The sequence below is a fragment of the Cardiocondyla obscurior genome, linkage group LG09 (assembly GCF_019399895.1).
Source record: "Cardiocondyla obscurior isolate alpha-2009 linkage group LG09, Cobs3.1, whole genome shotgun sequence".
NCBI lineage: Eukaryota > Metazoa > Arthropoda > Insecta > Hymenoptera > Formicidae > Cardiocondyla > Cardiocondyla obscurior.
In genome coordinates, this window is record NC_091872.1 from 1,462,696 (window position 1) to 1,534,784 (window position 72,089).

Sequence of the window (72,089 nt, forward strand, 5' to 3'; positions counted from 1 at the left end):
CAAATTTTGTCCTTTTCATTTTTGCGCCGTTAGATGGTGCGGATAATTTATCGATCGACTCATTGTCAGTTTATTGACATGTCACTGACGTTTGAGGTTATTAGTGATATAAAAAAGCGCCAAGTATAAGCGCGCAAAATTAAAATTACTATAAAATGAATAAAATCACCCCCAAAACTAGACCCCCCAAAAAAACATAAAATATTTATTGTAATATTGAATTCGCGTAATTCTCAATCCCCCCAAAATTACCTTTTTTTAAAAAAAGGTATAAAAAAAGCGCCAAGTATAAGCGCGCAAAATTAAAATTACTACAAAATAAATAAAATTACAATCAAAACTAGACCCCCTAAAAAGAAATAAAATGTTTACTGTAATATTGAATCGCGTAATTCTCAATCCCCCCAAAATTACCTTTTTTTAAAATAATTTTATTTAACAAAATTGCATGCATGAACCAATAAGTAAGCAAAGGTATCAATAATTTAATACACAATTTTATAAAGAACCATATTTAGAAAGCGATTGGTTGAATTATTGTTGAAATCCGAAAATCACAATACAAAAGATTAAAAGACATGGCGTAATAACACGGTCAATTTGGCTATATGTATATGTAACGGCGTAGTACTCTGTAACACTCGTATTAAAATTCACATTTTTATTCAAGGAGAAAAACAATAATTTTTTTTTCAAAAAATAAGAATTTGCTTAAAGCATTTGATTCTATGTATAAGAATAAAAGTAGGTGTTTCTTTAGCGGTTCTGGATCACTACGTGTTAGTGTATCCGTGTGACCTATGGCGAGGGGTAATGACGTCACGCGGGGAGGGGGGTGTTAATCGTTCCCTCTCGCTCGCACTCGTTCGCGCCGCCCATCATCTCCTCTCGCTCGCACCCGTTGAACGCATGGAGCGGTTCTGGATCACTACGTGTTAGAGTATCCATGTGACCTAGGGCGAGGGGTGATGATGTCACGCGGGGAGAGGGGGTGTTAACGGTTCTGGGTCCGTGAGACCTAGGGCAAGGGGTAATGACGTCATGCGGGGAGGGGGTGGGTATTTATAAATCACCCCTGTGTCGGCGATTCTAGGAACGAATTGTTTAGAAAATAATAACATCATCGAAACTCTGAAATGCAATATTATTTTTAAAAATGATAAGCGTGTCGTCGCGCAGCGGCATGTTTACGCGGCATCGCGACTTTCAAAGGAGTCGCGATTTTTTCAAAGGAGTCGCGATTTTTAAAAAGGGTCGTGTGGCGTCGCGGCGGCAACGGGCGGCGACGGCGGCGGCAAGCGGCGGATCGCAAGGTATCGCGCCCAGCGTCCCCTCTCGCTCGCACTCGTTCGCGCCGCCCATCGTCTCCTCTCGCTCGCACCCGTTGAACGCACAAGTGTCGCGCGCCCAGCGTTTTCTCTCGCTCGCACTCGTTGAACGCAAAGTATGGCGCGCTCATCGTTCCCTCTCGCTCGCACTCGTTAAGCGCCGCCTATCGTTTATCAACGATTCTTTTATGCGCTTATACGATTCGAATGCGGGTGACGCTGTACACACCCCCGGGTAATCGCTCCTCCTTATCTTATTTCTTTCTCTCTCAGATACATACGTTACATACGAACAAGGCGGATTCACGAGGTGGACTTACGCCTCACAATTATAAGAAGATGAAGGATGGAATAGAAATAATTAAAAATGTTACATAAAGACTACAAAGTATATATTTTTCTAAATATGCGATACAATATATTTCATTATACTGTTTTCTTACACATTTATTATAATCGCAAGCATTTCACAATCTATAATTTGTTGTTCGTCGAAGGAATCGCTGCTGCGTACAGCGCTCACCGCTTCGGTACGACTTCTTGATGCGGAAGCGATTTTACAAAATTGCTCGTATTTGTCGTCGATCTTCGGTAGGGCTTTGGTGAGTACGTTGAATTTCAAAGCGACGCAATCATCAAAATCCAACATTCGCGTGAACGTAGCCTCGGTCATAGCCATACGTGCGTCGAGAGATTCAAGTCGCACAAGTTTCATTTCGTTCATATAACATATTCGCACTGTGAGCGAACCTATGTTCAAACAGTCGTATGGTTGCTTCGGTCGATCGCGAAGCATATTCTGAATTGTCCATCGATGCTCGCAGAGTTCCTTCCAGGTGTCAAGCAACATCGACAATTCATCTCCTCGATTATCGCCTACGATGATCTCCACAAAACTACGCGGACCAACGTTCACGCCGATCTCGAGATATTTGTATCCCGTGCGGGTCAGCGGGTATCGCCTGCATAGTAAGCGCGTCACGTATCGTTTCGGTGGATCGCTGGAAATTAAATAAGAACAATCGTGAATATTAATATATTAATTTTAAAGTAAATAATTTTTATAATAAAAAATACTTACTCGTGAGATGAGGAGGGTTCATTACCGCAATCAATTCGACGCACTTTGTAGCAATTTCTCTCGGTGTAATACATTGTCGTATTCGTAATCGTAGACGTTGTCGTAATCGTTGCTGCTGTTGCGGCCAAAGCGAAAAATGTACTGATCGCACGATCAGAGGGTACCTCGAGTCGAGGACGGTTGTAAAAATCCCCTCTTTCATTATTTAAAATTTTGCATAGAGTGGGGTAATATAAAACGCAGTTAGACAAATTATCGGAGAGGGTAATTAAGAGAAAGTGATTGGTAGAAGGTAATTGAGAGAGGGTAATTAGGAGAGGGGTAAAATAATCCAAAGGCGCAGAAGTATAAGTATGAAAAAAAAGTTTATTCAAAATTATACATTATCATCATTTTGACGGTTACGCCACCAATTGTACAATTTAAATACATTTTGCACGGCGCAATTTTTGGAATGTCTCCTACAGCGGAAAGTATTCGAATCGTTTAAATCGCTAAGTGATTCAACATGTTCGAAATCATCTTCGATGTTTCTGACGATCAGATTGTCCGTGTAGAATTTGTGACCATCGTCATAGTCGCCGTAGTAATCCTCTTCAAGCATATCTCGCAGCCAATCGCGTTTCTCGAGTCCTTTGACGTATACGATGGCGTGATCGTAGCAATCTTCCTCGTTCTGTAGGGCCCTGATGATCTGGCGTTTAGCCTGATTGTACGGAACGTCCCCGTCTTCCCACGCTATACCGTGATGATTTCGTACCAACCAGGTAACGAGGCGTCTGTCGTCTCGCGATACAACACCCCATGGCATAGGCTTTGCAAAGACGTAATGCGCAAGAACGGTACCACCTCGCAGCACCGCCGCTTCCTTCACGATGAAACGTCGTCCGATGGGATATCCTTGGAGATCGACGAACGTTGGCGTGGACATGATGATGATGATGATGATAACGATGCGACTCGATCGGAGGAAATTTCGTTACTGAACACGCGCGAGCGTATTCATCAATCTTTTAATTTAATCCCCCTCTTTTCCAAATTGTATTACTTTTTTAAATGCTTCGAGACAAAATCCGTCACGCGTTCCTGAAGTCGTTCGCTTCGCGACTTCTTATCCGTTTGCGTGGCTACGTCAACCACTGTGTTTCCCGTGGATGTCACTCGATACGTCATTCCTCTGTTCAATAAGTGATCCGTCGGTCTAGGATCCGTTTGCGTAGCTTTATCTTCCTTCATGCGACTCGCGTTGTCGCACCAACAAGACGGTTGATACTTTGATGGTTTCATGACGACGATAACAATCTCTCTCTATCGACGTTACGCATACGACGGAATGGAAGTGAATACGCAACGTTCGTCGATTCACCGCTTTACATACACACGTCGAAGATCATTTCTACGTGATCTTACGTACAACGTTGGTCAACGGATTGTATTGAACCAAACGATCGTGTATGATGAGACAGTAAGCCGTGGTATTTGGCGCTACATTGTCCTTGCATTCAAACTCTAATCTCACGTCCACGGTAGCGGTTTTAACCGACTCGTTTTGACGCGAGCAGTCGATGATGACGAACGGACCGTTGAGCAGAAACGACGTGACGGTGAGATTCGGTTCGAGATACTCATAGCCGTAATATTCTTTGCAAAAACGCGCGTACGCGTCGTAGAGAATCGCGTATCTACGTTTGCCAAAGTCGAGGTTCATATCGTCGTACGGGTAGCACTCTGAATTGAGATAAAGCTTCACGTTGGTCAGTTTGCAATTGTCGAAACGACTGTTGTCTTCAGACATAACGTTTTTTCGACCCGTCTGCAGAGCAAAGATAATGTATCGAGGTTTCTCGAGTTGCGTGGCGGTCTTGATGGCCCATGAGTGTTTGGTCGTGAGTTGCAGTAGCGGAAACTCGTACAGATCCCATGAGCGAAAACCCATACTGACGAATCGGCCGCTCTCCAAGGTGCGCAACATCGCCAATTTCTTTACTTCGTTCAAAAGTACATGAGGCATACGCCATTGTATCTTCAGCAAGTCAACTTTAGGCTCGAGCGCGGAACTGCCCACTAGACAGTTGTTGTCGTTGCGCGCTCGTATAAGAATCAATTCGTGACGAGCATTGATCACGACGCGCCTATAGTCTTCGCAAAATCCTAGCAGCATGTTGAGCGGTACGCAGAAATTGAAGTAACCGTTCGCATTGATCGTGGGACCGAGCCATCCCGCGTTCCGCAGAATCACGCTCCTGTCGGATGAAACGGTCGCGTAATTTTTCAGCGTGCTGGTTACGCCAACGTTTCTGTTACGATCGATCTCCACACCGTCGAGCTCGTATCGTATCTCATCGAACATGAAGGCGATACAGTTGTCCCCAAGGATCACGTCGGCTCCCGCAACCACCTTGCCCTTCGTTAATTTTCCCTCGATGTAGAGAAAACTCTCGTGCGGCAGCGTGTACAGATCTTGTTGCTGTATCGGTATTCTTATCTCATCGCTGTATCCGAACGTCGTATTGGCAAACGGATTGTATGCGTGAGTCTCAATCTTGACGATTCGATCGTCGAAGACCGGTTCGTCTTGGATATTCAGAATGTCGGCCATCGTTTAGATAAAATTATTTCGCACAGCGAATCCGAGCGATCTCAGAAATTCAACGTTTGTTTCGGTTAGTCTTCTTCTTCTTATCCTTCCAACGCTATTTACAGCGATATGTTGTCGCGGTTCAGGCTGTTGAATCGTACCAGTACCGAAACTGATCGTCGTAACGCGTCTCGTTTCGTTCGGTATTAACATGCCACGTTATCGTTGTCGTTGTCGTTGTAGTCGCACGTGCAATCTGATGGTGATCTCCTCTCCGCGAAAGTCGAGCGGTCGTCCGTTTTGGTTGGTGACGCGTATCGTGAGATCCGTAACGTATCGCACGATGATCGGTAGGTAAATGACCTGTGTGGGCGTTTCCGTGATCTTATATCCCGGTGGCACTTTCGGTGAAAATTCATGAATCGTGTGCACGCGTTCGCCGTTGCAGTATGCGCCCGCGGTTACGTTACATTCGATGCGAATAATATTCAGATTGATTATATTGATCGGTAAGTCGGACTCGTGCCACTTTCGCGGTTGCAGTACGCGATGCGGTGAGAATCCGAGAAGCGGTCCCAACGAGTTTGGTTTTGAAAAGTTCACTACGTACGCGGATTTGATCTCGCTTTTCATAGTGTTGAAGTTGGCGCGAATCGCTATCGAGAAATCATCATTCTTCTCATTCTTCTCATTCTTCTCGCTCTTCTCATTACGATTTCCATCGACGGTGTCGCGTTGTCGCGGCATCGCGTGTTTCAAAAATTTGTCTATGGCCTGTATCTCGTACGATCCCTCGGGAATCGTAATTTCTTTACCGTCCGTGCCATAGTAAAATTTGTTGTTCGTAGAATCGACGTTCGGTATGGTGTTGTAAGTCGCAAAGTCCGTGAGCCCGAGCTCGTAATCACCGTCACTGAGATCCAACGCCGGTGAGTAGCTCGAATGGAGAACACTGCTCCTACCGGTTAACGTGAGCGTGATCGACATGTTTGAAGTGATACTGAGGCAAAGTGCGTCGCGACGTCAGTTTTTAAACGTAATCGCGTCGATTGTACTTAAAAAACGTAGACACAGCTGTCCGCAGATACTCTGATCGTACGTTTGATAAGATCGTCGATTGTACTCTATCGATGAGACGTTGACTCCGAGATATCGCACCAATTCCACAGGCGGTCGGAGATTACCGAAGCCGTCAAAGTACGCGACGCGATCTCCCCTTTTGGCGTACGCTACCCAGTGAGTCCCCGGACCCGTCACGTTATCCAGGTTCACGATACCGCTCTCGTTTGTACGTGCGCCACTCGTAGGTAGGGCGTCGCGCATAAATACACCTCTGAAATAAGGAACGCGCATACGTCTGGCCAGATGATTTAATTGCACGTTCGTAGTAGCACCCGTGGGCATTTTTAACGTCTTCTCGACGTTTTTTTTTCTTCCTCTCTTCGCAACAGTCGTACCTCTGCCGTACCTGTACGGCTTGAGAGAGAGACCCCGTCCACCGTTGTACGGGGCCAGATGTACGCCGGATCCACCGGCTGCTGCGCGCGCAGCTCTTCTCTCATTTACAGCTCTCGCTATACTCGCAGCTCCACCGACAAGCGATCCGACTGCGCCGAGAATCGGAATAATCGGCAGCATGCCGCCGCGCTTTGCTGTTGGAAGCATGCGTTTTTTGCGAATCGTACTTCTCCGCCTCTTCGTAATCGTTCTGTTTCTCACAGTCCTCAACCTCTTCCTAGTCGTAGTAGACATACCCATGCCAATTTTCGTTTTAGCTTTCATCGCAGCCCACACGGCTGCTGCGGCGGCTCTCTCACGTAAGCCTGAATCTCTCGCTATAACGCGTTTTCCCGCTCTCTTGGCGAGTTCTCTGTCCGCTGCGTGTCTGTCCGTGAGATCGTTGCTTCGCGCGTACGCCAAGTCGTGCTCGCGACACGCTTCGTCCAACGGATTGATGCCTCGATCACCTCTCGCTATGCGTTCCTTCAATCGAGTTCCCGGGCCACAAAATTGATAACCGGGGATGTGCAGTTCGAAGGGAAGGGCGTTTATCGCGCGATTCAACAGACCCTTGCCGCAGCACTTTACTTCCGACGAATCGGTAGACGACGTTGACACTCGCCGCACTCTCGGATTAACGGAGCAGGTCCGTCGATGTGCGTTTCTTGCCAGGGTTGATTGTAATGCTCGAGGCACCTGCGGTAGGTTCGAACCTCCGGATCTTCCGTCAAGTGCGCGGGAAGTTTGTCCCACACGTGATGAATGTAATCACCGCAAACGTGCAGTAACACGTCCTTTGGTATGGTGCTCAACTGTTCCGCGGTTAAGTTCAACACGTCAAGAGGATGTTTCAGCGCGAGATACATATCGATTAATGAGCTATTCGCAGGTTCGCGCGACTATAAATAGGCGCGCGAGCGGTTGTCTCCGTACAGCGGGGACAAGATGCGATTCGTGCGACAACCGCAGACGATACGCGTCGCGAATTGTGACGATAGATTACGATTAATGGATAGTCTCGAGGGAGAGAAAATACGCAGGCACGGTGAGATGCTGCCAAACACCGTGCGCGCGATCGTGTGCGGTCCATCAAACTGCGGTAAAACGAACGTTCTGATCAGTCTGTTGGAAAGTCCGCACGGTTTGCGTTTCGAGAACGTGTACGTGTACTCGAAATCGCTGCAACAGCCCAAGTATCAGTACTTGGAACATCTGCTGACACCGATCGACGAGATAGGCTATTTCACGTTTTCCAACAACAGCGACGTCGTTCCACCGAGTGAGGCACTTCCGCATTCGATTTTCATCTTCGACGATATCGCGTGCGACAAGCAAGACGCCGTGAGGGAGTACTTCGCGATGGGTCGTCACTCGAACGTAGACTGCTTTTATCTGTGTCAGTCGTACGCGAGGATACCCAAGCATCTAATACGCGATAACGCAAATCTGCTGATTTTGTTCAAACAGGATGGAACAAATCTGAAACACGTGTACAACGATCACGTCAACACCGACATGTCGTACGACGAGTTCAGCGTGTTGTGTCGCGAATGCTGGCAACGCGATCACGGTTTCGCGGTGATCGACAAGGACAGTCCGCTCGACAACGGGCGATACAGGCGAGGATTCGACGTGTTCGCGGTACCGTCGAGTTGATTTAACAGGTTGTCGAAATCGCGCGACATCCAGTCATCGAAGACGCTTTGTCGAGAACAGATCGGAGGGAATACAATCGATTGATCGATATGACGGGGAAAGATGACAACCACGACGTGCGCGAGCGTGAAAAGATTACGCGGGAGATCGAGAAGACGAGCGAGGCGATTCGCAGAAAACATCGAGCCATAAAAACCGACACGATCGACGCCGACATTGCGTCGGAGAAGCGTCTCAAGCCCATCGTCGAACCTCTAAAACGGATGGTTGAGACCGTCGAGGAATCCGGTATCGCGGTACCGAAGATGGAGTCAAAATCGGAGCGTTTGACGCCGAAACTGGAGCGACGATTGTGGTCGACATCAAAACCTGAACGGCGTTTAAACGTCACGTTTGACGATTCGTTGTCATCGGCAACGTTGGGTGATACGATTGTAGCTAATCCGTCATTTGGTGATACGACCGTCGATTCATACGTTACGACCGAAAACGTCGAACCTCCGTCGACGCCACGGCCCCGGACATCAACGCCGCGGTCCGGCATATCGACGCCGCGACCTGGCGTATCGACACCGCGACCCAGCGTATCGCTGGCAACGATGTACCTTGAAGCGGCGAGCGGTGACAGAAGAATAAATATCGACGACGTTTTCGGTATATACTTTGACACAAACAAAGTAATGCTCGGAAACAAACACGTTGAATTCGACCATAAGAACGACGATATAATCATCGCTGGTAAGAGATATCCTGGAACGGAAGGTCTGTATGAGTTGATTTTCAAGAAGGTACCCGACGTAACTGCTTACACCGAGGCGGATAAACGTCACTACAAAAGCATACTCGAATCGACGAACGCGCATAAAAAAATTTCAGCGACGACGGTCGCGTCATGGGTAACAGAGGCTCAAAGTATTTGAAGGTGATCGCACCGCTGATGTCGGGCGATTCGGCCAAGAAATCGAGAAGAAAAAGTTCCGGTAAAGGATTACCTCACCTCATGACGTTGAATGATCACGCGATCGACTACGTGCACTGGGACGATCCCAACGAGCTCGTGGATCGTCTTAGATTGCTGGATGCTTCGCGTCGAGCCGGTCACAACGCTCACGACAATGAAATTCTGTCAATTATCGAGGAACTGCGTGAGGCTGGTTTGATTATAAATTAATCGACTGAAGGAATCAAGCGACAGAATCGGCGTGCTGCGGGACGTGATTGATCATGTCTAAATCACGCAAGTCTAACGACACGGGTCCTGAGAGGAGGCGACTTGTCGACGAGTTACACGCCCCGGCGAGAAGAAACTTTCCGCGAAGACGCGTCGTGGTCAAGGGATACGACGATTTGTGGCAGGCTGATATCGTCGAGATGCAACCGTACGCGCGTTTCAACCGAGGTTACCGTTACATTCTCACCGTCATCGACGTACTCGGCAAGTATGCGTGGGCAATACCGCTGAAGAATAAAGGCGGCAGCGAAACGGCTGACGCTTTAGCGGAGTTGATGCGAAAGAGCGGGCGATGTCCGAAAAATTTACAAACCGATATGGGAAAAGAGTTTTACAACACCGACGTACAACGGCTCTTCACGAAACGCGGTGTCAATCATTACTCAACGTACTCGGTGTTAAAGGCGTCAGTAGTTGAGCGATTCAATCGCACACTCAAAAACATTATGTGGAAGATGTTTACGCTCAACGGCAATTACGAGTGGTGCGACGCGCTACCGCGTCTCGTAGACGAGTATAATAGGCGCAAGCATCGAACGATCGGCATGCGGCCCATCGACGTGACACCTGAGATCGCCAAGAAACTTCTTGACACCGTGTACAGCGCGATAAAGATAGCCGCTCCGGCCAAATTCAGGGTCGGTGATAAAGTACGCGTGAGCAAGTTTAAAATGATTTTCGAAAAGGGATACACTCCAAATTGGACCACCGAGGTTTTCACGATCGTCAAGGTGCAGCAAACCAATCCAGCAACCTATCTGCTCGAGGATTATCGCGGTGAGGCGATAGCCGGAGCGTTCTACGAGCATGAGTTGCACCGCGCGACACATCCGGACGTATATCTGGTGGAGAAGGTTCTGCGTAAGAAGGGTGACAAGGTCTACGTGAAATGGTTGGGATTTGATGGATCACACAATTCATGGATCGACAAAAACAGCATCGTTTAATAAAGTTTTTTTATTTTTACACATGTATATGCGATTCAATGTATTTAAAAATAAAAACTATATACTGCATAGATGTATATCCTTATTATTTTACACATTTATATGCGATTCGATGTATTTAAAATAATAAAATATAAAACTGCATACTACATACTGCATACTACATACTGCATACTACATACTACATACTGCATACTGCGTACATGTGTACTGCGTACATGTGTACTGCATACTGCGTACATGTGTACTGCATACTGCGTACATGTGTACTGTATACTACATACATGTGTACTGTATACATTAACGCAATCTATAATACATTAACGCAATCTATAATACATTTGATACATCTGTAATACATATATAATTATAGAGGTATGCGATAATGACCCCATGGTAAGGTGTTGGTCGAGTCTGGCACGAGATATCGCTTGTCATCATACGGACTCAAAGCGATCTTTGTCTCGGATACGGTGTACACTTGATGCAATTTCGATCTTACGCACGATTGGTCGCGAGTCATAGCAATCTCATTCTCGAGACACTTGACATAATCGTCAAACGTTATAGTTCGCGCCACGACTCCACTCTTTACACCTTTTGCTTTTTTAGTGTCACTTTTACCGTCCACCTTGATCGCGTACATTTTCGCTCTGAGTCCTACAAATTCTGTAACAATCGCACCGTTGCACTCATCCTTCATTAAACCTGGTATTTTTTGTTCGCGAGAGGCATACCGTACGCGTTATCAGGTGGATAGTCGCTCGTGTCGAACCGAGCGATATCACGCTTCATCATCTCGTATACATCGTCACACTGGACGCTGTACACGAGACTATCCGTGTCGGTATACATGACGCTACATTTGTCTCCAAAAGTTGGTAACATGTACTCGTGATGAAACTCGTACAAACACACCTTAGATATGTCGAGTATGGACATACCAACGTATATCGGCTTAGCGAATTTTACCTCGAGTTTACGCAATTCCACAGCCACCAAATTTTCCGCGAATACACTTCTACTGTGAAAATTAGGTTTGGCGATCATCGCTTCCACACCGTACCGACCGTCCCACTGCGAGAGCAATCGAACGTCGACGCGATTTCGTACGTTCTCCATCGTTTTACCAAACACCGCATTGTTCATAAGTTTAAACAAATTTTTCTCGAAATCATTGGTCGCGCGAGTTCGATGTCGCGTGTTGAGCTCGATGTAATCGCGCAACCATGCTGACTGAGTGAATCGCAGCGCGCGGTAAACCTTGGTGACGCGAAGACCATGACGCGTGCACAGCTGCAGATTGCGATAGTGTATGATGTATCGCTTCTTATCGTACAGCGTAGCCAAAAGTTTTTTATCATGTTTTACCCCCGGTGGTTTCTCTCGTGTGGGACAGAACGGCAGATCGGAGTGCATGTCGTGCACGCTTGCAGGATACTCGAGATCCACCTCAAGGATATAACCCGTGGGCGAGTCCACGGCGATCGCGTCTACGTCGAGGTTCGCGAGTTCTTGGTCGTTGGCCCATTCAAAATCCGCGTACGGTAACGGCTGACACATAGCCCAACCGTACAAGTTGTTTACATCGTAATACACGATGTACGACGAAGGTTTCAACGAGTCGTACCCCGACCGCATGTATCTGTTATTAGCTCGCGCGTATCTGTTGGAGCATTGACTGAGACCGCCGCGTATACCGCGTTCGACGAACATCACCATATCGATGTCAGTTAACAGTTCAAAATTAATACGCGTATGCTTGAGCATCGCGTCCCACGTGAAACCGGGCAAGGTGTAGTAGTGCGCGGGATCGAGTCCGTAACTTTCGACGCATCTATCGCGAAAATTTTCAAATACGTCAGCCAATAACAATACATCGGTTTTGAGGTACAGATCGCTGTACTCGCCTAAAGTTCGAATAGAGAATTGCTGCCATACGGTCTCGGCGTGCGCGTAATCTGTCTCACTCACCGTGTCACCGGTCAGCGAGCTGAAGAACGATTCGCGCGACGGTAGGCTCGACTCATTTAATCTTTCAACGCTGTCGACGTACTCGTACGGAAATATACCTTTTCGTGTCAAGAGATTGAAATTTTCCTCTGAAAGTTTTGCAAATTCACCGCGCAAGATTCGCATTTTATCTTTAATGAGTAAAGACGATAATTTGTCAAGGCTAGCGTTCAAAAATTTGTACGAATCTATAAAGCGCAATTTTATCGCAGTTCGCAAGTCCTGTCCCTTAGCTGTATCGTTTACATGTTTTGTAAAAGAAATGTATTTTTCCTTCGTTATCGGCAACAAATCGACTTTACCCTCATACGCCGTGGTGATTTCCTTTATGACAAAGTGTGCGTCGTAGCCTGACAAATTATGAAACACGACGGGGATGTAACGCGTGTCGCGGTATTGCAAGTTACATTTTGAGTGCGCGGGACCTCTATACCGACCGGTCATATGGCAATGATCGCGCACACGCTTCTCGTCCACCGCAAACGGACTTTCACACACGTGGCATACTGTCGCGTTCTCATGCTCCTCGCGCTGCATATTCGACAAAGTCTCCATCGGGATGGTTTTCAATATTATAATTTTTACGCGATGAGCCAGTTTCACTAACTGCTCAACGAACCACTCGATGCAATCGAGTCCGCGATGATATTCATATCTTGACAGCGACTCGTCGAACGAGCATCGCACGTAGTATCCCACGCTGAATACTTCATGACGTTGGTAGTTAAACGTCGTTTGCTCCGGCGACGATGGTGGATCGATCTTTCGCAACACGCACTCCAGATCGGCGTATACGATGAATGGTACGCGTTCCTTGTTGTAGTGATTGGAAAAGCTGAGCCATTTGTCATCCTCGCTAGGTAGTCGTATAGCGCAGTTGTTTAAAGTTCCACAATCCACGATATGAATCTTAAATTTCTCGCTCGAATTAAAGTAATGAAGACACCTAAAATAAAATATTTTTTAATATATTAAAAAAAAAATCAAATGAAATATTCAAAATTATACGTACCGATCACAAATATATTTACGATGCTCGCGTCCGCTTAGTTGTGAGCTGATGAGACGTGACAGATCACTGATACATGCAAAGTGTCCTACTTCCTGTTTATCGTTGTCGTCGTCGCGTTGTACGTACAATAAATTTACATGTTTCTCTTTCTTCTCGTTAGTGAGGTGTACAGGTAGAACGTTAATTTCTTTTCCACATCTCTCAGTGGCGTACACATTGATCGAGATATCGTTTAATCGTTCGAGTCTCGCAACGTCTTTAAGAGTCGCGGGAAACTGTACACCCTCGACGTTCAACACCGTTGTGTAATGCGGGTACGACGATTCCCGATTCACGTTCTGCTTCGCGGGATACAGAGCCGCCACTACCGACCACGCGAGACACTTATCGTCCATCGACTTTACACATATCACTGCTTTTTTAGCGGCTAACTTCCGTGGCAATGTAACGTAGCATCCCACGCGCATCGGATTGTACTTATTTACGTTGATTATCAAATTCAAAATTCGCGACAACGCCCATCCGCTGTCACGCTCCTGAAACTCCTCGAGAGAAGCCAGCGTGGGTTCGACAACGTAGCCGGTACCACTCGCGCACATCCGTTTCTTGAAAAATCTCACAGTTTTTCGTGGTTATACTTTTGTTGGCGCGTTTGTCCCCAGCCGTAAACTCACCGTTGAACGCAGTATTCACTTTTACACAATTGTTTTTAAGCACGATGTCTCGTATGCGCTCGTATACCACGTTACCGGCATCCTCCAGGAATCGCAGCGGCTCGATATAGTTTGTGTTTATCACCACACCCGTTGCGATACGACTTTTGAACGCGGTCTCGATCTCACGCCAATCGAGTTCATTAGTCGTTTTGTCACCATCACCGTCGGCAGCACTAGTGCTCGCGTACTCACCACCCTGGTGCACGTAACGTTCGTATAAATGTTTCTTGGCACCCAGGAGTCGCGCGATACTCGCCACCGTGGATTGCGCGCACCCGACGGATACGCGCGCTCGCTTAGCGCGGCTACGTTCCTCGAGCTGATTTACTAGCTCGTCACATCTTTCAGCCCAAGTGAAAAATTCTACCAAGGTAGTCACGGTGTTAGCCTGCAGCAGGAGTTGGCGCTCTTCTTCTTCGAGGAAACTTCGATCCATTTTTTATGTTTATCATACGTCTCGCGCACTCAAAAGTTGAAAGACAACAACAGTAGCAATAAGTACGACAAAGACAACGATATTAACGATAAATACGACATTAACAATAAATACAACAAAACAACAACATTAGCGATAAATACAACAAAAAACAACGACATAAGCAAGACAACATTAGCAATAAATACAACAAAAAAAAACCTACATTAGCAATTAACGCGAATGTAGAATCGAAGTACATTGCTCGTTCACGCAGTTGTGCACACCGGGCACATATCACACGAGATTATAACAAACGTTGCAGCTTTGCAATTCGAGCACCACGTACCGTAGAGACTGTCATAAGATCCTACAACGTGTTTGCGAATCTTGAAGATGGGGTCATATAAATCGTATTGCATCGATATCAAACAAGAAGCGCACACGTTGTATCCTCGCTCGTCACCGTAATAAAAATATATAGCGCAAAATTTCGTACGCGGAGTAATCGCGCTTAAATTCTGCAAATTGATCGTTTTCCGCGTAGTATTTTCAACCATTTCATCGTCGTCGGTGTTGCAAGCACTATCCTCCGACAAGGGATGAATCTCGATTTCTTCATCAACTTCGATTTCATCATCAACTTCTATTTCTTCATCAACTTCGATTTCTTCGTTGTTCATTTCATACATAGTCGTCGATCGCTCAATCACTAATGAGATTCACGCATTGTGACAAAAGAGGTATAACGAATGCATTATATCCTACCCCTACTACCAATTAATCATGTGATTTCATTTCTTACCCTCTCTCAAATTATATTGAGTCATTTGCTAATATTAAAAAACCGTTAGTAAAAACCGTTAGCTTATCTCTTTCAGATAAAAAATTCGGTTACCCTCGTCTAAAATTATTTTAAAAAACTTTTACTTCTCGGAATTTAAAACGTTGACTTATTTCTTTCCGACAAAAGAAATGTACACCCATCGAATAGCAACTACCCTCTGTTTTGCAGAGTCTTTGCGTTTAGCCGCACAGCCTTTGATCTCTGCATAGTCTATTTTATAAATGAGGGTTGAAGGAAAGTACATATGTTTACGAGGGCAAAGTGAGTGAGAACGAGAATGATAATTTTTATCTCTATAAACATGAAAACAATTTGGCTCAAGATGAATCCTTCAACCGTCGAGCAGTCAGTTCCTTGCAACCACTCATCAGTAATTGATCGTCATCGTTTGTCACCAAAAATTGTAAGTATATATTCTTATATATTCTTAAATATTTTTTAAAACCATTTTAATACATAAAAATTTATAATTTTATACTTTTTAAATTTTTTAATTTATTTTTTCAGATGATTTCCAACATCGACGTAAGACAGCTGTCCACTTGGCCGATTGAGGTACGCGTGGTACGCGTACAATCACCTACAATGTTTTGGGTGAAATTAATCAACGATGAAGCAGCTCATAAGGAGATGATGGAACGAATGGCCTTACGCATGAGATTTGCAGCATCTCAACTGATACTGTCACCGAATGAAATAATAATAGGAACTCTCGTTGCCATCCGCGAAGGTTCAAAATGGCAAAGAGGGATCATCGAGTACGTCGGTGCTACTTCGATTACTGTAAATCTTCGCGACTGGGCTCGCACAACTGAAAGAATGCCGCATGAATGTTTACGACTAGAGAGCCAATTCCATGAAATGAGGCAAGCAATACCATGTGTTTTAAATGGAATCTTGCCTCTGCGAGCTCAGGTATGGACGGAGCAGGAGGTTGTGCACGCAAAAATCATCATGGAAAAACGCAGGGATGGATCAATGATGTTCTCAGTGACAATGCTGCACTTGTTTCATATCTCAGAGGCGGCAAACGGAAAACGTGCCTATGATAGATGTATCTACATTATTTATACAAATAGGTATTGCAAAAAAAATTTAAATGGGATAAAACGCCGACTGAATCAGTTGCATCGCAAACACAGTGAAAAAAACAATATCGTTATGTGCGGTGTGTAAAAAGGGTGTTAAAAAAGAACCTTAGGTTCGTTCATATGTATATCCGCTTCTAATCATGAGCGCATTTACGAACACACTTATGGAAGCGGGGTGGGAATAGAAACGCAGCACATATTTTTTTCTCACTGTTCACTTGTCAGTCGGAGAGTGCATCAACGCTTTTGCTTTATTGTTTTGCTTTTTATTGTTTTGTTTTTTATTGTTTTGTGCTCTTGTTGTTTTTTTTTTTGTGCTCCTATTTTTTCCAAAGCTCCTGTTATTTTTTTTCCAATTTACCATCATGAGTTGTCGAGATTACTTAATCCGTGTATGTTCGAGAGCTGAGTGTAAAATGCATCACGAAATCCGGCGGTGCACAAAGGCATCGTGCTTAGCCGGTCGGTCATAAATTGTCCACCTCACGCAAGATGAGGTGGACGATATTAACAACCTTGTGCGACCAATGACGATGAGGATATACCACGAAGTAAAACGCATCGCATTTTTATTACGAGAAACGTACCCGAAGGAAGCACAACCGCATACATGTACAAAATTATTAATCGGAGAATGCATATGGGACTGCATCTCATGCAAAAATAACAAATTTCAAAGTAAGTTTTTTCTATTTTTAAAAATATTTTTTATTTTTTAAAAAAACTATTTTTATAAATTTTTTTTTTTTATAATTTTTTAATTTTATAATTTTTATTTACAGAATATCAAATGCCTAGATGCAATTTTTGCATGGTGCCGCATATTACGGCAATACAAGGTCTTGTGTGTGAGCACACATATTGCACACTGTGCATCAATGAACTGCCGTTCTATTTATTCGGCCCTATACCGGCATATCGTTGCATAGTGTGCAAAGAGTTTAAACTAAGAAGAAATTTATGTAAGTACATTTTTATTGTTTTTTATTTTACATCTTTTAATAAAACATTTTTGTTTCAGATCACAATTAAAAAAAAATGTCAATTAGTTGTAAGTTTTAGTTGTAAGTTTTAGTTGTAAGTTTTCATTGTACGTTTTTTTAGTTTTTAGTTTTTTTAATTTTATAAACATTTTTTTAGTTTTAACTTCTTTTGTTTTTAATTATATATGTAATTTTGATATTTTATATGCAAAAATTTTTTAGTTTGTAAGTTTTAGTTATTTTTATATGTTTTTAATTTGATATGTTAAGAAAAAAATAATTTTAGTTTTATGAAAAAAATAAATTTTATATTTTTAAAATTATAAGTTTAGTTTTTTTAATTATATGTACCTAAAAGAAAAAATAATTTTATTTTTCAAAAATAAAGCGCGCTTGCGTGGGCGACTCGACGATGCGACAAGCCAACCAGGGCGGAACGACGATGCGCGGAGCGAAACGAGGCGACCAACGCGTAAGGCGCGCGGCAAGAACGACGCGCGAACAAGACGAGGCGACAATGCGCGCGTGAGACGAGCCGACGATGTGTGACGAAGCGAAGCGAACGACGACACGCAAGCGAGATAAAGATACCAATTTTAACATATTTATAACGTTACACCAATTGAAATAATTACACGGAGTAAATATAACTATCTTTCCTCACCATCTATCGAGGTAGATAGTACGGCGCGTTTTTTTTTAGAGTGGTTTCTCCGGTAGGCCTAATCCACTGCAACAACTCAATGCAACAATTGTTCAAAGTGCCTCCCTTGTACCTGTAGGCAAAGTTCGGCTCTCCGAACAATTTGTTGCGTTGCACGTTGTGCCATATCGGGCGTCACTGTATCGAAGGCCGCTATAATTGCAGCACGAACCTTCTCCACAGTACCTTCACGCACGGGTTCGACTTGAGCTTTTATATGGCCCCAAACAAAATAATCCAGCACGTTCAGATCCGGCGAACGTGCTGTTCAGGCAATAAAACCACCGCGACCCATCCAACGCCCCGCGAAATGATTATTTAGTACCTGCTGTGCGTTACGCGAAAAATGCGGCGGAGCACCCCGTCCTGCTGGTATATTAATTGTAACCGGACGTTAAGTGGTAAGTTCTCCAGAAGCGGCAGTAGGATGTATACAGCGGTTCTGGATCACTACGTGTTAGTGTATCCGTGTGACCTATGGCGAGGGTAATGACGTCACGCGGGGAGGGGGTGTTAATCGTTCCCTCTCGCTCGCACTCGTTCGCGCCGCCCATCATCTCCTCTCGCTCGCACCCGTTGAACGCATGGAGCGGTTCTGGATCACTACGTGTTAGAGTATCCATGTGACCTAGGGCGAGGGGTGATGATGTCACGCGGGGAGAGGGGGTGTTAACGGTTCTGGGTCCGTGAGACCTAGGGCAAGGGGTAATGACGTCATGCGGGGAGGGGGTGGGTATTTATAAATCACCCCTGTGTCGGCGATTCTAGGAACGAATTGTTTAGAAAATAATAACATCATCGAAACTCTGAAATGCAATATTATTTTTAAAAATGATAAGCGTGTCGTCGCGCAGCGGCATGTTTACGCGGCATCGCGACTTTCAAAGGAGTCGCGATTTTTTCAAAGGAGTCGCGATTTTTAAAAGGGTCGTGGCGTCGCGGCGGCAACGGGCGGCGACGGCGGCGGCAAGCGGCGGATCGCAAGGTATCGCGCCCAGCGTCCCCTCTCGCTCGCACTCGTTCGCGCCGCCCATCGTCTCCTCTCGCTCGCACCCGTTGAACGCACGTCGCGCGCCCAGCGTTTTCTCTCGCTCGCACTCGTTGAACGCAAAGTATGGCGCGCTCATCGTTCCCTCTCGCTCGCACTCGTTAAGCGCCGCCTATCGTTTATCAACGATTCTTTTATGCGCTTATACGATTCGAATGCGGGTGACGCTGTACACACCCCCGGGTAATCGCTCCTCCTTATCTTATTTCTTTCTCTCTCAGATACATACGTTACATACGAACAAGGCGGATTCACGAGGTGGACTTACGCCTCACAATTATAAGAAGATGAAGGATGGAATAGAAATAATTAAAAATGTTACATAAAGACTACAAAGTATATATTTTCTAAATATGCGATACAATATATTTCATTATACTGTTTTCTTACACATTTATTATAATCGCAAGCATTTCACAATCTATAATTTGTTGTTCGTCGAAGGAATCGCTGCTGCGTACAGCGCTCACCGCTTCGGTACGACTTCTTGATGCGGAAGCGATTTTACAAAATTGCTCGTATTTGTCGTCGATCTTCGGTAGGGCTTTGGTGAGTACGTTGAATTTCAAAGCGACGCAATCATCAAAATCCAACATTCGCGTGAACGTAGCCTCGGTCATAGCCATACGTGCGTCGAGAGATTCAAGTCGCACAAGTTTCATTTCATTCATATAGCATATTCGCACTGTGAGCGAACCTATGTTCAAACAGTCGTATGGTTGCTTCGGTCGATCGCGAAGCATATTCTGAATTGTCCATCGATGCTCGCAGAGTTCCTTCCAGGTGTCAAGCAACATCGACAATTCATCTCCTCGATTATCGCCTACGATGATCTCCACAAAACTACGCGGACCAACGTTCACGCCGATCTCGAGATATTTGTATCCCGTGCGGGTCAGCGGGTATCGCCTGCATAGTAAGCGCGTCACGTATCGTTTCGGTGGATCGCTGGAAATTAAATAAGAACAATCGTGAATATTAATATATTAATTTTAAAGTAAATAATTTTTATAATAAAAAAATACTTACTCGTGAGATGAGGAGGGTTCATTACCGCAATCAATTCGACGCACTTTGTAGCAATTTCTCTCGGTGTAATACATTGTCGTATTCGTAATCGTAGACGTTGTCGTAATCGTTGCTGCTGTTGCGGCCAAAGCGAAAAATGTACTGATCGCACGATCAGAGGGTACCTCGAGTCGAGGACGGTTGTAAAAATCCCCTCTTTCATTATTTAAAATTTTGCATAGAGTGGGGTAATATAAAACGCAGTTAGACAAATTATCGGAGAGGGTAATTAAGAGAAAGTGATTGGTAGAAGGTAATTGAGAGAGGGTAATTAGGAGAGGGGTAAAATAATCCAAAGGCGCAGAAGTATAAGTATGAAAAAAAAGTTTATTCAAAATTATACATTATCATCATTTTGACGGTTACGCCACCAATTGTACAATTTAAATACATTTTGCACGGCGCAATTTTTGGAATGTCTCCTACAGCGGAAAGTATTCGAATCGTTTAAATCGCTAAGTGATTCAACATGTTCGAAATCATCTTCAATATTTCTGACGATCAGATTGTCCGTGTAGAATTTGTGACCATCGTCATAGTCGCCGTAGTAATCCTCTTCAAGCATATCTCGCAGCCAATCGCGTTTCTCGAGTCCTTTGACGTATACGATGGCGTGATCGTAGCAATCTTCCTCGTTTTGTAGGGCCCTGATGATCTGGCGTTTAGCCTGATTGTACGGAACGTCCCCGTCTTCCCACGCTATACCGTGATGATTTCGTACCAACCAGGTAACGAGGCGTCTGTCGTCTCGCGATACAACACCCCATGGCATAGGCTTTGCAAAGACGTAATGCGCAAGAACGGTACCACCTCGCAGCACCGCCGCTTCCTTCACGATGAAACGTCGTCCGATGGGATATCCTTGGAGATCGACGAACGTTGGCGTGGACATGATGATGATGATGATGATAACGATGCGACTCGATCGGAGGAAATTTCGTTACTGAACACGCGCGAGCGTATTCATCAATCTTTTTTTAATCCCCCTTTTCCAAATTGTATTACTTTTTTAAATGCTTCGAGACAAAATCCGTCACGCGTTCCTGAAGTCGTTCGCTTCGCGACTTCTTATCCGTTTGCGTGGCTACGTCAACCACTGTGTTTCCCGTGGATGTCACTCGATACGTCATTCCTCTGTTCAATAAGTGATCCGTCGGTCTAGGATCCGTTTGCGTAGCTTTATCTTCCTTCATGCGACTCGCGTTGTCGCACCAACAAGACGGTTGATACTTTGATGGTTTCATGACGACGATGACAATCTCTCTCTTTCTATCGACGTTACGCATACGATGGAATGGAAGTGAATACGCAACGTTCGTCGATTCACCACTTTATATACACACGTCGAAGATCATTTCTACGTGATCTTACGTACAACGTTGGTCAACGGATTGTATTGAACCAAACGATCGTGTATGATGAGACAGTAAGCCGTGGTATTTGGCGCTACATTGTCCTTGCATTCAAACTCTAATCTCACGTCCACGGTAGCGGTTTTAACCGACTCGTTTTGACGCGAGCAGTCGATGATGACGAACGGACCGTTGAGCAGAAACGACGTGACGGTGAGATTCGGTTCGAGATACTCATAGCCGTAATATTCTTTGCAAAAACGCGCGTACGCGTCGTAGAGAATCGCGTATCTACGTTTGCCAAAGTCGAGGTTCATATCGTCGTACGGGTAGCACTCTGAATTGAGATAAAGCTTCACGTTGGTCAGTTTGCAATTGTCGAAACGACTGTTGTCTTCAGACATAACGTTTTTTCGACCCGTCTGCAGAGCAAAGATAATGTATCGAGGTTTCTCGAGTTGCGTGGCGGTCTTGATGGCCCATGAGTGTTTGGTCGTGAGTTGCAGTAGCGGAAACTCGTACAGATCCCATGAGCGAAAACCCATACTGACGAATCGGCCGCTCTCCAAGGTGCGCAACATCGCCAATTTCTTTACTTCGTTCAAAAGTACATGAGGCATACGCCATTGTATCTTCAGCAAGTCAACTTTAGGCTCGAGCGCGGAACTGCCCACTAGACAGTTGTTGTCGTTGCGCGCTCGTATAAGAATCAATTCGTGACGAGCATTGATCACGACGCGCCTATAGTCTTCGCAAAATCCTAGCAGCATGTTGAGCGGTACGCAGAAATTGAAGTAACCGTTCGCATTGATCGTGGGACCGAGCCATCCCGCGTTCCGCAGAATCACGCTCCTGTCGGATGAAACGGTCGCGTAATTTTTCAGCGTGCTGGTTACGCCAACGTTTCTGTTACGATCGATCTCCACACCGTCGAGCTCGTATCGTATCTCATCGAACATGAAGGCGATACAGTTGTCCCAAGGATCACGTCGGCTCCGCAACCACCTTGCCCTTCGTTAATTTTCCCTCGATGTAGAGAAAACTCTCGTGCGGCAGCGTGTACAGATCTTGTTGCTGTATCGGTATTCTTATCTCATCGCTGTATCCGAACGTCGTATTGGCAAACGGATTGTATGCGTGAGTCTCAATCTTGACGATTCGATCGTCGAAGACCGGTTCGTCTTGGATATTCAGAATGTCGGCCATCGTTTAGATAAAATTATTTCGCACAGCGAATCCGAGCGATCTCAGAAATTCAACGTTTGTTTCGGTTAGTCTTCTTCTTCTTATCCTTCCAACGCTATTTACAGCGATATGTTGTCGCGGTTCAGGCTGTTGAATCGTACCAGTACCGAAACTGATCGTCGTAACGCGTCTCGTTTCGTTCGGTATTAACATGCCACGTTATCGTTGTCGTTGTCGTTGTAGTCGCACGTGCAATCTGATGGTGATCTCCTCTCCGCGAAAGTCGAGCGGTCGTCCGTTTTGGTTGGTGACGCGTATCGTGAGATCCGTAACGTATCGCACGATGATCGGTAGGTAAATGACCTGTGTGGGCGTTTCCGTGATCTTATATCCCGGTGGCACTTTCGGTGAAAATTCATGAATCGTGTGCACGCGTTCGCCGTTGCAGTATGCGCCCGCGGTTACGTTACATTCGATGCGAATAATATTCAGATTGATTATATTGATCGGTAAGTCGGACTCGTGCCACTTTCGCGGTTGCAGTACGCGATGCGGTGAGAATCCGAGAAGCGGTCCCAACGAGTTTGGTTTTGAAAAGTTCACTACGTACGCGGATTTGATCTCGCTTTTCATAGTGTTGAAGTTGGCGCGAATCGCTATCGAGAAATCATCATTCTTCTCATTCTTCTCGCTCTTCTCATTACGATTTCCATCGACGGTGTCGCGTTGTCGCGGCATCGCGTGTTTCAAAAATTTGTCTATGGCCTGTATCTCGTACGATCCCTCGGGAATCGTAATTTCTTTACCGTCCGTGCCATAGTAAAATTTGTTGTTCGTAGAATCGACGTTCGGTATGGTGTTGTAAGTCGCAAAGTCCGTGAGCCCGAGCTCGTAATCACCGTCACTGAGATCCAACGCCGGTGAGTAGCTCGAATGGAGAACACTGCTCCTACCGGTTAACGTGAGCGTGATCGACATGTTTGAAGTGATACTGAGGCAAAGTGCGTCGCGACGTCAGTTTTTAAACGTAATCGCGTCGATTGTACTTAAAAAACGTAGACACAGCTGTCCGCAGATACTCTGATCGTACGTTTGATAAGATCGTCGATTGTACTCTATCGATGAGACGTTGACTCCGAGATATCGCACCAATTCCACAGGCGGTCGGAGATTACCGAAGCCGTCAAAGTACGCGACGCGATCTCCCCTTTTGGCGTACGCTACCCAGTGAGTCCCCGGACCCGTCACGTTATCCAGGTTCACGATACCGCTCTCGTTTGTACGTGCGCCACTCGTAGGTAGGGCGTCGCGCATAAATACACCTCTGAAATAAGGAACGCGCATACGTCTGGCCAGATGATTTAATTGCACGTTCGTAGTAGCACCCGTGGGCATTTTTAACGTCTTCTCGACGTTTTTTTTTCTTCCTCTCTTCGCAACAGTCGTACCTCTGCCGTACCTGTACGGCTTGAGAGAGAGACCCCGTCCACCGTTGTACGGGGCCAGATGTACGCCGGATCCACCGGCTGCTGCGCGCGCAGCTCTTCTCTCATTTACAGCTCTCGCTATACTCGCAGCTCCACCGACAAGCGATCCGACTGCGCCGAGAATCGGAATAATCGGCAGCATGCCGCCGCGCTTTGCTGTTGGAAGCATGCGTTTTTTGCGAATCGTACTTCTCCGCCTCTTCGTAATCGTTCTGTTTCTCACAGTCCTCAACCTCTTCCTAGTCGTAGTAGACATACCCATGCCAATTTTCGTTTTAGCTTTCATCGCAGCCCACACGGCTGCTGCGGCGGCTCTCTCACGTAAGCCTGAATCTCTCGCTATAACGCGTTTTCCCGCTCTCTTGGCGAGTTCTCTGTCCGCTGCGTGTCTGTCCGTGAGATCGTTGCTTCGCGCGTACGCCAAGTCGTGCTCGCGACACGCTTCGTCCAACGGATTGATGCCTCGATCACCTCTCGCTATGCGTTCCTTCAATCGAGTTCCCGGGCCACAAAATTGATAACCGGGGATGTGCAGTTCGAAGGGAAGGGCGTTTATCGCGCGATTCAACAGACCCTTGCCGCAGCACTTTACTTCCGACGAATCGGTAGACGACGTTGACACTCGCCGCACTCTCGGATTAACGGAGCAGGTCCGTCGATGTGCGTTTCTTGCCAGGGTTGATTGTAATGCTCGAGGCACCTGCGGTAGGTTCGAACCTCCGGATCTTCCGTCAAGTGCGCGGGAAGTTTGTCCCACACGTGATGAATGTAATCACCGCAAACGTGCAGTAACACGTCCTTTGGTATGGTGCTCAACTGTTCCGCGGTTAAGTTCAACACGTCAAGAGGATGTTTCAGCGCGAGATACATATCGATTAATGAGCTATTCGCAGGTTCGCGCGACTATAAATAGGCGCGCGAGCGGTTGTCTCCGTACAGCGGGGACAAGATGCGATTCGTGCGACAACCGCAGACGATACGCGTCGCGAATTGTGACGATAGATTACGATTAATGGATAGTCTCGAGGGAGAGAAAATACGCAGGCACGGTGAGATGCTGCCAAACACCGTGCGCGCGATCGTGTGCGGTCCATCAAACTGCGGTAAAACGAACGTTCTGATCAGTCTGTTGGAAAGTCCGCACGGTTTGCGTTTCGAGAACGTGTACGTGTACTCGAAATCGCTGCAACAGCCCAAGTATCAGTACTTGGAACATCTGCTGACACCGATCGACGAGATAGGCTATTTCACGTTTTCCAACAACAGCGACGTCGTTCCACCGAGTGAGGCACTTCCGCATTCGATTTTCATCTTCGACGATATCGCGTGCGACAAGCAAGACGCCGTGAGGAGTACTTCGCGATGGGTCGTCACTCGAACGTAGACTGCTTTATCTGTGTCAGTCGTACGCGAGGATACCCAAGCATCTAATACGCGATAACGCAAATCTGCTGATTTTGTTCAAACAGGATGGAACAAATCTGAAACACGTGTACAACGATCACGTCAACACCGACATGTCGTACGACGAGTTCAGCGTGTTGTGTCGCGAATGCTGGCAACGCGATCACGGTTTCGCGGTGATCGACAAGGACAGTCCGCTCGACAACGGGCGATACAGGCGAGGATTCGACGTGTTCGCGGTACCGTCGAGTTGATTTAACAGGTTGTCGAAATCGCGCGACATCCAGTCATCGAAGACGCTTTGTCGAGAACAGATCGGAGGGGATACAATCGATTGATCGATATGACGGGGAAAGATGACAACCACGACGTGCGCGAGCGTGAAAAGATTACGCGGGAGATCGAGAAGACGAGCGAGGCGATTCGCAGAAAACATCGAGCCATAAAAACCGACACGATCGACGCCGACATTGCGTCGGAGAAGCGTCTCAAGCCCATCGTCGAACCTCTAAAACGGATGGTTGAGACCGTCGAGGAATCCGGTATCGCGGTACCGAAGATGGAGTTAAAATCGGAGCGTTTGACGCCGAAACTGGAGCGACGATTGTGGTCGACATCAAAACCTGAACGGCGTTTAAACGTCACGTTTGACGATTCGTTGTCATCGGCAACGTTGGGTGATACGATTGTAGCTAATCCGTCATTTGGTGATACGACCGTCGATTCATACGTTACGACCGAAAACGCTGAACCTCCGTCGACGCCACGGCCCCGGACATCAACGCCGCGGTCCGGCATATCGACGCCGCGACCTGGCGTATCGACACCGCGACCCAGCGTATCGCTGGCAACGATGTACCTTGAAGCGGCGAGCGGTGACAGAAGAATAAATATCGACGACGTTTTCGGTATATACTTTGACACAAACAAAGTAATGCTCGGAAACAAACACGTTGAATTCGACCATAAGAACGACGATATAATCATCGCTGGTAAGAGATATCCTGGAACGGAAGGTCTGTATGAGTTGATTTTCAAGAAGGTACCCGACGTAACTGCTTACACCGAGGCGGATAAACGTCACTACAAAAGCATACTCGAATCGACGAACGCGCATAAAAAAATTTCAGCGACGACGGTCGCGTCATGGGTAACAGAGGCTCAAAGTATTTGAAGGTGATCGCACCGCTGATGTCGGGCGATTCGGCCAAGAAATCGAGAAGAAAAAGTTCCGGTAAAGGATTACCTCACCTCATGACGTTGAATGATCACGCGATCGACTACGTGCACTGGGACGATCCCAACGAGCTCGTGGATCGTCTTAGATTGCTGGATGCTTCGCGTCGAGCCGGTCACAACGCTCACGACAATGAAATTCTGTCAATTATCGAGGAACTGCGTGAGGCTGGTTTGATTATAAATTAATCGACTGAAGGAATCAAGCGACAGAATCGGCGTGCTGCGGGACGTGATTGATCATGTCTAAATCACGCAAGTCTAACGACACGGGTCCTGAGAGGAGGCGACTTGTCGACGAGTTACACGCCCCGGCGAGAAGAAACTTTCCGCGAAGACGCGTCGTGGTCAAGGGATACGACGATTTGTGGCAGGCTGATATCGTCGAGATGCAACCGTACGCGCGTTTCAACCGAGGTTACCGTTACATTCTCACCGTCATCGACGTACTCGGCAAGTATGCGTGGGCAATACCGCTGAAGAATAAAGGCGGCAGCGAAACGGCTGACGCTTTAGCGGAGTTGATGCGAAAGAGCGGGCGATGTCCGAAAAATTTACAAACCGATATGGGAAAAGAGTTTTACAACACCGACGTACAACGGCTCTTCACGAAACGCGGTGTCAATCATTACTCAACGTACTCGGTGTTAAAGGCGTCAGTAGTTGAGCGATTCAATCGCACACTCAAAAACATTATGTGGAAGATGTTTACGCTCAACGGCAATTACGAGTGGTGCGACGCGCTACCGCGTCTCGTAGACGAGTATAATAGGCGCAAGCATCGAACGATCGGCATGCGGCCCATCGACGTGACACCTGAGATCGCCAAGAAACTTCTTGACACCGTGTACAGCGCGATAAAGATAGCCGCTCCGGCCAAATTCAGGGTCGGTGATAAAGTACGCGTGAGCAAGTTTAAAATGATTTTCGAAAAGGGATACACTCCAAATTGGACCACCGAGGTTTTCACGATCGTCAAGGTGCAGCAAACCAATCCAGCAACCTATCTGCTCGAGGATTATCGCGGTGAGGCGATAGCCGGAGCGTTCTACGAGCATGAGTTGCACCGCGCGACACATCCGGACGTATATCTGGTGGAGAAGGTTCTGCGTAAGAAGGGTGACAAGGTCTACGTGAAATGGTTGGGATTTGATGGATCACACAATTCATGGATCGACAAAAACAGCATCGTTTAATAAAGTTTTTTTTATTTTTTACACATGTATATGCGATTCAATGTATTTAAAAAATAAAAACTATATACTGCATAGATGTATATCCTTATTATTTTACACATTTATATGCGATTCGATGTATTTAAAATAATAAAATATAAAACTGCATACTACATACTGCATACTACATACTACATACTGCATACTACATACTGCATACTGCGTACATGTGTACTGCGTACATGTGTACTGCATACTGCGTACATGTGTACTGCATACTGCGTACATGTGTACTGTATACTACATACATGTGTACTGTATACATTAACGCAATCTATAATACATTAACGCAATCTATAATACATTTGATACATCTGTAATACATATATAATTATAGAGGTATGCGATAATGACCCCATGGTAAGGTGTTGGTCGAGTCTGGCACGAGATATCGCTTGTCATCATACGGACTCAAAGCGATCTTTGTCTCGGATATGGTGTACACTTGATGCAATTTCGATCTTACGCACGATTGGTCGCGAGTCATAGCAATCTCATTCTCGAGACACTTGACATAATCGTCAAACGTTATAGTTCGCGCCACGACTCCACTCTTTACACCTTTTGCTTTTTTAGTGTCACTTTTACCGTCCACCTTGATCGCGTACATTTTCGCTCTGAGTCCTACAAATTCTGTAACAATCGCACCGTTGCACTCATCCTTCATTAAACCTGGTATTTTTTTGTTCGCGAGAGGCATACCGTACGCGTTATCAGGTGGATAGTCGCTCGTGTCGAACCGAGCGATATCACGCTTCATCATCTCGTATACATCGTCACACTGGACGCTGTACACGAGACTATCCGTGTCGGTATACATGACGCTACATTTGTCTCCAAAAGTTGGTAACATGTACTCGTGATGAAACTCGTACAAACACACCTTAGATATGTCGAGTATGGACATACCAACGTATATCGGCTTAGCGAATTTTACCTCGAGTTTACGCAATTCCACAGCCACCAAATTTTCCGCGAATACACTTCTACTGTGAAAATTAGGTTTGGCGATCATCGCTTCCACACCGTACCGACCGTCCCACTGCGAGAGCAATCGAACGTCGACGCGATTTCGTACGTTCTCCATCGTTTTACCAAACACCGCATTGTTCATAAGTTTAAACAAATTTTTCTCGAAATCATTGGTCGCGCGAGTTCGATGTCGCGTGTTGAGCTCGATGTAATCGCGCAACCATGCTGACTGAGTGAATCGCAGCGCGCGGTAAACCTTGATGACGCGAAGACCATGACGCGTGCACAGCTGCAGATTGCGATAGTGTATGATGTATCGCTTCTTATCGTACAGCGTAGCCAAAAGTTTTTTATCATGTTTTACCCCCGGTGGTTTCTCTCGTGTGGGACAGAACGGCAGATCGGAGTGCATGTCGTGCACGCTTGCAGGATACTCGAGATCCACCTCAAGGATATAACCCGTGGGCGAGTCCACGGCGATCGCGTCTACGTCGAGGTTCGCGAGTTCTTGGTCGTTGGCCCATTCAAAATCCGCGTACGGTAACGGCTGACACATAGCCCAACCGTACAAGTTGTTTACATCGTAATACACGATGTACGACGAAGGTTTCAACGAGTCGTACCCCGACCGCATGTATCTGTTATTAGCTCGCGCGTATCTGTTGGAGCATTGACTGAGACCGCCGCGTATACCGCGTTCGACGAACATCACCATATCGATGTCAGTTAATAGTTCAAAATTAATACGCGTATGCTTGAGCATCGCGTCCCACGTGAAACCGGGCAAGGTGTAATAGTGCGCGGGATCGAGTCCGTAACTTTCGACGCATCTATCGCGAAAATTTTCAAATACGTCAGCCAATAACAATACATCGGTTTTGAGGTACAGATCGCTGTACTCGCCTAAAGTTCGAATAGAGAATTGCTGCCATACGGTCTCGGCGTGCGCGTAATCTGTCTCACTCACCGTGTCACCGGTCAGCGAGCTGAAGAACGATTCGCGCGACGGTAGGCTCGACTCATTTAATCTTTCAACGCTGTCGACGTACTCGTACGGAAATATACCTTTTCGTGTCAAGAGATTGAAATTTTCCTCTGAAAGTTTTGCAAATTCACCGCGCAAGATTCGCATTTTATCTTTAATGAGTAAAGACGATAATTTGTCAAGGCTAGCGTTCAAAAATTTGTACGAATCTATAAAGCGCAATTTTATCGCAGTTCGCAAGTCCTGTCCCTTAGCTGTATCGTTTACATGTTTTGTAAAAGAAATGTATTTTTCCTTCGTTATCGGCAACAAATCGACTTTACCCTCATACGCCGTGGTGATTTCCTTTATGACAAAGTGTGCGTCGTAGCCTGACAAATTATGAAACACGACGGGGATGTAACGCGTGTCGCGGTATTGCAAGTTACATTTTGAGTGCGCGGGACCTCTATACCGACCGGTCATATGGCAATGATCGCGCACACGCTTCTCGTCCACCGCAAACGGACTTTCACACACGTGGCATACTGTCGCGTTCTCATGCTCCTCGCGCTGCATATTCGACAAAGTCTCCATCGGGATGGTTTTCAATATTATAATTTTTACGCGATGAGCCAGTTTCACTAACTGCTCAACGAACCACTCGATGCAATCGAGTCCGCGATGATATTCATATCTTGACAGCGACTCGTCGAACGAGCATCGCACGTAGTATCCCACGCTGAATACTTCATGACGTTGGTAGTTAAACGTCGTTTGCTCCGGCGACGATGGTGGATCGATCTTTCGCAACACGCACTCCAGATCGGCGTATACGATGAATGGTACGCGTTCCTTGTTGTAGTGATTGGAAAAGCTGAGCCATTTGTCATCCTCGCTAGGTAGTCGTATAGCGCAGTTGTTTAAAGTTCCACAATCCACGATATGAATCTTAAATTTCTCGCTCGAATTAAAGTAATGAAGACACCTAAAATAAAATATTTTTTAATATATTAAAAAAAAAATCAAATGAAATATTCAAAATTATACGTACCGATCACAAATATATTTACGATGCTCGCGTCCGCTTAGTTGTGAGCTGATGAGACGTGACAGATCACTGATACATGCAAAGTGTCCTACTTCCTGTTTATCGTTGTCGTCGTCGCGTTGTACGTACAATAAATTTACATGTTTCTCTTTCTTCTCGTTAGTGAGGTGTACAGGTAGAACGTTAATTTCTTTTCCACATCTCTCAGTGGCGTACACATTGATCGAGATATCGTTTAATCGTTCGAGTCTCGCAACGTCTTTAAGAGTCGCGGGAAACTGTACACCCTCGACGTTCAACACCGTTGTGTAATGCGGGTACGACGATTCCCGATTCACGTTCTGCTTCGCGGGATACAGAGCCGCCACTACCGACCACGCGAGACACTTATCGTCCATCGACTTTACACATATCACTGCTTTTTTAGCGGCTAACTTCCGTGGCAATGTAACGTAGCATCCCACGCGCATCGGATTGTACTTATTTACGTTGATTATCAAATTCAAAATTCGCGACAACGCCCATCCGCTGTCACGCTCCTGAAACTCCTCGAGAGAAGCCAGCGTGGGTTCGACAACGTGTAGCCGGTACCACTCGCGCACATCCGTTTCTTGAAAAATCTCACAGTTTTTCGTGGTTATACTTTTGTTGGCGCGTTTGTCCCCAGCCGTAAACTCACCGTTGAACGCAGTATTCACTTTTACACAATTGTTTTTAAGCACGATGTCTCGTATGCGCTCGTATACCACGTTACCGGCATCCTCCAGGAATCGCAGCGGCTCGATATAGTTTGTGTTTATCACCACACCCGTTGCGATACGACTTTTGAACGCGGTCTCGATCTCACGCCAATCGAGTTCATTAGTCGTTTTGTCACCATCACCGTCGGCAGCACTAGTGCTCGCGTACTCACCACCCTGGTGCACGTAACGTTCGTATAAATGTTTCTTGGCACCCAGGAGTCGCGCGATACTCGCCACCGTGGATTGCGCGCACCCGACGGATACGCGCGCTCGCTTAGCGCGGCTACGTTCCTCGAGCTGATTTACTAGCTCGTCACATCTTTCAGCCCAAGTGAAAAATTCTACCAAGGTAGTCACGGTGTTAGCCTGCAGGAGTTGACGCTTCTTCTTCGAGGAGACTTCGATCCATTTTTATGTTTATCATACGTCTCGCGCACTCAAAAGTTGAAAGACAACAACAGTAGCAATAAGTACGACAAAGACAACGATATTAACGATAAATACGGCATTAACAATAAATACAACAAAACAACAACATTAGCGATAAATACAACAAAAAACAACGACATAAGCAAGACAACATTAGCAATAAATAAAAAAAACTACATTAGCAATTAACGCGAATGTAGAATCGAAGTACATTGCTCGTTCACGCAGTTGTGCACACCGGGCACATATCACACGAGATTATAACAAACGTTGCAGCTTTGCAATTCGAGCACCACGTACCGTAGAGACTGTCATAGGATCCTACAACGTGTTTGCGAATCTTGAAGATGGGGTCATATAAATCGTATTGCATCGATATCAAACAAGAAGCGCACACGTTGTATCCTCGCTCGTCACCGTAATAAAAATATATAGCGCAAAATTTCGTACGCGGAGTAATCGCGCTTAAATTCTGCAAATTGATCGTTTTCCGCGTAGTATTTTCAACCATTTCATCGTCGTCGGTGTTGCAAGCACTATCCTCCGACAAGGGATGAATCGATTTTTCATCAACTTCGATTTCTTCATCAACTTCTATTTCTTCATCAACTTCGATTTCTTCGTTGTTCATTTCATACATAGTCGTCGATCGCTCAATCACTAATGAGATTCACGCATTGTGACAAAAGAGGTATAACGAATGCATTATATCCTACCCTTACTACCAATTAATCATGTGATTTCATTTCTTACCCTCTCTCAAATTATATTGAGTCATTTGCTAATATTAAAAACCGTTAGTAAAAACCGTTAGCTTATCTCTTTCAGATAAAAATTCGGTTACCCTCGTCTAAAATTATTTTAAAAAACTTTTACTTCTCGGAATTAAAAACGTTGACTTATTTCTTTCCGACAAAAGAAATGTACACCCATCGAATAGCAACTACCCTCTGTTTTGCAGAGTCTTTGCGTTTAGCCGCACAGCCTTTGATCTCTGCATAGTCTATTTTATAAATGAGGGTTGAAGCGAGTGCACATATGTTTACGAGGGCAAAGTGAGTGAGAATGATAATTTTTATCTCTATAAACATGAAAACAATTTGGCTCAAGATGAATCCTTCAACCGTCGAGCAGTCAGTTCCTTGCAACCACTCATCAGTAATTGATCGTCATCGTTTGTCACCAAAAATTGTAAGTATATATTCTTATATATTCTTAAATATTTTTAAAACCATTTTAATACATAAAAATTTATAATTTTATACTTTTTTAAATTTTTTAATTTATTTTTTCAGATGATTTCCAACATCGACGTAAGACAGCTGTCCACTTGGCCGATTGAGGTACGCGTGGTACGCGTACAATCACCTACAATGTTTTGGGTGAAATTAATCAACGATGAAGCAGCTCATAAGGAAATGCTGGAACGAATGGCCTTACGCATGAGATTTGCAGCATCTCAACTGATACTGTCACCGAATGAAATAATAATAGGAACTCTCGTTGCCATCCGCGAAGGTTCAAAATGGCAAAGAGGGATCATCGAGTACGTCGGTGCTACTTCGATTACTGTAAATCTTCGCGACTGGGCTCGCACAACTGAAAGAATGCCGCATGAATGTTTACGACTAGAGAGCCAATTCCATGAAATGAGGTGGCAAGCAATACCATGTGTTTTAAATGGAATCTTGCCTCTGCGAGCTCAGGTATGGACGGAGCAGGAGGTTGTGCACGCAAAAATCATCATGGAAAAAACGCAGGGATGGATCATTATCAATGATGTTCTCAGTGACAATGCTGCACTTGTTTCATATCTCAGAGGCGGGCAAACGGAAAACGTGCCTATGATAGATGTATCTACATTATTTATACAAATAGGTATTGCAAAAAAAATTTAAATGGGATAAAACGCCGACTGAATCAGTTGCATCGCAAACACAGTGAAAAAACAATATCGTTATGTGCGGTGTGTAAAAAGGGTGTTAAAAAGGACCTTAGGTTCGTTCATATGTATATCCGCTTCTAATCATGAGCGCATTTACGAACACACTTATGGAAACGGGGTGGGGAATAGAAACGCAGCACATATTTTTTCTCACTGTTCACTTGTCAGTCGGAGAGTGTAGACTGCAGTTTTTTTGCTTTTTATTGTTTTGCTTTTTTTTGTTTTGCTTTTTATTGTTTTGTGCTCTTGTTGTTTTTTTTTTTTTGTGCTCCTATTTTTTCCAAAGCTCCTGTTATTTTTTTTTTTCCAATTTACCATCATGAGTTGTCGAGATTACTTAATCCGTGTATGTTCGAGAGCTGAGTAAATGCATCACGAAATCCGGCGGTACAAAGGCATCGTGCTTAGCCGGTCGGTCATGAATTCGTCCACCTCACGCAAGATGAGGTGGATGATATTAACAACCTTGTGCGACCAATGACGATGAGGGATATACCACGAATTAAAACGCATCGCATTTTTATTACGAGAAACGTACCCGAAGGAAGCACAACCGCATACATGTACAAAATTATTAATCGGAGAATGCATATGGGACTGCATCTCATGCAAAAATAACAAATTTCAAAGTAAGTTTTTTCTATTTTTAAAAATATTTTTTATTTTTAAAAACTATTTTTATAAATTTTTTTATAATTTTTTAATTTTATAATTTTTATTTACAGAAGATCAAATGCCTAGATGCAATTTTTGCATGGTGCCGCATATTACGGCAATACAAGGTCTTGTGTGTGAGCACACATATTGCACACTGTGCATCAATGAACTGCCGTTCTATTTATTCGGCCCTATACCGGCATATCGTTGCATAGTGTGCAAAGAGTTTAAACTAAGAAGAAATTTATGTAAGTACATATTTTTATTGTTTTTATTTTTACACATCTTTTAATAAAACATTTTTTGTTTCAGATCACAATTAAAAAAAAATGTCAATTAGTTGTAAGTTTTAGTTGTAAGTTTTAGTTGTAAGTTTTAGTTGTAAGTTTTCATTGTACGTTTTTTAGTAGTTTTTTTTTAATTTTATAAACATTTTTTTAGTTTTAACTTCTTTGTTTTTAATTATATATGTAATTTTGATATTTTATATGCAAAAATTTTTTAGTTTGTAAGTTTTAGTTATTTTTATATGTTTTTAATTTGATATGTTAAGAAAAAAATAATTTTAGTTTTATGAAAAAATAAATTTTATATTTTTAAAATTATAAGTTTAGTTTTTTAATTATATGTACCTAAAAGAAAAAAATTTTATTTTTTTTCAAAAATAAATTTTAATTTTTTTATTAATTAAAAAAAAATGCATTTATTCTTTTAAAAACATCAAAATCTAATTATCGCAAAAATATTAAACTTATATACTAAAACGTGGTGGATACATTAACTTATATACTAAAAACGCAAATGTTATCTTATACTATGTCATATTATAATTATCTTAAATTATAAAACGCAATATACTACAATAGCGTAAAATCAAAAAAGCAGTGAAAAACATAAAAACGTGAAAAAACATCAAAAACGTGAAAAACAACAAAAACGTGAAAAACATCAAAAAGCAATAAACATAACTGTCAAAAAAACATTAGCCTTAATCTTAGAGTAACTGTTCATATTCGTCTACGCACCGACATACCGGACACACCACTATTAAAACGTCATCGTTTTGGAAAGGTCCCTTACATTTTAATGCACAGGTGCTGCAAAATATGTGCCCACAATTTGCTGCACCAAATGTGTCCCTCACTATTGTCTCGCAGCACACCACACAATCTAACACGTCTTGGTGCCCGATATGCCGGCGCTGACAATTTTCACGCGAACATTGACCATTCTTATAGTCTCCACAAATGTTCGTATTTTGTAGAGTACGCCCAATCTCATATCTTAACTGATCCGTCATCACGCCAGTGGTTTCGTAACGAGCTTGTGCTACGCTCGTTACATGGAGATATCTGCACTTCGCGATTGTACACTTGGTATTTTGGTATTTAAAACAATACCTATAATTATGTACAAACTTGCAGATTGGATTATTACAACATCCTTTTTTGAAATTGACACACATCTGCTGCTTTGCTAAAAATAAAAAATTAAAAGAATAATATACAATACATTTATAAATACTATTAAAGTACTTACGTTGTTGTCCAAAATAAGACATTTTTTTCTTTTTAATTTCTGCTTTTTTCCTTACAAAATTCTACTTTCTTTCTCACAAATTTCTACTTCCTTCCTCAAAAAACTTCTTCCTAACTGAAATACTCGTACGAGACTGAAGCATGGTCATGCAATATAAAGGATCCAGTGACGAAAAAAGACGCAAAAGATTTTCATCACATAGGCATGTGTATCTAGCGATAACATCTTGAAACGATTTCTAACGGGTGTGAGTGAGAGCGTGAAAGAGTGAGAGCGTGAACGACACTTAAACGCAATACCGAATGGCAAGAATGAATACGAGAAAAAAAAAGATTTTTTAACGCACAGGCATGTAGAACATTATGCATCTTGAAACGAATCTTGAAACGAATCTTGAAAGAACATGAGATTTTTTTTTTACCACAGGTATAAAAAAGAATCGCATCTAGCGAAACCCATGCATGCTACACATCTTGAAGTGATTGCTAACAAGGGATGTGAGTGAGAGCGCGATAGAGTGTGAGTGAGAGCGATAATTGAACAAGAGACTAAGTGAAAAGAAATGCAAACAATACAAGGTGTTTTCAAAAAATTTTACTAAAAAGTTTTCCATTTTTATCATTTTTTTATTAATTATATTTTTAAATTATACATTTTCATGTTATTGCATTTATCGCAGCTTTTTTTAACATTTTACTACTTATTTTTAAATTATATTATTCTATACCAGTTATTCTTTATACAATAGTTACATTTTATCTACAAAAATCCTAGCGATGTACAAATATTAAAAGTCAAGGAATGGTAAGAGCTAAATCCTAGCAGTGTACAATCTGAAAACTCAAGGAACAGCACGAGCTCTCATTAATTTTCTTCCCATACATTGCGAATGTTGGTGGATAAAATAAATCTTACAGAAACACTAAAGACTATTATCAGAATTAAAGACACAAAAGCACCCGGATTTTATATTTTTAATTCTCATACTAATCTTTAGTGTTTCTGTAAGATTTATTTTATCCACTAACATTAACATTTAAACTGTATGGAAAAAAATAATGAGAGCTCGTGCTGCTCCTAGAGCTCAGATTTTTTACATATTTTTTAGTCTCTAATACATGATTTGTATAAAATCTTATATACTACGCTAGAATACATACGCATGACAATATACATTAGCGATTTTACATAAATGAATGAATGAATGATTAATATAACGATGGTGATACAGATGATCATGACAGTGATGGCAATGATGACAATGATGATTATGATGATTATAGTGATGATGATTATAGTGATGATGATTATGGTGATGATTATGATGAAGGCGCCGGTGACGTTGGCTTCACGCTTTTTGTAATTTGATGAAAGTGACGGCTTCACACCAAAAATAATTCTTCTGTAATAGAAAAAATTTTTTTAATAATATTATACATAAATAACAAATTTTTTTTTATTTTGTTTTTAATACTTACCAATTATAGATTCCATAATTCGTGGAGCTCCTTTATCTTTGTCCAAGGAATTATTTTCCGCATGAGCAGCAATTGATAAAAACGACATGAGCATAAAAAAAAACATGAGCATAAAAAAACAACATGAGCTATGATGACAAACGACGACGATGATGACAGTGACGATGACGACAAAAGCAGTGGTGACGACAAAGGCAGTGGTGATGACAAAGGTACTGGTGACATTTATGGATTGCATGACTGACACATATCTGAGTTTATAATAATTGCCAATGAATTATTACACTTATCGCAGTTGAAGACTTGTTCAATCAGAAGAACTTCATATGTTTCGGTGCGGTGACATCTCACCATTTTAAAGTCTTCATGCACTAATAACTGTTCATCCATAAAGCATGGTATACAGTAAAATAGATAATCGTTAGTATAATAAAAAAAGATGCGGCAGTGCATTGTCTGATTGGTGATTTCGGTGGTGACTTCAGTTATTGCAACATCATCACCGATTTCACTAAACATCTGATCGAACATTTGTTGCATCTCCGTCATAAAATCTCCTTCAGACGCTGATTCTTCTTCATTTTCTTCCTCAGGATTTTCTCTATTTTCCTCTTCCACCTCACCCATATGATTTTGCACGAGCCTCCAAAACTTCATTAGCGTTATTGTCATCATTAGCGTTATTGTCATCATTAGCGTTATTGTCATCGTTGTCATCATTCAAAAAGTTAAAGAAGCGTAAAGGTCTGAAGTCGTCCTCACTAATATCTTCATCCAGTCCTTCCGAAATTCTTTCTTTCCCCATTTTTCAAAAATATTCTTTTTTTCACTGTCAATTGAAACTAAACTGTCCGAACGTTTAAATCGTACTGGCCTCTCGGCACAAAACTTCCTTGCAACGTCGCAACGTCGCAACATCTTCAAAAATTTTCTTATCGTTAAAATAAGAAGAGGAATAAACACTTGAGCCCTGAGCCTACACAGTTATGTATCTTCATAGTTTACAGTTTTGTTTAATATTATATTTCAAAGCGAGATACTCCGCAAAAGGATCACGCGAGTCGTAGTCAATGGTGACAAACGCGTGAATAAGAGCGAGCGAACAAAAACTTATTTGAGGGTGAAAGAATGAGAGAGTTACACTTAAGGAATTTAGAGATAACGGAGGAGCAATAGAATGAGTGAGGTTGCCTGCTTTCTAGATCACAGCGTGATCCGTTGCAACGGATCAACATGAATATTATTTAAAAAATCTATTTAAAAAATCTATTTAAAAAATCTATTTAAAAAATCTTTAGTTGGAGGATGATACTTGCACGCTTAACGAGTGCGAGCGAGAGGAACGATGGGGCGCATGATACTTTGCTTTCAACGGGTGCGAGCGAAAGGAACGCTGGGCGCGCGACACTTGTGCGTTCAACGGGTGCGAGCGAGAGGGAACGATGAGCGCGCCATACTTTGCGTTCAACGAGTGCGAGCGAGAGAAAACGCTGGGCGCGCGACACTTGTGCGTTCAACGGTGCGAGCGAGAGGGAACGATGAGCGCGCCATACTTTGCGTTCAACGAGTGCGAGCGAGAGAAAACGCTGGGCGCGCGACACTTGTGCGTTCAACGGGTGCGAGTGAGAGGAGATTTTGTCTCGAAGCATTTAAAAAAGTAATACAATTTGGAAAAGAGGGGGGATTAAATTAAATACAATTTGGAAAAGAGGGGGATTAAATTAAAAGATTGATGAACACGCTCGCGCGTGTTCAGTAACGAAATTTCCTCCGATCGAGTCGCATCGTTATCGAGGGGACGCTGTGCGCGATACCTTGCGATCCACCGCTTGCCGCCGCCGCGCTTATCATTTTTTAAAAATAATATCGCATTTCAGTGTTTCGATGTTGTGCATTTCAGTGTTTCGATGTTATTATTTTCTAAACAATTCGTTCCTAGAATCGCCGACACAGGGGCGATTTATAAAATACCCACCCCCTCCCCGTATGACGTCATTGCCCCTTGCCCTAGGTCTCACGGACCCAGAACCGTTAACACCCCCTCTCCCCGCGTGACATCATCACCCCTCGCCCTAGGTCACATGGATACTCTAACACGTAGTGATCCAGAACCGCTCCATGCGTTCAACGAGTGCGAGCGAGAGGAGATGATGGGCGGCGCGAACGAGTGCGAGCGAGAGGGAACGATTAACACCCCCCTCCCCGCGTGACGTCATTACCCCTCGCCATAGGTCACACGTATAAACTAACACGAGGTGATCCAGAACCGGTGTTTATATTCCTACTAGCGGCGGAAGATCATTTTCTAAGAAATGTGCGTAGCGCTCTCCGTTTAGACGAGGAGGTAAAAAATACGGCCCGATCTAAAAGTAACAAATAACAATATTATAAGTTTTGGTTGCATATAAATGACGAGTAAAAAGAACTGTGTGAACAAAATATAAAGAGTGGATACAATTAATGTGTAATAAAGAACATAAGTCCTGCCACGCCATACTAAAATAATGAACTATAAGTGAATGTATGGCGAGAAATATGATTACTCAACAGCGGCTGTGCGCTTACATACGTAGGCTGCTGTGCGCTTACTAACGTAGGCGGCTCTGTGCGCTTACAATTGTAGGCGGCTTGTGCGCTTACATACGTAGACTGCTGTGCGATTACAATCGTAAACGGCTGTGCGCTTACATACTTAGGCTGCTGTGCGCCAAAAAATATAGGCTGCATTTTTGTCAAAGAGTATAGGCCGCATTTGCGCTAAAGAATATAGGCTGCAGTTGCGCCCAAGAATATATACTTTATTTGCGCCAAAGAATATAAGCTACTTCTGTGCTAAAACATAGGCTATTTCCGTGCCAAAGATTATACGTTGTATCTGCACCAAAGAACATAGTCTGCTTTTGTGCCAAAAAATATAAACCGTTGTGTGCCTGCACAAAACGATTGCTTTGTTGTTTATAAATACAAATTAGTAACTTAAATAACATGTTTTCAAAACAAAACAAAAGTTATTTTACAACTTAAAGAAAAAGATGAAATTACTCGGGGAGATTGGTTAAGTGATGTCCATATGGATCATTTTAACAATCTGATAGAAAACCATTTAGATTATATACCTGTTTCAACGTGGCGGATACAATTACCACAAACAATAAATCCTGTCTCTCCGAACAAAAAACATATACAAATATTATATAGTCAACAACATTGGGTATGTAGTTATTACAATGCAAAACGTATATTTATTTATGATTCATTAAATTTAAACAATGTACATGAAGATCATTTAATAATGTTATCAAGGTTGTTTCCAACATATAGTTTTCAAAAAAAGAATTCAATTATATTTCCTTCTGTTCAGAAACAACCAAATAGTGACGATTGCGGTGTTTTTGCCATAGCTTTCGCCGTTTCGTTATTATTCAATATAAAACCCGAGAAAGTAAAGTATGATTGGAGTAAAATGCGTTTGCATTTATTAAAAATTTTTGAATCTAATGTGATAGAGCATTTTCCACAAGATTTGCAATGTGGCGTAATACAGAAAGTGTTACCATTAGCTGTAGTAAGAGCAAAAGAGTTAGACGCAACAAAGAAACGTATAAAACGACAATATGATAAGAAGCAATTACAAAAATTAAATAATATTAATAAAAATAAACAATGTCAGCAAGAAGACAATGTACATGATAATGACCAAGTGAATTATGCGCAAAATTTAAAGAGATGTGCTATAAAACGCTGTCAAAATTATGAAGATGAAAAAAATAAAGGTGCTAAAAAGCGGCGTAAATATAAAGAAGATTCGGTAAATAATATTGTTAAACAGAGAAAACCATGTGAACATAATAAGAGAAAAAATAAACGTGCTAAACAGAAAGAAGACTGTGAAAATAGTAACGAATATAAGCTTGCTAAACGGAGAGAAAATTATGCACGGAAAAAAGAAATTTATCGCATAAAAAAACAATGTTTATACATAAAAAATAAAGAAAAAGAACATTTACGAAAACGAATATTTTATTTTTTCAATTCAGAGCATGTGCAAAAAAGACAAAAAACGTTCTACAGGTTGCACTCAGAGCGTAAGTGGCTTTATAATAAGCAATACTACCAGAAACAAAAATTAGAGTCCACAGTTGCAGTGGAAAATAGTAATCCTGTCAAAAATATATTTAAAAAATATGCAGAATTTAGATCCACAAAAAATTTAAGAACTCATAATTCTTTTGAGACATATGTGATACATATTTTATACAAACAAGGTATTACTAATAGTAATAAATCTTATATTGATAAAAGATTGAAAGCAGAACAAATTGTTCGGTGGTGTTTCAATATTAGAGATAATTTTGTTCGTAATATGTATAAAATATTAGCTAAACTCAAAAATAGATCTGAAACATGTTTGTCTGTTGCTGCAGAATGTATTACAGTTGATGACAAAATAAGTGCATTTTGTGGTATATCTAGACATACAGCTTCGTCTGAAAATTATTTCGTTGATTCGACGTATTGTGATATTAATTCATCCAAAGTTAATGTAACGGAACCTTTAATGTTAAATACGAGAGGACAAATTGTTAATACGTTACCTTTGGTAGAAGCTCGAGCAAAAAAATCGTGGTTATGCGGTACTTTATGTAAAGTTAATGATCCGCTTCTAATCGAACGATATCAAAAATTGTTAGAAGCTATAAATAAGTGTACTTTGAGGAAAATTCCAGAACTAATACAAAGAATTCACGATTGCACTGTAACAATTTTTGATAAAAATTTAGAAAATTCTAAAAAGGGTCACGCACATAGCTGTTACATTAATTTAAATCTTTGTAAAGCTATGTTATTCCAGTTCAATTATTATCACCGCATTTCCCAAAAGTGAGATATATTAGATGTTTGCTTTACCAACTTTATAGTTCTTATCAAAAAACGTTACAGTTGGACGAAGCATTAACTTGTGGTGAAGTTGATAAACTAAAAAAAATTATAAGTTCAATACAAGAAAAAGCAGATATGTACAAGCATCAGCAAACTCATATAATCGTAAGCGATAATGATATTATTTCTAAATATCAAGATGCGTTTAAAGCTTTGAATAAACGTTTTCTTGATACACCACGATATATTTGTATATCGTGTGAAAGACTTTGTTACAAGAAAAATATTTCTAAAGTTAATAATAAAGTTCAAACACGTAAAAGTAATCCAATTTGAAACAATTTAATGGCATATGTAGATCAACAAAAAATTAATCCTGAATACATATGTCATTAATGTGATAAGAAATTTCGTAGCGAACTGTTGCCTGTTTATTGTATTCTAAATAATTTATTCGCAAATGATGTACCGGAGTGTATATCTTCTCTTAACGAATTTGAGAAAATACTTATACAGAGAGCTAAAGCTTTTCAGACTGTGGTTAAAATGGGAACAGTTTTTCATAAGTTATTCCGAAAGACAAAAATACAAAGGTTAAAGGTTCAACTTTTTATTTACCACTACCTCTAGAAGAAACTTTTAATAAATTATGTGCAAAAACTGATCCGATTAATTTAAATTCCGAATTGTGTATTTTAGTTCGAAGTATTCCAACTAAGTCAAAAGTTATTTGGGAAGATTTAGTAAATTTAAGAAAAATATATCAAGCTTTAAAATGGCTGACAGAACGTAACTTTTTATATTCTGGCATCGTATTTCCTAATACTCATAATCAATTGAATTTAGAAAATTTTAATAATGTAAAATTTTATGTTGAAGAAACAGAAAATTATACAAAAGCTTCATTTAATGAAGAATGTAAATTGTTAAATGATTTAAATTTACGAACGCAAGAAATAAAAAATTGTCTAGAAAATAAATTACTTCAGCACATGGCTATGTTAACTCAAGAAGATGACAGTGACAGTTACTACGAGCAATATACTATATATCCATTATATGAAAAAAAAGAAAATAAAACTGCTACTGCTTTTCATCAAATGTTAAAAATTCAAAATGTTCCTTTGGATAATCGTGAAAAGAATTTGGATTTGATATGTTTTCCAGATTTATATCCATTCGGTAAAAATGGTCAATATGATGAAGAAAGGCCGATCAAACTTCAAGAGCATGAATATATTAAATGTCGTTTGACGTCTAAGTATCCACAATTTAGATTGAATCAACAGTACTTATTTTATTTGTTACATAGGGCAAATATTCGTCAGTTAAATCGTAGAATTTATCCTAAAATGAATATAATTGATTCACGAAGCCGTTATGCGGCTGCTGAATATTTAGAAGCTATGTCGAAAGAATTGTTGGAGTTTAATTTAAATATTCTCCGCACTTCGAAATACAGAGCGTTATTGGCGTCGACCAAGAAGCAATTTAGATTATATGACACGACATTATGGACCTGCAACATGGTTCTTAACGTTAAGTCCTAGTGAATGGTTATGGGACGATTTAGGTGAATATATTCGCGAAGTTAATGGATGGCAAAATTGTTCATTGAGTACCAGTGTACTTGTTGCTAAAGATCCTATATCAACATCCAGATTTTTGGATAATAAATTTCGAACGATGATAGATTTTATTTGTTCGAAAGATTTTCCGATCGGAGAAGTAACGCACTATTTTTGGCGACGAGAATATCAAAGTAGAGGTATACAACATTTCCATTTATTAATTTGGATAAAAAATGCGCCAATTTTTGAAGAATCTTCTGTAGAAGAAGTTTCAAAACTTATTTTACAATACATTAGTTGCAAGAAGCTAGATAAAAATATTGCACCATTATTGTACAGTCGTGTTGATAAGCATCAACGACACAGACAATGATTACTGTCTACGTTCAAAAAAAGTAGGACGAAAAGTTATTCGTAGGTGTCGTTTCGGATTTCCACAACCTGTTAGTAAAATATTGTATATGAGAAATGTTGCAACTGCAATAGCAGGTAGAAAGCAATTGAAACATAAAAGTAGATTGTATGATCTTCCTCGAACGAAAGATGAAGTTGATATTAATGATTATAATCCCATGCTCCTTACTGCATGGGAAGGAAATATGGATATACAATTTATTGGTGAAAAGTCGACATTATTAACATGGTATATTACTAAGTAAATAAAGCAGGGAAAAGTGAATTGTCTGACTTTAATCTTGAGAATTGTAAAAATAGTAAAAGTTAATCATTGGCCAGTGTTCTTTGGAATTATGGTTTACGATCCTTAACTAATAGGGAATGTGGAGCTCTTGAAGCTGCAGATACATTATTAAGCATTCCTTTATATGGAACCGATCGTAATACAACTATTAAATGGTTGACCGTTAATCGTATACGACAAAAAAAGTTAAAAAGTCGTAAAGAGATTGAAGCTCTTGATAATGAATCCACAGATTTATTTTGTCCAGCTTTAGTAGATGATTATTATCCACAAAGTGTGGAAGAAATGGAATCTATGTCTCTTTACGAGTTCGCCCAATGGTATGATATCACGACAATCGAGCCAAAGAATAATATACCTAAATATTATAAAATAGATAGTAAACATTTTCTTAAACGACGACGATGTGCATGTCTTATTAATCACTATAAATACAATGTTGAAACACAGCCCAAAAATTATTTCTTTTCTTTACTTCTTATGCTTAAACCATGGCGAAATTTAAACGATCTTAAAGATAATTTTGACACTTATGCGGAAGCATTTAAAAGAGCAAAATTACATTTTACAGAGGCATTGCAATATCACGAAAAGGTACAAGAATTGCAAAAAGCATTTGAAAATGCAAAACAGTTGGTTCAGCAAACTGATGAAGAATTACAACAAAAGAATGTGTCTCAGGATGATCCTGATAATCCGATTGGTATTCAAAATATAGAAGCTGGTGAAGCGATGCAAGATTTTAGAGATCTTGGTGAGAAAATAGATAATATCGATGTTTCAGAAATGATAGTAAAATTAAATGCGGATTAACTATTTAATAGAGTCATTGATACGGTAAAATCGAAAGATTCGATATTACGTTTATATGTTAGTGGAGAAGGTGGAACTGGAAAAAGTTTCTTAATTAAAACGATTAAATGTTGGATTAAGCATAATCTCAACAAAGATACCGCTTTAGCAGCACCTACTGGTATAGCAGCGTTTAACATTGATGGTTTGACTCTTCACAGATTACTTCAATTACCTGTTGAACATGGTCAGACTTCAAAGTATAAACCATTGTCAAATCATGTATTAAAAGTTTTACGAACTGAACTTAAAGAAGTTGTTCTCTTTGTAATTGATGAAGTGTCAATGATATCAAATTTGATTTTAATGTATATACATTTTCGATTGACAGAAATCTTTGATACAAATGACGTTGAAGATGGTTGGTTCGGTAAAAGCACATTTTTTATTTGGCGATTTACTTCAATTGCCTCCTGTACGTGAAGATTGTATTTTTGCACAATTATCAAATGATAAAATTAACAAATGCATTGGTTCTTTAACTGCTATTAATTTGTGGTCTACGTTATTTCATTATGATGAATTGACGATTAATATGCGTCAGCGAGAAGACGATACATATAGGCAATTGTTGTCGAGAATTCGTATTGGTACATTGACAATGACTGATCGTGTCGTACTTGAAAATAGAAAAATAATTTTTAAAGGTGAGTCTTTGGAATCCAGATTAAAGGAATTATGTGATTTTATTAGTAATTGTTCATCGGACGCTGTTTGTTTACCACCTGCACGTCATATGTGTGACGCTCTCAATACAGCTATGTTAAGTCGCATTGATTCGAGGGAGATATTACTAATTGTTGAAGATACAATTGACTGTACTTCATATTTAAAAAAAAAAAGTATTAAAAGTGTTATCGAATAATGACGATGATAATTCCAAAACTGCTGGACTTTCAAAAGAAATTGTAAGTAAAATTGGAGCAAAAGTTATGATAGGGCGAAATATCGATGCTACTTTGGGTCTGGTGAACGGTACAATAGCTACAGTAGTTTCAGTTGTACAAGATATATCTACTGATTGTGTGGAAAAAATTAAATTGCTTTTACCTTCAAGGTTAGAATAATTGATAGAAAAAGTAAACGTAAAATTTGAAGTGGTGGATAAAGCATTTGTTGTAAGAAAACAATTTCTACTGTGTCTGAGTTATGAAATAACTATTCATAAAAGTCAAGGATTGAGTTTACAGACTGCTGTAATTGATATAGGCAATTCTATATTTAATTTTGGTCAATCTTATGTTGCATTGTCTCGAGTAACAACTGTGAAAGGATTGCATTTGATTAACTTTGATCCTTCCAAAGTGACAGCTCACGAAAAAGCTATTGACGAATACAATCGACTAAGGTATAAGTACAAACCAGAGGCAGAAATAATTACTATGCAAAAGGAACGTCGTACCAAAGTGAAAGATATTCTATGGATACAATCTAATAAACTAGTTGAAGCTGTTCAAGAAAATGGTCAGCAAAATCAAACGTTACAAATAAATACTACTTGGGTTTTACGTAGTTTTCAAAATACAGAAAATGTTGCATGTTATGCTAATACGGTTATACAATGTCTATTTCATTTAAGTCCTATTAGAAAGCAACTGCTTAATTGTGATAAATCAAATATTCTACATATGTTAATGCATCGGTATGAATATGGAATGAGTAATTTAAATACATATGATGTTCGACAAGATTTAGGAGAATCGTTTACGATGAATATAAAACTAGATGGAATCAATTTTTTAACAACTTTGTGTACAAGGTACGAGTGTATAAGAGAATCAGTAGAGCATGAAGTAACTTCTACTACTCGGTGTGTTACGTGTCAATATACAAAAACAGTTTGTTTTAATAATTTATTTATTTCAATACCTATTATTAATTTTAACAAACACAGCTATAATCTACAAGATTTATTTAATGTTACATACTCTCAGTGGTATCAAACTGATAACGGGTTTTGCGATAATTGTACAGGAAATAGTGTACTGTTTAAAAAAGAATTAACATTGACAAAAGATATAATTATTATTCATTTTGCAATATTTTCGTTAAAAGACGATAAAGTTGTAAAAGCAATACGTAGTTGTAATATATCTCATAATCCAACGGCTACAGTAATAATAGCTGAAAAATCATATAAAGTTATGAATGCCATATTTCATTATGGTTCAAGTATTGAAGAAGGAAATTATAGAAGTATTTGTAGACAGTCTAATAGTTGGATTGAAATAGATAATGCGCGAATTAAAAAAAGACAATGGCCCAGAGGTGCTAAAGATCTTTATATACTTTTTTTACAAAAAATTGATAAAAAATAAATTTATTTAACATTGCATGCATGGACCAATAAGTTATTTAATTAATTAAAAAAATAAAATAAAATTAATTAATAGTTAGTTTAAGACATTTATAAAAATTTTGCTAAAAGAAAAAAGAATCTCAATAGCTCTGAATAAGAAACCTTGCGTAATGATTAAACAATGATGGGATAAGAAAATATTAATATCTTTGAATAGGAAATTTTGCGAAATGATTAAAATATTGGTTACTGTACACAGATAGAAGGCTGCTGTGCGCCGACAAAAGGCTGCTGAGCGCCAGAGAACAATATTTTTATAAAAACGTTAGAGGTGTCAAATGTAACATTGCAACGGAGAGACGAAATGTATTAATTTGGTGCGTCTCACGAGAATGGGCGTTGGTTGGGGCCCATTCTATCTATTATATATGTCAAACAATTTTTCGAAAAAAATCACTCAAGAGGCACGGTCAATAATATACAAGCTTTTAACGGAACCTATTTAGAAAGCGATCGGTTGGACTGTTAAACTACAAAATGAATGAAATCTCTCAAAATTACCTTTTTTAAAAAAGATATAAAAAAGCGCCAAGTATAAGCGCGCGAAAAGCATTCTCGACAAACTTTTAAGTAAAATCGAGACTTCCATAAAAAGATTCCACGAAAACCAAAACTCCTCAAACAAAGATTTCCCAAAAAAGAACCCCTACCAAAAAGAACTCCCTAAACCAAAACTCCTCCCAAAAAAGACTTCTCTAAAAAATAATTCCTAAAAGACTCCTACAAAAAGACTACAAAAAAAAAGACTCCTCCAATCCAAAATAGAACATAAAATGTGTACATTAATATCAAATACTCTCTATAAAACTAATGAGATCAAATAATTGCGCCAAGAACCTAAAAAAGCTAGAAAATTTTAAAAGTTATAAACCCATGTACAACCGTACACACGTAGACCTAGGTTCGCCCCGATAATAAAACGTTAACATTACAAACTCATGTGAAACAGTACAAACGTAGATCTAGGTTCGCCCCATTATGATATAACATGGTAATGTAAAGAAAAAAAAAAACTTAGCGTTGCAAAAGCAAATCATTATTTACATAAATTTTCGTAAAATGCCATTATATTCAAAATTAATATGACAATAAATAATTTGCAATAAAATTTAAACATATAAACCTGTTTAATTTACATAAAAGATGCTGTAATGCCAATGTTATAGTAATTTCATTGCTATGTTTTTTACATCACTAATTTTTAAATTACGCACAAATAAATTTGATACGATTTGTGGCACTTCAATGAGTTTTGCAACATGTAGAAAACCACCCAGAGATATAACATCGCAAATAGCATTTAAATAATATTTATATACTGTAGTAAATTCTTCTATATTGGCAACGATTGTTACTTCATACGCTTCTCCAATGTGATTAAAATCAAAGATTCTCCTAATTTGCCAGAATTTTCCCAAAACAATTTTGTAGCTTCCGCCTCTTTTTGACGTTTATCTTGTTCATCGTGTACTTGTCCCATTTTACAAGAGCTTCTTGTAATCGCTTCTTGTAATTGTGTAGTACCAAGTACGAGCAGATTTATCCAAATCGTTTCGCGACACGAATTCTGATGGTATAATTTTAAAATGTATATTAATTCTTATGTAATTATAATATTAATTTGCTCAATTCGTTATATATAATTTGTCATATTTGATATACATAAAGATTAAACTTAAAGCTTACCTAACTCTCTTAGCAAAGTCACGACTTCTGAAAGGCGACACGAGATCATAAGCAAATGCACTAATCTCGGTAGTATAATTAGCTTGACGAACATAGAGTTTATAATTTGCGTCATTCTCATTGTAATAAAACCAATTTTGATTGCTCTGTTAACCTCTTCTCTTAACCATCGCGAAAAAACTTTGCACAAATGCTGAAAGCCTGTTTTTCCAAATAAGGAAAAATTTACCTGTAAAAAATTAATTAAACAATGTAATAAATGTCCTCGTTGAAATAATACGACATTCGACAATATTACAAATAGTTAATAAATTTTATTTAATGTAAAAATGTTTTATTATCATACCTTTGTCCTCCTTATAGTCATGCTTAATTTCCGTTAGCGTCATCAATGCATTTATATTCCTGTTAGTAACTTCTTTTACTGTAAAATTATACGATAATCAATATTTTAATATAAAAAAAAACATTATGTAAATGCATTTTACATACACCCATATGTATTTGTCTATTTCATTACCATACAAAATTAACAATCCCTCGATTCTTTTCAACGTGGTAATTGTTGCCGCCACCTTATGCTCATCGACCACACTTTCAGCTGTCACGTTTCTACTAATCCAAACTTTCACAGCTTTCCATTGTTGCGTTCTGACGCACCTTCGATACATATTAAAAAGCAAAGAGAATACAAATTAAAAAATTCGTAACCCTGTTATTAATTTTTTGCGACAATTTTAATTATTAAAATTGTTTTTTACAGGTCAAAATCTAAGCGTGTGTAAGATTTGAATAAGATCGGAGAGTAGGCCCGTTTTCTACACTACCGTTTTTTTAACAATAATGTATACCATTGTAACTATTAATTTTAATTTCTCATAAAAGTTTTCGTACTTACCACAACCACATAGAGGTGAAATATCATCTTTCCGCTTCAGGATCGTGTAGACTAATTATGGTTTCTTCTTCTCAAAGATAATATTCATCGCAGCTTTGAAATGAAAGAATTGTGAGACCAGTATCAAGCTGCACATCAGCGTACATCGCGTAGTACCAAGTGCGAGCAAATTTATCCAAATCGTTTCGCGACACGAATTCTGATGGTATAATTTTAAAATGTATATTAATTCTTATGTAATTAAAATATTAATTTGCTCAATTCGTTATATATAATTTGTCATATTTGATATACATAAAGATTAAACTTAAAGCTTACCTAACTTTCTTAGCAAAATCACGACTTCCGAATGGCGATTCTTTTTCCTCTTTAGCTTTCCTTTCTCTTTCTTCTTTCAGTCTTTTGGAAGCTTCTTTATTCCATTCCTCACCCTTGCGCAGTATACTCAATGATCATCTGAAGGTGCATGCTCCCTCTTGAAGATCATTATATAGATCAACGCCTTCTTCACCAAAGAAATAGGCCAGGACACTTGCCACTTCTGCTATATCATAATAGAATTAAATTTAATCCTTAACATATAATTACATGCTTATTTCTTACCTTAACGGGTCATACTTACCTTAACAAGTAACAGGTCATACTTACCTTAACAAGTAACAGGTCACACTTACCTTAATTAACGGATCACTGCGGATCACTAACCTCACACGTCAAACATCAACAGAGTCGATAAATCAAACAAACTGTCGATAAATCAATCCGCGCCATCTAGTGATGCAAAAGCAAAAGGGACATTTTTCGAGACGTAAAAATGACGACGGAGAATCTTAAATAATTTTACTCTTGTAACCAAAACAATTAACGCGATATCTTTATTTATAGACAACGCAGCGAAATAATAAGAACACTTTTATTATATAAGTCAACCCTAATCTATACAATAAGCCTATTAAGAAAGCGATTGGTTGAGCCGTTATTGAGATCTGGTAATCTACGGATTCTCAAAACGTCGTCTCGCGTATAAGAGGCAGTGCCTCGCTGCGCCTATACTTGGCGCGAGGCACTACCGTGCCTCTTGATTATTGGCAAATTATATGTAATATCTCCACCTGTGATGAATTAATATGTTTCATAGGTTCCATCAGCGATGGTGGCATTTGGGCAAATACAGATTTTGCACAAGATTTGCAGAATGGAGCCATTGATCTGTCCGTTCCACAACCACTCCCTGAGAGAGACATAACATTTCCATTTGTTTTTGTGGCAGATGAGGCATTTTCTTTAACTACCTATCTTATGCGTCCATATTCACGTAAAAATAGTACTCACTTCTCAATTGCTACACGTATTTTTAATTATAGATTATCTCGTTGTCGCGGAACAATTAAAAATACATTTGGAATTTTCACGGCACGTTGGCAGATTCTACATAAGGCTCTTAATATGTCTCTAGAGAATAGTGAATATTTATTTAAAGCACTTGTATGTCTGCACAATTTTATAATGATGGGGGAGGAAAAATTGCCTACGCATGACAGACGTTACTGTCCATCAGATTATGTTGATCAAGAGGAAAATTATGTCGTACAAGAAGGACGTTGGAGACAGCAGCATTCAGCTTATTTTAAGAATTTGGGAAGAGTAGGTGCAAATTGAGCTGGAACTGTTGCAGAAGGTTTGCGAAACTATCTACGAGATTATTTTCTCTTCTACTGGAGAATCTCAAGCACCTTGGCAATATGCAGCTGCTCTTAGTACTATACGAATTAATTTACGATAATTTTGTTTTATTTAGTCGTAATTTAATATAAAAAATAATACTTTGTTTATTTTTTGTTAACAATAAGCTTTACGACTTAATAAATGTATCTAAGATTTCTTTTATTGCATTAAGATTTACAATTAATTAATAATACAGGTATATAACAATGTTTTTACAAGTAAATAAAAAAAATAACCTAAAACTGATTTGTTGACTATAAAAATTGCGCTTGTTAAATATATATTGTATGTTTAATTTACTTTATAAAATATAATTTTTATATGTATTACATTACTTTTTCTTTATTTAAAAAATTATTATCCTGTGTAATTAATAACTAAATAAATAAATAACAAAATAAATAAATTCCTCTTTAAAAATAACACTTTGTAACGTAATGAAAATAAAACTAATGAAAAAAAACTTATGAAATAAAACTAATCTACTTTTGTGATTCATCCGTTTCCATATAATTGTCATTGATATATTGCAGAATACCCAACATGCATTGAAACTTGTTTGCTTCCTTTACTTTTGTCAGTGCCATTTGAATAGCTCCTAACACTAGATCTAGAGTTGCTGCAGCAGTAGGTGTTGGACTTTGCTTTGCTACTAATGCTTGCGAAATTTGCACAGCTAAATTATTTAATTCATCAGACTGTTTTATGTATGCGTCTGTCAATTCATTATCTATTTTTCTTTTCTTGTTATAAAAATATCAGATGGTGGAACTTTCTTTGCTGGGGCTCGATTAATTTTTTGAAAAATCTCTTGAGTAACATTTGCTTTGTCTCTTGATAACACTGGTATGATTGGACTTATAGATGGAGATGGTGTTTGAAACTGTGCCTGTAATGATGACTAAACCGCTGTTTCTGTGCATTCAAAAGTGGTAGAATCAGATGTCGTATCATTACCTAAAAATATTAATAACATTTCATTGTAATTATATGTGTCTATAGATAGATACAATAGATACTATAGATAGAATGCAATATGTAATACCTACTTGATAATGATTCATTTAAATTTGATATCCACTTGGTTTTAAGAATCTGCATAGATGTGATGACATGATGAGATAGAGTCTTGACATTTTGTGATGGCATAATTATTTCAAATTAAGGAGAAGATGATATTTCATTTAACGTCATTGTAGATGTACTACTGTTTTTGGTATAGTTGCTAGTAGTTCTGTACACAATATTGTTTTTTTTAATATAAGTAATTATTGTAAATACAAACAATATTGTAAAAGTTTCTTTTATGTTATTTATAATTAAATAAATTAAATATAACTAATTATACTTTTTTACATTTATTTCGTTAATTATAATTAAGAAAGTCAACATACTTTCGTGGTACGATAACGTCGCGCAGAAAAATATCGCAGATTTCATACAATTCCCAACGAGAAACATATATGGACTGGGCACCCTGACCGGATTTTCCTTTTATCGACATAATAACTTTTTGTCGTTCCTTTCCATACCTCTGTCGAATTTTATAAAGTTCTTTCGCAGCATCTAAATCTGTAAATAAATATCAACCATGTTTTTAATCATAATTTTACAACTATCCTAACCTCAACTCTTGTAGACATGTACTTAATTACCTGAAATATATTTCAACATTGCACTCACAAACGCCCAGGCATATTCTTTATAATTAACATTTTTATATCTTTTATGTCTCTTGTCCCATAGTAGTATCGGGTTTGCTTTTACAATAGCAACTAATTCTTTTTGATATGTCAAATTATTTTCAAAATATTCATTTTCTTTGTTTTCATATTCTAAATTATTATGTTCCTCATTATCATGTTCCTTATTAACATATTCCAAATTATCACAGGTTTCTGTATAATATTCTTCAGCCATTATTATATAAAAATAATATATAAAAATTACAAATTCTGCACTCGATTTCACTTTTAGCACATGCACACAAACTTTTTTAATTTTGCGCTCCAACACTCTCACTCTACAACAGTGATGGGAATTTTAGCTCCGAGCAACATCGATGTTGTTGGAGTGGGGGATCACGCACACACGCCGGCGTCCTGTCGGTGAGCGCGCTTCGCTCGGCTTTCAGAAGAGGACAGATATATATATGTTCCGTCTTCGTCGCACCGAGGCAGCTACGATTCGTAGCCTACGAATCGTAGCCTTCGAGTTACGGTGACTAAGACGAGTGCTCGCATCGTGCGAGCCGCGTGAATCGCGGGTACCAAGATGCATGTTTTTTTACAGGCTGTATGTTAGAATATGATGTGGTCTTCCGCACTACCCAGGAGGTGCCACTTACAGTGCGTTAGGTTTTTTAACGTGGACCTTCGCCAGTAGCCATATCATACCACATTTCTGAATTGTCCAACACGCAAAGTGTCCGACAAACTTAATATTGAATTGATAAAAAAAAAACTGTCCAACACGCAAAGTGTCCGACAAATTTAATTTTAAATTGATAATAAATAAACTGTTCAACACGCAAAGTGTCCGACAAATTTAATTTTAAATTAATAATAAATAAACTGTCCAACACGCAAAGTGTCCGACAAACTTAATATTGAATTAATAATAAATAAACTGTCCAACACGCAAAGTGTCCGACAAACTTAATATTGAATTGATAATTATTAAACTTCTTTTTTTCATAAATAAATTATTTATAGCATTGTAGACGAGGAAGGACCAGCCATGTCACAATCATCTGCAGTATAAAATGTTAGATGACTTTCTTGTTTTTTATGACATGTAGAATATAATTTGTCTGTTGACATTAAAGATAAATGCTCTTCATTGATGTTGATATTTAGAGCGATTTCCTTTCTCGCTTTTAATGATGATTTAAACACGCATAAAGCATTTACGTTTGCAGGTGCAAGTTTGTTTCGTTTTTAGTTTTTATATCTGGTAAAAGGAAAAGATTCTTTCGGAATCGGCATTTGAATTTGGCAATGATCTAACAGCATTCAAGACAGACTTCAAATTAGGATATCGATGACTTTTAAAAATTTTTTTCCACAATTCATCAAATTCTAATATTGCTAACAAATCTTTATCTGATTCTGAAAAATCTTTGTATAATGCAAACCACTCTTTCTTCAAATCTTTTTCATCATAGCCTCCAAAGGTGCTCACAATATAAGGGACATCACGAAATGAACTTTCTCTATTACTATCACGTAAAACCGTATTAAATTCAAAAACTTTTAATTTTGATAAAAAGGCATCACGTATTGGTAGCCTTTTGCAAATGTCTTGTGCAGCTGTTACGTAAAATTGCAAACAACCTCGTCAAATGTTTGCAACAACGTCTGCATGTCCTTCCGTAATTAAATTATTTAGATATATTTGACATTTTTCTCCTAAATATATTTCATTTATTGAAATTTGATTTTTTGTTTTATCAAACTCTGGCATATCAATTTCTATTAAACTACTTAATAGCTCAGGTTTTAAGAAATTTCTACAAATGCCACATAAAAATTCTAAAGATTTTCTGTTTAATACTTGGACTCTTGTTTCTAGGCTTTGGAAAAAGAGATTGAAAGAATTAAAATAATACAAAATATGTTTTAAAAATAATAGGTAAGCTTTTGCATCAGGTTTTTGCATTATAGAAAGTATATATTCTCCAGATTTTGTTTTTCATTTACTACTATTTCAGTTAAAAATAGAAATAGAGTATTCCAGTACTCAAGAAGTCGTTCAATACTTGAATACCGAGAAAGCCATCGTGTATCTGACAACTTTAAAATTTTGCGGTTTGTTTCCTGAAAACTTATAGCAAATTCTTCAAAAATAACCGAACGTTTCGGACTACTGTTGATAAAAGTTGCTACTTTTTGAACGAATTCTTCGCAATGTTCTGGAATTTTACTACATGCATTATGTGCAATTAAAGCTGCGAAATGGCACGGGCATGAAAATGTTAATAATTTATGACAAAACTTTTGAAGTTTTGTTTTAAAAGATGAATATTTGCCCACCATAACATGTGCATTGTCGCATGACATAGCAATTATATTTTGAAATGGAATTTGCAATTTCCACATTTCATTTAAAAATGCATCAAATAATTTTTCCGCGCTGCTATTTTTTGCGTCAATATTTATTAATTTTACTAATTGCGAACGACTATCTAACGTTTCAGGATCAACATACCGCACAAGAAACGTCATCCATTTCTGGTTCGAAATGTCTGATGTTTCATCTACAAAAATTGAAAATTTATTATTTTGTAATATGTCAACTACACGATTTGTTTCTATCGGACATAAAACGTTGGAAATAATTCCTTTACATTTTTTTCAATTCATTGTCATGCCTTTTATTATTTTAGAATCTTTTCCTATTTCTTTAAACAATGTTAGAATATCTTGTGCCGTTTCGAATAAAATATTTTTTTTCAGCAATAAATGCAGCATATCGAATTTCTGCTGCCTTCTTTTCATCATCAAACGGCACAAGTGATTCCACGTTCATATTTTTGTCACACATATCATTTATATCTTTTTTTTTTCTATTTTCATTGTTAATAATATGTACTTCGGATTCTGCATGACGATAAATATTCGATAATTTAGCCACCATATATATTTCACAAAATGTACAAAAACATAATTTTTTATTATGTGATACTTCGCGCAACCATGGTTTAAATATTTCAATATCTAACCATTGTTGTCGGAATGTTTGCCGTGCCCCGTAACTAATACTTTTCTCGTTTGCGTCATTATTTGTTTCAAAATCGGTTTCATTAATTTTCTCATTATGACACGCAGAATCCGCATGTCGTAATACACATGTATTGCACGAAAAATCTTTTTTACAAATAATACAATGATATAAACTATCATCTGAGGGAACTTTTCGTATCCAAGATTTATAGCGATCATCAGAAAGCCAAGCTTTAACAAAGCTTCGCTTAGCTTTCTTTTTCAATAAATCGCACATTTTAATGTTTTATATATTATAAATATTAGATACGAAAAAATAAAAAATAAATTGAAAAGACTTACAATCTGTTGCAGCAGCTTTCTGTAATAATTATTTCTCACAAAAACTATTACAATTGAGCAAATAAACTGTCAAACATATACTAATTTAACTGTAGAAGTACTTTCAGTATATATAATAATTTTTTATTTATCGTTTCTGCTCGCGGTCACGAAGCGCTCGTAGCTTAGGGCAAAACAAATGTATTGTATATAATCGCTTACAAAGTTATAAACGAGCAGTAGACGTCTAAAAGCGAGTAAAGATGAGCGAAAATCCTCGTAAGTAATATACATAATTGTTATTTTTTTTTGTAATTTATTATCTATTTTCAAGTTTTCAAAAATATTGTAAAATTATTACTTTTTTCATTTTTTAGAAAATAGTGCATTAGAGCGGCTCGTAGAGGTAGAGCGTCAAATAACCGCTCTATTAGAGCAGCATAAGCAGTTGCAGGACCAATTGCAACAACAGCCGCAGCCGCAGCCGCAGCCGCAGCCGCAGCAGCAGGAGCAGCAGCCGCAGCCGCAGCCGCAGCAGCAGCAGCAGGAGCAGCAGCCGCAGCCGCAGCAGCAGGAGCAGCAGCAGCAGGAGCAGCAGCCGCAGCCGCAGCCGCAGCAGAAGCAGCAAAGTAATAACAATATTTAAATTCATATTTATTATTTATATTTAGTATATACTTATTTCTTTATTTATACATTTTAGAAAAACGAAAAAGAGGTTACGCAGCCGGACGTTCGCGAGGAAGTTTTTGGAGAGGCCGGGGCGGTATGCAAGGCCGGGGCGGCATGCGAGGCCGGGGCGGCCAAAAAATTTACCAATTTTTTTTTAATTAATAAAATAAAAATTTAAATAATATTGTTGCTCTTCTTTTTCATTTACTCCCGTAAAAAATTATCCTTCCTACATATAGTATACACATTCTGTCGGACACTGCGTGTTAGACAGTTTATTAACAATTTAATATTAAGTTTGTCGGACACTTTGCGTGTTGGACAATTCAGAAATGTGGTATGATATGGCTACTGGCGAAGGTCCACGTTAAAAAACCTAACGCACTGTAAGTGGCACCTCCTGGGTAGTGCGGAAGACCACATCATATTCTAACATACAGCCTGTAAAAAAACATGCATCTTGGTACCCGCGATTCACGCGGCTCGCACGATGCGAGCACTCGTCTTAGTCACCGTAACTCGAAGGCTACGATTCGTAGGCTACGAATCGTAGCTGCCTCGGTGCGACGAAGACGGAACATATATATATCTGTCCTCTTCTGAAAGCCGAGCGAAGCGCGCTCACCGACAGGACGCCGGCGTGTGTGCGTGGTTCCCCACTCCAGCAACATCGATGTTGCTCGGAGCTAAAATTCCCATCACTGCTCTACAAGTAACGGTAAAAAAGTAGGGAGTAGGGAGTATGAAATGGGAATTGGCCATTTTACTACTGCGACAGTAGTACTGCCAGTTTCTACTGCTCTTAAAACAGTTTACTATCTACTTTAAAGACCGTCTTACTGTCATTGTAGACAGGCCTTTACAGACGTGTCATGAAAACGTCTTCACGACATGTCTAAAAATTATCTTAAGATATCTTTCGGTTAAGTCTTAAAGACGTCTCAAAAATGACGTCTATAAGATATCTTTATGACATGCATGTTCACTAGGAAGTTAAATTATTTATGTGGCTTTTTTATTGAGACATTTTTATTGTTATGTAATTACAAGAATTTTAAAGATATATTAAAACATTCCTAACCACAGTTACCGATTATTTTAATTAAGAGACATAACATGTCTTAAAAAATCCATAACAAGGGACCAACTTTTGTAAGTACCACAAAACAGCCAAAAACTCGACAAATAGATGCTTTAACGGGCCCGTTTATATTCCGGTTGAAATGTATTTTAAATGCGAGAAAGCGACGCCGCCTAGCGGCGATGCCTCGTACTTTTCAATGGCTGATCGAAATGCTTATTTTACGATTTGAAGTATGCATCGTGATGTCTCCGCTTGTACAAAACGTAGAAAAAAAAAATAAAAATACATTTCTGATATAAATAAATTACAAGCTTTGTAATTAACATATTTAAAAAATTTTTTACATGTATTTTTATCATGCTTAAATATTTTTGCTAAAAAGTTTAAAATATTATTTTTAGTTACAATATTTCTAAAATTTATCTAATGAACATAAATAAAAAATAGTCAAGAAATTAAGCCAACGTTTAATCTAATTCACACTTGGCATGAACAAATCAGGTGCAAACTTTGTGCATTTTTTTTATAGATTTTAATTACAAATTAAATTAAATATTTATTATTATTTACGTTTTGATTTTAATTTTACAATTTTTTATTATTATTATATTTTTTTTAGATGTGCTTAGCATTAGATTTTTTTAACCACATTAGTTGTATTTTAAAAGAATATTAAAAGTACATCTGACAGTCCGAAGTCTGTACAAGTGGGACAGGAAAAATATGTTACATTACAATTTCAATTTTTTTTTCAAATTTATATCATATTATATTATATTATTTTTTAATTTTTGTCTTTTATTTTTTTTTCTTTATTTCTTATTCATTTTCCTTCGTTTATGAATCTTTTTTTTTCATTCTTACATCACTTTAAATTTACATTTATTAAATAAAATATAACATCAAGAGACGCGGTAGTGTCTCGCGTCAAGTGTACGATTCGAGACTGCCGCGTATCTTTTACGCGAAAGGCCAAGTTGTCGTTTTTCGAGATGTTGTTTTCTCATTAACGGCTTTACCGTTTTTTTTTTTTGTTAGTGGGTTTAATCGAAAGATTAGGGTTAATTTTATACAAAAAGTGCCTTTACTTTTTTTCTATTCCGTTCCGTTGCTGAGATATTTCGTTTTATTTTTCAATTTTGATAATTTCTATTTCGTTCTGTTAGTCGTCGGCGTACATTTCTTTTTTTTCTGCTAGATGGTGTTGTTTTCATAAATTATTGATTTTTTGACTGAGATTGGTTAAGTGTGATTGTTAGAGAATGTTTGTGTAAAAGTGAAAGTGAATATGTTTGTGTGAGTACTTTTCTTTTTTTTCGATAGATGGTTCTACTGTATTGTTTTTTGTTTGCTCTGAAGTTTATTTATTCGATATTCTATAACCTATTAATTTAATTGTGTCATTTTTCGTTAACCGATCTGTTCATTTTGTAATTTTTCGGATTAAAAAAAATAAATTTTCCTGAATGGTCAGAAGAGGAACTTCAATTGTATAATTTCATTAAAATGCTTCTTAATAATTTGTTTGTCATCTCTCATGCTAATCATTTTCACTATCCCACGCACTATCAAGCTCTCTTTTTCTCTCTCATGTTCTCTTATGTTTTCATACGTTCTTTCATACTCTTTTTCGTTTTATCACGCTCTTTTCTGCATTTTCTCGTTTTCATTGGTTATCTCACGTTTTCATACGCACTGTCTCATACCCTCATGCTTTCTTATGCTTTCTCAAGCTTTGACATATTCACTCTTGCTTTTTCTCGTTCCTCTTTGCTCTCTTTCGTTTTTTCACGCTCCTTCCTACATTTTCTCGTTCTCATTTGCTATCTTACGTTCTTTCACGCATTGTCTAATGCTCTCACGTAAAATCATGCTTTTTATATTTTTCTCATGCTTTTTTATGCTCTCATACGTTCTTTCACTCTTTTTTTCGTTTTAACACACTCTTTCTTTTAATTTGTCGTTTTCTCTTGCTCTCTTACGTTCTCACACGCTCTGTCTAACACACTCTCATGCTCTCTCTTGCTCTCACATGTTCTCATACGCACTATCTAGCACATTCTTATGCTTTCTCTTGTTTTCACATACCTAGTCATATAAACTCTAGCTCTCTCTTGTTCCCTTTCTTGTTCTTTCTCGTACCTCTTACCTTCACTCTCACAAAAAAAGTGATGTCTCTAAAAACTAACTTTTAAAAAAAAAAAAAAAAAGCGTTAAGTGTGCAAACAAAGAAAAAAATCAAAAAAAGAAAAAACGAAAAAAACCAAAAAGAAAAAAAAGCCAAATCTTTCCAAAGACACTCAATGAAAGAAATGATATCAAGAAAAAAGCGTCAAGAAAAAAAGCTGTTAAAAAAAACCAAAAGGGCCAAAAAATAAGAAAGAAAGAAAAAAACTTGACACTGCGTTAACTATAAAAAAAAATATAAAGAAAACAAAAAAGAGAAAACGCAGTGTCAAGTTTTTTTTTTCTTTCTTATTTTTTGGCCCTTTTGGTTTTTTTTTAACAGCTCTTTTTCTTGACGCTTTTTTCTTGATATCATTTCTTTCATTGAGTGTCTTTGGAAAGATTTGGCTTTTTTTTCTTTTTGGTTTTTTTCGTTTTTTCTTTTTTTTGTTTTTTTCTTTGTTTGCACACTTGACGCTTTTTTTTCTTTTTTTTAAAAAGTTAGTTTTTAGAGATAATATATACGTATTATAAATACAGGGTGTCTGGTTGAGTAGTGAGCATCTCTTAGTTATAGATAGAACTCGAAAATACAAATAGGAAAGTCCTGTACCATTTTGCAAAATTCTCAATCGTTATTGAGAAAAAAATTAAAATGCATAAAATGTATAGACGTAAGAGCGACAAGGAAGCTGCGCGTGAGTGAGCGCGACAGGCGAATGGCTAGGAATGGCGTCGTCGTCTGTTGCGCTCACTTACGCACAGCTTCCTTGTAGCTCTTACGCCTATACATTTTATGCATTTTAATTTTTTTCTCAATAACGATTGAGAATTTTGCAAAATGGTACAGGACTTTCCTATTTGTATTTTTGAGTTCTATCTATAACTAAGAAATGCTCACTACTCAACCAGACACCCTGTATATTTCTGTATATACATATTTTTTTACTTTTGTATTATTTCGTTGTTCTCCTAAATAAACAGTTATTGCATTCCATAATCGTACTTATGAAAAAGCAACGTAAAGTTGACCATGAGTAAAAACATCATTAGTTAAATCAAGTCCAATTTTATTAAATGTGTGTCCTTGTGATTTATTAATTGTCATTGCAAAAGCTATTTTAATTGGAAATAGTCTTCTTTTTAATATAAAAAGATATTTATTTTCGCAATATAATGTTACACTATTAAAAAATTTAATATCTCCCGCTTTATCTCCTGTTAAAATTTGACATTTTAATAAATAATTTCCTAATTCTTTAATTATTAATCTTGTACCATTACAGAGTCCTTCATTAATATTGAGATTTCGTATTAACATTACGATACAATTTGTTCTTAATTGTAATTCACGTGGCGGCAGAGATGTTGGTGACAAAGAGTTTAAATATTTGGTTGTCATAGAATTAATAATATCTTTACCGTCTCCATTACTTTCGGCACTATCTATACTTGTATAAACTCATTCTTTAAATATATTTAATAATTCCACAACTTGTTTATTAATTTTATCTACATCAATATTTTTTGAAGATAACATTGCACATTTAGTCATATTTTCAAAATCTTGTTTTTTTTTTTTTATTTTCATATACAGGGTGTCCCGCACCATGTGTCAATGCTTTTAGGGATAAGTACATATCGGAAATACAAATAAAAAATTTTAGTGCCATTTTGCAAAATTTTCAATGGTTATTGAGAAAAAAATTAATTTGTCTAGCGCAAGAGCGTCAAGGAATAAGCGCGACAAGCGACGGCACCATTTTTAGCTACTCGCCTGTCGCGCTCACTCACGCGTGGCTTCCTTGACGCTCTTGCGCTAAACAAATTAATTTTTTTCTCAATAACCATTAAAAATTTTGCAAAATGGCACTTTAATTTTTAATTTATTTATTTTTAATTTGTATTCTCGATATCTACTTATCCCTAGAAGCATTGATACATGGTGCAGGACACCCTGTATATGTGTAACAATGTCAGTGTCAATTGATGCTATACAACATTCAAGAATTTGTATATTATTTTCGGAATCATTTAATTTCTCATCTCCCATATCTAATAAAAATTTTGCAAATTCTATTTTCTCAGGTTGTACTCGCATATTTTGTGTTAATGATAATTTTGTAAAATATTTTCAAGCATTACTATATTTTATAAACAAAATTTACTATTTCACGTCGAGTACCTCGTACTTTAATTGGAAGTAGTTGTCTAAAATCATCACCCAATATAACAATTTTTCCTTCAAATAGTAAATTATTTTCCATAATATTATATAATTTGTTTTTGAAAAATTAATTAGATATGTGGATAATTTTTCAGAATAAAGATTTTATTTCTTCACAAACACTGTTATTTATTCCTTAATTTTATACACACTTTTATAATTCGTAAGCGGACTTTCGTTTCCGACAGCAGCGCGAACGGTTGTGTGTCTGAGCGAGTGCTTGTAGAAAAAGGTTTCGGGGGAGTAAAATAGTTTTTCAGAGGTAAAGGGTTGGTCTGAGGGAAAAAGGGAAGGGTTTTTAAGGAGGGCAAGTGAAGGGAAAGAGCAAAGGTAAGAATAAAAGGAAAAATCGGGGAAGGTAAAAAGAGGAGTTCATTTTGAGGTTAGGTTGGCGGTGACGGGAAAAAACCGAGGGTAAGACAAAGGAAAAGAGGAAGGCAAGGGGGCAAAGGAGAGAGGTAGAAGTATAAAAGACAAAGGGAAAAGAGATAAGGAAAATTGAAAAATGAGCGAACAGGAAAAAGGAAATGTGGAGAGTGGAAATGAGGAAAGAAAAGAGGAAAAAGGAGAAGAGAAAACAAAAAAGAAAATGGGAAGGCCTGCAAAGGTAGAGATGTTAAAAAGAGAAAGGGCTAACAGTATGCCAATTCTGGAAGCGTGGAAGCAAGGAGAGAAAAGGAAGGAAAGGCAGGAAGAAAAAAGTGAAATAGAGGGCTTGGAAGGATTTAGGAAAAGTGTGAAAGTGTACAGATCACCGGTGAAAGCAACAGGAGAGGGAGGTGAGGGGGGAATAAGCAAGGAAGGTTTTGAAGAGGTAATAAAGGAAATGAGAAGTGGATTTGCAAGGATTCAAGCGCAGATGGAGGAAGTAAGGGAAATAAAGGTACAAATAAGAAAGGAAATAGAAGAATTGAAGATAATATGGAAAAAAGAGAAGATAGACTTAGAGAAAAGAATGGACGAGATGGAAAAAAGAATAAAGGAAAAAAAATATGAGGGAGGTAAACTGGAAATACCAGAAGAAATACAGGGAAAGGTTTTGAGTCTAGAAGAAAGAACGAGAATGCTGGAAATGGCAAAAGAAAGAGAAAAGAAAGAATGGAGGAAAAACAATTTAATAATAAGAGGTATAAAGATAAAAAGTGAGGAAAAAAGGCGCTGAAAGAACAAGTGGGAGAAATAATAGAAGCAACAGGAGTGAAAGCAAAGATAGAGGATGTAAATAAGATAGGAGGAGTAAATAAAGGAGGTTATGGTATGGTGTGGGTAAAGATGGAAAGTTTCAAAGAAAAATTGGAAATATTAAGATGTAAGGGAAAATTAAAGGACAGGACGGAATGGATAGGAGACGATCTGACAGAATACGAAAGGAAAGTGGAATGGCTTATAAAGAGAGAAGCGGATAAATTGAAAAGAGAAGGAAAACAGGTAAAAATAGGGTACAAAAAGATATGGGTAAATAAAGAAATGTGGATATGGGATGACTTGAAGGAAGAATTGAGAAAATGGGATGGTGCGAAAGAATTTGAAAAAGAAGGGAATAAAAGAAAGAAGGTGATAGCAGACAGATTAAATGCAAGTTTTTAAAAAGAGGCGGAAGAAGAGAACGAAATGAGCTGGGAAGAGTGGAGAGAAAAGAGGAGGAAGGGGAAAAAGAAAAGGATGAAGAAAAAAATAGAAAAAGGAAAGATAAAAGACAAAAAGAAAAAGAAAGGGAGAAAAAGGAGAAAGGAAAGGAAAAGGCGGAGGTAAAAGACAGAAACGTGAGAATAGTGTTTTGGAATGTGGCAGGAATAGAAAACAAGGATGAAGATTTTTGGAAGAACATGGAAAAATGGGAGGTGATATATATGTGTGAAACTTGGTTGGAAGAAAAAAATGGAAGGGGATAAGAAGTAAATTGCCAAAGGGCTATAAATGGATAAATAAGGGGCAGAAAAGAAAAATAAGAAGGGGAGGGCAATGGGGGAATGGTGATGGGATGGAGGGAGGAATTGGAAGGAGAAGAAGAATTGGAATTTAAAGATAGAAAAGGAATGATAGGAATAAAGATAAAAAGTGGAAAGGTATGGTGGAAAATAGCAGGGGTATACGTAAATGAGGATTTAGAAGACATAACAGAGAACATGAGAAACTGGATGGATGAAAAAGAGGAAGGAACGAGATATCTGATAGGAGGAGACTTTAATGTGAGGACGGGAGAAGAGGGCGGGCTATGGGATGAAGAAAAAGAAGAAGAAGACAAGGAAGAGAGAAAAAGGAGAACAAAAGATAAAAAAATTACAGGAAAAGGAAAAAAATTCTGTAAAGTTCTGGAAGAAGCAGGATGGGGAATAGTTAATGGTTGTACAAGAGGAGATGAAGAGGGTGAATGGACATATGTAGGGGGAAGAGGAAAAACAGTAATAGATTATGTGATCAGTAATGTGGAATCAAAAGGAGAAATAGTAGAAATGAAGGTGGGGGAAGAAGTGGACTCAGACCACTTACCGTTAATAGTGACGATCAAAAGGGAGGGAGAAAAGAGGAGAAGATGCAAATATGGTATAAAAAAGAGCACGAGACTGGCTTGGGGTGAGAAGGAGAGGAAAATGTTCAGGGAAAAATATAAAGAAAAAAGAGAGAAAGAAAACAATACGGAGGAAAATTGGAGAAGTTTTAGTAAGGAACTGGAGAAAACAAAGAAAGTAGTTAAAAAGGAAATGAAAAAAGAGGAGGGGGAAAAACCAAAAGAAAGATGGTGGAATGAAGATTGCAAAAAGAAAAAAGGTGAAGTAAAAGAAGAAATGTTAAATTGGAGGAAGGGGGAAGGGAGTGAGGAGAATTACAAAAAGAAGAAAAGAGAGTATAAAAAACTATGTGAGGAGAAAAAATTGCAAGAAAAGGTGAGATGGGAGAAAGAAATAGAAAAGATTAGAACAGAGGGAGAAGTATGGAAAGTAGTAAACAAAGGAAGAAAAAAAAGGAAGGAAGTGGAGGAAAAAATAAAGATTGAAGAGTGGGACGGATATTTTAAGGAAATGTTAGGAGGAGTGGAATGGAGAGTAAGAGAAGAATTAGGAGGAAAGAGAATAGAAGACAATGAGGAAGATATAAATAGAGAGGAATTTGAAAATGTAATAAGAAAGTTGAAAAAAGGAAAAGCTGCAGGAAGTGATGGGTTAGAAAATGAAATATGGAAATGGGGAGGGGGGAAAGTAAAAGAGAAATTATGGGAAACGTGCAAAAGGGTATGGAGGGGGGAGGGGATGCCGGAGGAATGGAGAGAAGGTGTGATAGTTCCGGTGCTTAAAAAAGGAAAAGGGGAAAAAGTAGAAGAGTATAGAGGGATAACGCTGACACAGACTGCGTACAAAGTGTATGCATCTATGTTAGCAGAAAGACTAAGAAAGGAAATAGAAGAAAAAGAAATTTTACCGCAGAGTCAAGCCGGTTTTAGAAGAGACATGGGGACAGTGGATCAAATATATGTGTTAAATTATTTGCTAAATAAGAAGATAGAAGAAAAGGAAGGTAAAATGGTAATTGTGTTTATAGATATGAAAGCGGCTTTTGACTCTGTAGACAGGAGAAAATTGGTGGAAACAATGAAGAAAAGAGGGGTAAGGGAGGGATTGATAAGAAGGTGTGAAGAAATATTAGAGGAAACGGTGAATAAAGTAAAGGTGAAGGATAAAGAGGGGAAAAGTTTCTGGACAACAAAAGGAGTAAGACAGGGTTGTCCGCTTAGTCCTAGCTTGTTCACGCTCTTGTTGGCAGACATAGATGAAGAATTAGAAAAAGGAGGATGGGGGGGTATAAGAATAAAAGACAGGAGAGTTTACTCGCTGGCGTATGCGGATGACATTGCGCTACTGGCAGAAAATGAGGCAGGCATGAAAGGAATGATTAAAAGTATGGAAGAATATGTAAAGGAAAAGGGATTGGAAGTGAATGTAAAGAAAACAAAGATAATGAGGTGTAGAAAGGGGGGAGGAAGATGGAAAAAAACTAAATGGGTATGGAAAGGGGAAGAAATAGAGGAAGTAAAAAGTTTCAAGTATTTGGGATACACAATTATGAGAAATGGAGAGCAGAAAGAGCATGTAAAGGACAGAGTAAGAAGAGCGGCAAGAATAATGGGGCAGGTGTGGAGTATAGGTAAAAGAAAATTCGGAAAAGATTGGAGTAAAAGAATATGGCTATTTGATAAACTGGTATGGTCGGTTATTAATTACGGCGTGGAAATATGGGGATGGAAGGAAAGAGAAGAGGTGGAGATATTACAGGAAAAATACCTGAGATGGGTACTGGGAGTAAGAAGATATGTACCAGGATATATGGTGAGAGAAGAACTACAGAGGGATAAATTGAAAGGTAGAGCAGGGATGAGAGCATGGAAATATGAAAAAAGGTTAGAAGAAGGGAAAGGAGGTGTTTTAGCAAAATGGTGCTGGGAAGAAATGAAGGAAAGAGCAAGGGAGGGAAGAAGCAAGGGAAAATGGGAAAAAGAAAGAGAGGAATTTTTTGAAAATTTTGGGTGGTCGGGAAAAGAGGTGGAAGATTTAAGAGAAAGAGGGGAAATAAGGGGGGAATATTTGGTGAAAAAGGATAAAGAATGGCAAAGAGAGGAAAGATGGAAAAAAATAAGAGAGTCAAGATTTAATAAGTATTATAAAAAAGTGAAAGAGGAAGGGATACCAGGATATTTGAAATTGGGATGGAAAGAAGAAAAATGGCAAAGAATGGCAAAATTTAGATTAGGGGAGGAAATGAGAGGAAATAAATATTGGGAGGAAGAGGAGAAAAGAAAATGTAGAATATGTTTGGAGAAGGAAGAAACGTGGGAACATATATGGGAGGAGTGTATAGATTGGGGAAACGAGATTAGTTGGGAGGAAATGGTGGAGGAAATTCTGGGAGGGGAAGGAAGGGGGATAGATTGGTTGGAAAATTTGGAAAGAACAAGGGAAAAAAATAGGAGTGACTGAAAGTATGAAAGAAAAAGCGTCGGAAGCGGGGGTCCAAAGATAGAATTTAAGGTAAAATTAAGGCAAAACAATGTAAAGTATGAATGGAAGTGTGATCTCTCTCTCTCTCGACGCGTAGGCAATAGAATAGGAAAAAGGCGTAGATATAAGTTTTTACTTTCAGGAAACGGCTGTGAGAAGAAAGAAGATTATAAAAGTAGAAATAGTCTAGAGATAAGAATGAAGTTTGAAAATATATTTTATAAAATTGTAAACAGAAAATTGGGGAAGTGAAAGTCCCGGTGTACCTCTGAGGAGAAATAAACACCTTATATATATATAATTCGTAAGCAATTATAATATTCAACGGAAAAATATTAAACGGTACTAAGGAGGTATTTAACTGTGACTTTTTATACGTCCGTACTCGTTGACGACTCTTTTTGAAATGCTTGGCTCTCTATATTATTTCTAACGTTAGATCATAAAGGGGCTTTCTGGGTCTTTGTTTCATTAGGTTTATTCCTTTTCTTATCTTATTAATCTAAAGTCATGTACCGTTTCCTGTTTACGAAAAACTGTTTATTGGTATATTGATTAGACCTTATTTAAAGATAAATTTATAATTAACAATAAAAACGCATATATTTTAACACCTCTCCTTAAATTTATACTTTAAAGAAAAATCAATTATATAATTTTTAACAAATTTCTGAATTTCTTAAATTTATTACTTACAATACCAAGAGATTTAGTAAATATATTAGCTAAATTATCATTAGTATTTATTTTAATAATATTAATTTTTCCTTGATTATAATTTTCATAAATATAATGCGAGTGTACTTCTATATATTTAGAATTCTTCGTTAAATTTTCATACTTAGCTAATGCAATTGCACCCGCATTGTCTTCGTAAATCTTTACTAGTTTATTTATAATCTCACCCAAATCTCTTAGTAGATTTATTATAATTCTTACTTCGCTTACTATCTCTGATAGAGCAACATATTCGACGGCTGTAGATGATTTTGTTACACTTCCTTGTTTTCTCGACTTCTAATATATGGTATTACCATAAAATTTAATTACATATCCTGTTGTGGATTTTCTGTCTACTATATCTTTAGCCCAATCAGCATCAACAAAGCATTCAAGAGGTTCATATGTTATACCCTTTTCAAACGTTAGTTTCAGATCTCGCGTGTGGTATAAATATTTTAAAATTATTAATGCGTATTTAAAGTGTGTATCTGTATATGAATTCTGAAAACGACTATGATAATTTATACTATAGCTTATATCAGCTCTTGTTCCGGTACTTATATAAAGTAATGCTCCAATTATATTTCTGAATTTAATATTTGTGCTTGCTGATTGTGCTGGTTCTAGCTCCAAATTCTGTTCCATTAGAGTTTGGAATGTTTTTGAGTTCATAATATTGTATCTTTTGACAAGTGATTCTATATAATCTGATTGATCTAAAGTCATTTTACTATTATTTAAGTCATATATAATATTTATTCCTAAATACATTTTGATTTTACCAAGATTTTTTAACAGGAATTTATTAAATAATTTTTCTTTAATTTGATTTATTTTAATTCGATTTTTTTCGCATATTAATAAATCATCCACAAATGCTATTAAGTATATCTTATCATTATCGCAGTTTAATATATAAAGACAATAATTATTGTTGCTTTTTTCAAATCCTAATTTACTTAAATAATTATTTAAACACTCATACCATAATCTTGGGCTTTCTTTTAACTTATATAAAGCCTTATTTAATTTGCATACTGTTACGCCCGTTCCTGGTTTTGGCGCGCGGGATCGCCGTAAAGGCGGACGCGCTTGAAGACGGTCCGGATCTTCAAGAATTAGTTGGGCTGTTCCTCGTTGCTAGGGAACAGCTCTATTAAATGTCAGTTTTGTAAATAGTCAGTCTTTCTTGTGACATAAACAAGGACGGTCATGTTTGCTTAATAAAGTTGCTTTATTAGTTTTTATTAAAATTGAGTCTCGCTTTATTCCGTGTGAGTGATCCGCGAGTGTGAGAAAGTGAGTGCACGTCCGGGGCTCGCGGAGGCAGTAAGACGACGGTACAAAATCCGAGGAGCGGCGTAACAATACATTGTCTGTTCCATTTTCATAACTTTGTGGCTGCTTAATATATACTTCGGATTTGATTTTACCGTTTAAAAATGCTGTTTCAACATCCATCTGAAATATAGACAATTTATTTTGACAACAATAGCTTAATAAAAGTTTTAGAGTTTGCATCTTTGCTACCGGTGAATATATATCTTCTAAACTTTCTTCCTGTTCAAATCCTCGAACTACTAGCCTAGCCTTTTTTAAATTGTTTGGTTTCTTTGTAAATATCCATTTTACATTAAAAATTTTTTTATTGGCTGGTGACGAAACTAATTCCTATGTTTTATTTTTTATTAAACATTCTATTTCTTTGTTCATTGCTTGTTTCCAGCCGTCTGCTTCTCTTGAGTTTATTGCTTCATCATAATTAAAAGGACTCCGCACTTACGTAATTAACATTGTTTACCGCTTCTCGGTTGCTTAGGAAAAGGCTCGAGAGCAGGTAGGGAGGAGAAAAAGATTTTGGAGAGTGACGTAACTACTGATCCTTGCGTGGCACGTGCTTAGAAGTGCCACGCGTAAACGCGCTAGAAATGGGTTTAAGTTAATTGCGAGATGGAGTTAGCGCGTTATTTCGGTACTTTTTAAGGAAAGAAATTTAATTCTTATTCCCTGGAACAGAACCAGAGGTGATTTTTTACAAACAAAGGATATTTAGGTTATTTTGAAATAATTGATTCAGAATTTTCAATTATAAAAATTGGTAAATTTAATATAAATCAAGTACATTTGAAATATAAAAACAAAGTTAGTGAATTGATAGAAAGAATAATAAAATAGAAGAAGGGAATAAATCTTAACAATAAATAAATTTTGAACATATTTAAACTGAAGAAATTACATTAAGAGTTTAAAAAATAAATGTATATAAGTAAGAGTGTGTGTATGTGTATTTACAGAAGTGTAAGATTTTTATGGTGTCATTCTATTTCTATTATTTCCGCGACTCGTGTGGTTGATCGCGGAAATACTTGATCAATGAGCCTGATCGGAGCTAGGAAAGGCAGTTCCACTCCAGGATAATGATTAGGAAGTTTTCGTCAGGAGACGCCCTGCTGGCTTGTCTCCTAATTTCTTCAGGATCGAAATGGTCGGGGCCTATGGTAAAGGCCCTTTCCGGGATAGGATCCGTCCACGGAGTGTAGGTCCTCCGGAGGAGCTTGAGGAGGGATCAACGACCGCTCTCGGTTTCTCTTGCTCCCCGAAGAACTCCACACTTG

General features: G+C 38.9%; 5 protein-coding genes across 9 annotated transcripts; 2 read left to right on the top strand and 3 right to left on the bottom strand.

Moving 5' to 3' along the window:
• The first annotated feature begins 33,342 nt into the window (after positions 1–33,342).
• LOC139105467 (uncharacterized) lies at positions 33,343–34,257 on the top strand. Its single transcript, XM_070661574.1, has 2 exons — positions 33,343–33,466; positions 33,571–34,257. The coding sequence occupies exons 1-2, from the start codon at positions 33,365–33,367 to the stop codon at positions 34,171–34,173; spliced, it is 705 nt and encodes a 234-aa protein (XP_070517675.1). The 5' UTR covers positions 33,343–33,364; the 3' UTR covers positions 34,174–34,257.
• Positions 34,258–49,306: 15,049 nt separating this feature from the next.
• LOC139105464 (uncharacterized) lies at positions 49,307–52,434 on the bottom strand. Of its 4 annotated transcripts, none has more exons than XR_011546199.1 (7): positions 51,516–52,434; positions 51,160–51,382; positions 50,842–51,040; positions 50,464–50,603; positions 50,290–50,367; positions 49,944–50,172; positions 49,310–49,824 (listed from the first exon to the last, which is right to left on the bottom strand). XR_011546199.1 is itself a non-coding variant. In XM_070661572.1 (5 exons), the coding sequence occupies exons 2-5, from the start codon at positions 50,850–50,852 to the stop codon at positions 50,093–50,095; spliced, it is 309 nt and encodes a 102-aa protein (XP_070517673.1). In that variant the 5' UTR covers positions 50,853–51,040; positions 51,160–52,434; the 3' UTR covers positions 49,307–50,092. The 4 variants fall into 4 exon arrangements, 1 of the variants encoding a protein (XP_070517673.1); XR_011546198.1 differs by having other exon boundaries at positions 51,160–51,385; XR_011546197.1 differs by having other exon boundaries at positions 49,308–49,824; positions 51,160–52,434.
• A 228-nt stretch (positions 52,435–52,662) lies between these two features.
• Positions 52,663–55,098, bottom strand: LOC139105463 (uncharacterized). Of its 2 annotated transcripts, XR_011546196.1 has the most exons (4): positions 54,222–55,098; positions 53,961–54,138; positions 53,616–53,800; positions 52,663–53,523 (listed from the first exon to the last, which is right to left on the bottom strand). XR_011546196.1 is itself a non-coding variant. In XM_070661570.1 (3 exons), the coding sequence occupies exons 1-3, from the start codon at positions 54,484–54,486 to the stop codon at positions 53,728–53,730; spliced, it is 516 nt and encodes a 171-aa protein (XP_070517671.1). In that variant the 5' UTR covers positions 54,487–55,098; the 3' UTR covers positions 52,663–53,727. The 2 variants fall into 2 exon arrangements, 1 of the variants encoding a protein (XP_070517671.1); XM_070661570.1 differs by having other exon boundaries at positions 52,663–53,800.
• Positions 55,099–55,512: 414 nt separating this feature from the next.
• Positions 55,513–57,383, bottom strand: LOC139105680 (uncharacterized). The gene is made up of 3 exons (XM_070661912.1): positions 57,290–57,383; positions 56,359–56,824; positions 55,513–55,786 (listed from the first exon to the last, which is right to left on the bottom strand). The coding sequence occupies exons 1-3, from the start codon at positions 57,381–57,383 to the stop codon at positions 55,513–55,515; spliced, it is 834 nt and encodes a 277-aa protein (XP_070518013.1).
• A 6,882-nt stretch (positions 57,384–64,265) lies between these two features.
• Positions 64,266–65,652, top strand: LOC139105681 (MAP7 domain-containing protein 2-like). The gene is made up of 2 exons (XM_070661913.1): positions 64,266–64,761; positions 65,552–65,652. Exons 1-2 carry the CDS (start codon positions 64,266–64,268, stop codon positions 65,650–65,652), a joined length of 597 nt encoding a protein of 198 aa, XP_070518014.1.
• The last annotated feature ends 6,437 nt before the right edge of the window (positions 65,653–72,089 follow it).

Bases quoted from the DNA above. Each gene is read 5' to 3' on its own strand.
- LOC139105467 (XM_070661574.1), top strand. From the start codon at position 33,365: ATGAAAACAATTTGGCTCAAGATGAATCCTTCAACCGTCGAGCAGTCA. The intron at 33,467-33,570 runs GTAAGTATATAT...TTATTTTTTCAG, and splicing joins ATCGTTTGTCACCAAAAATT to ATGATTTCCAACATCGACGT.
- LOC139105464 (XM_070661572.1), bottom strand. The intron at 50,368-50,463 runs GTAATGAAATAG...ATAATTTTACAG, and splicing joins GGGATTGTTAATTTTGTATG to TAAAAGAAGTTACTAACAGG. The intron at 50,173-50,289 runs GTATGATAATAA...AATTTTTTACAG, and splicing joins TGACTATAAGGAGGACAAAG to GTAAATTTTTCCTTATTTGG.
- LOC139105463 (XM_070661570.1), bottom strand. From the start codon at position 54,486: ATGGCTGAAGAATATTATACAGAAACCTGTGATAATTTGGAATATGTT. The intron at 54,139-54,221 runs GTAATTAAGTAC...ATTTATTTACAG, and splicing joins AATGTTGAAATATATTTCAG to ATTTAGATGCTGCGAAAGAA. The intron at 53,801-53,960 runs GTATGTTGACTT...TATTGTGTACAG, and splicing joins GACGTTATCGTACCACGAAA to AACTACTAGCAACTATACCA.
- LOC139105680 (XM_070661912.1), bottom strand. From the start codon at position 57,383: ATGAGAAAATTAATGAAACCGATTTTGAAACAAATAATGACGCAAACG. The intron at 56,825-57,289 runs GTTAGATATTGA...CAATTTTTGTAG, and splicing joins CAAACATTCCGACAACAATG to ATGAAACATCAGACATTTCG. The intron at 55,787-56,358 runs GTCAGATACACG...TTTACGTGATAG, and splicing joins AACCGCAAAATTTTAAAGTT to TAATAGAGAAAGTTCATTTC.
- LOC139105681 (XM_070661913.1), top strand. From the start codon at position 64,266: ATGAGCGAACAGGAAAAAGGAAATGTGGAGAGTGGAAATGAGGAAAGA. The intron at 64,762-65,551 runs GTAAACTGGAAA...GGAATGTGGCAG, and splicing joins GGAAAAAAAATATGAGGGAG to GAATAGAAAACAAGGATGAA.